The sequence below is a fragment of the Lepisosteus oculatus genome, unplaced genomic scaffold (assembly GCF_040954835.1).
Source record: "Lepisosteus oculatus isolate fLepOcu1 unplaced genomic scaffold, fLepOcu1.hap2 HAP2_SCAFFOLD_48, whole genome shotgun sequence".
Classification (NCBI taxonomy): domain Eukaryota; kingdom Metazoa; phylum Chordata; class Actinopteri; order Semionotiformes; family Lepisosteidae; genus Lepisosteus; species Lepisosteus oculatus.
In genome coordinates, this window is record NW_027168020.1 from 60,591 (window position 1) to 129,591 (window position 69,001).

At 46.8% G+C, this 69,001-nt stretch overlaps 22 non-coding genes and 1 pseudogene across 22 annotated transcripts; 12 read left to right on the top strand and 11 right to left on the bottom strand.

Moving 5' to 3' along the window:
• Window positions 1-621: 621 nt before the first annotated feature.
• Window positions 622-694, top strand: trnar-ccu (transfer RNA arginine (anticodon CCU)). Its single transcript has one exon. It is a non-coding gene; the product is annotated as a tRNA-Arg (tRNA).
• A 10,399-nt stretch (window positions 695-11,093) lies between these two features.
• Window positions 11,094-11,166, top strand: trnar-ucu (transfer RNA arginine (anticodon UCU)). Its single transcript has one exon. It is a non-coding gene; the product is annotated as a tRNA-Arg (tRNA).
• Window positions 11,167-14,616: 3,450 nt separating this feature from the next.
• Window positions 14,617-14,690, bottom strand: trnan-guu (transfer RNA asparagine (anticodon GUU)). The gene has a single exon. It is a non-coding gene; the product is annotated as a tRNA-Asn (tRNA).
• A 2,679-nt stretch (window positions 14,691-17,369) lies between these two features.
• Window positions 17,370-17,442, top strand: trnar-ucg (transfer RNA arginine (anticodon UCG)). The gene has a single exon. It is a non-coding gene; the product is annotated as a tRNA-Arg (tRNA).
• Window positions 17,443-19,000: 1,558 nt separating this feature from the next.
• trnas-uga (transfer RNA serine (anticodon UGA)) lies at window positions 19,001-19,082 on the bottom strand. Its single transcript has one exon. It is a non-coding gene; the product is annotated as a tRNA-Ser (tRNA).
• A 1,532-nt stretch (window positions 19,083-20,614) lies between these two features.
• On the bottom strand, window positions 20,615-20,688 carry trnan-guu (transfer RNA asparagine (anticodon GUU)). The gene has a single exon. It is a non-coding gene; the product is annotated as a tRNA-Asn (tRNA).
• Window positions 20,689-21,871: 1,183 nt separating this feature from the next.
• trnar-ucg (transfer RNA arginine (anticodon UCG)) lies at window positions 21,872-21,944 on the top strand. Its single transcript has one exon. It is a non-coding gene; the product is annotated as a tRNA-Arg (tRNA).
• An 8,123-nt stretch (window positions 21,945-30,067) lies between these two features.
• On the bottom strand, window positions 30,068-30,149 carry trnas-cga (transfer RNA serine (anticodon CGA)). The gene has a single exon. It is a non-coding gene; the product is annotated as a tRNA-Ser (tRNA).
• A 2,434-nt stretch (window positions 30,150-32,583) lies between these two features.
• trnas-gcu (transfer RNA serine (anticodon GCU)) lies at window positions 32,584-32,665 on the bottom strand. The gene has a single exon. It is a non-coding gene; the product is annotated as a tRNA-Ser (tRNA).
• An 8,835-nt stretch (window positions 32,666-41,500) lies between these two features.
• Window positions 41,501-41,617, top strand: LOC138230287 (U5 spliceosomal RNA). Its single transcript, XR_011186317.1, has one exon. It is a non-coding gene; the product is annotated as a U5 spliceosomal RNA (small nuclear RNA).
• A 391-nt stretch (window positions 41,618-42,008) lies between these two features.
• On the top strand, window positions 42,009-42,125 carry LOC138230283 (U5 spliceosomal RNA). Its single transcript, XR_011186313.1, has one exon. It is a non-coding gene; the product is annotated as a U5 spliceosomal RNA (small nuclear RNA).
• Window positions 42,126-42,516: 391 nt separating this feature from the next.
• On the top strand, window positions 42,517-42,631 carry LOC138230301 (U5 spliceosomal RNA). The gene has a single exon (XR_011186331.1). It is a non-coding gene; the product is annotated as a U5 spliceosomal RNA (small nuclear RNA).
• Window positions 42,632-43,024: 393 nt separating this feature from the next.
• Window positions 43,025-43,139, top strand: LOC138230302 (U5 spliceosomal RNA). The gene has a single exon (XR_011186332.1). It is a non-coding gene; the product is annotated as a U5 spliceosomal RNA (small nuclear RNA).
• Window positions 43,140-43,898: 759 nt separating this feature from the next.
• On the bottom strand, window positions 43,899-44,040 carry LOC138230217 (U4 spliceosomal RNA). The gene has a single exon (XR_011186252.1). It is a non-coding gene; the product is annotated as a U4 spliceosomal RNA (small nuclear RNA).
• A 230-nt stretch (window positions 44,041-44,270) lies between these two features.
• Window positions 44,271-44,387, bottom strand: LOC138230262 (U5 spliceosomal RNA). The gene has a single exon (XR_011186292.1). It is a non-coding gene; the product is annotated as a U5 spliceosomal RNA (small nuclear RNA).
• Window positions 44,388-49,651: 5,264 nt separating this feature from the next.
• Window positions 49,652-49,821, top strand: LOC138230148 (U1 spliceosomal RNA). The gene has a single exon (XR_011186189.1). It is a non-coding gene; the product is annotated as a U1 spliceosomal RNA (small nuclear RNA).
• A 637-nt stretch (window positions 49,822-50,458) lies between these two features.
• LOC138230073 (5S ribosomal RNA) lies at window positions 50,459-50,577 on the bottom strand. The gene has a single exon (XR_011186121.1). It is a non-coding gene; the product is annotated as a 5S ribosomal RNA (ribosomal RNA).
• Window positions 50,578-52,384: 1,807 nt separating this feature from the next.
• On the top strand, window positions 52,385-52,548 carry LOC138230126 (U1 spliceosomal RNA). Its single transcript, XR_011186171.1, has one exon. It is a non-coding gene; the product is annotated as a U1 spliceosomal RNA (small nuclear RNA).
• Window positions 52,549-53,184: 636 nt separating this feature from the next.
• Window positions 53,185-53,303, bottom strand: LOC138230082 (5S ribosomal RNA). The gene has a single exon (XR_011186130.1). It is a non-coding gene; the product is annotated as a 5S ribosomal RNA (ribosomal RNA).
• Window positions 53,304-55,110: 1,807 nt separating this feature from the next.
• LOC138230127 (U1 spliceosomal RNA) lies at window positions 55,111-55,274 on the top strand. Its single transcript, XR_011186172.1, has one exon. It is a non-coding gene; the product is annotated as a U1 spliceosomal RNA (small nuclear RNA).
• A 636-nt stretch (window positions 55,275-55,910) lies between these two features.
• On the bottom strand, window positions 55,911-56,029 carry LOC138230083 (5S ribosomal RNA). Its single transcript, XR_011186131.1, has one exon. It is a non-coding gene; the product is annotated as a 5S ribosomal RNA (ribosomal RNA).
• A 6,962-nt stretch (window positions 56,030-62,991) lies between these two features.
• Window positions 62,992-63,127, top strand: LOC138230163 (U1 spliceosomal RNA; annotated as a pseudogene).
• A 636-nt stretch (window positions 63,128-63,763) lies between these two features.
• On the bottom strand, window positions 63,764-63,882 carry LOC138230084 (5S ribosomal RNA). Its single transcript, XR_011186132.1, has one exon. It is a non-coding gene; the product is annotated as a 5S ribosomal RNA (ribosomal RNA).
• Between the last annotated feature and the right edge of the window lie 5,119 nt (window positions 63,883-69,001).

Below are 69,001 nucleotides of genomic sequence, written 5' to 3' on the forward strand. Positions count from 1 at the left end.
AGACAAATGGAGACTAACAGGTGATGTCCTAGGACATGACTACATTGTGACACTCGGTGGGGATGGTGACCATTGCTTGGAAAAGAGTGCGAGGCCCCTTTAGAAAAACATTTTGTTAACAGGCATTCTGCCTCAGCCTAAACACCTATAGCTTGCAAAGCGCATGCTATTAGACAGGCACCTCTGCAAGACCTTAAGAGTCTCTTAAACTAGTGATAGTAAGGTGTTCCCAATGGGCGATGTTTGGCTTTCAAATCATCTCTCTGTGGAAGCGCCGAGATGCAGCTGTTTAAGGCTTAGAAGCAGCTGACTGTTTCACTACCTAGCTGATTACTGTCAGTCAGGGAGCTCAGAGGTGAAAAGCCTGTCTGAGAGACAATTCGCCGTCGATCAGTTCAATATGTTCCGTACCAGCTCGGCGCACCTGAGATCATCTTGGTAGCCGTGTAGCTCAGATGAGTGAGAGCGTGTGTGTGTGTACCACCGTGATTGGATGCCGGTCCTTCTCAGGTCACAGTAAACCTTCTGCTGCCTAACTTTCCTAATTTTGGGGATCCCTTTGAAAAAGCAAAGGAAAAAAAAAACTGGCTCTTCATCAGCATGATCGACCCAACCCAGTGTGCCCCAGTGGCCTAATGGATAAGGCACTGGCCTCCTAAGCCAGGGATTGTGGGTTCGAGTCCCATCTGGGGTGCTACTGTCCCTTTTTGAGCGTACAAATGTCCTTTTGATTTGCAAAGCTGCAACCCCACCTTACTCAGTGAGCGTCTCTGCTTTTCTCTCACATACAGTTGGGAGATGTCTTGCACTGAACGGCCTGCTTCAGATCACGCCACAGCACTTCAATGGGATTGGGGTCAGGACTCTTACTCGGCCATCCCAAAATACGGAATTTCTATTGTTTCAGCCACTCTGTTGTTGATGTACTCCTTTGTTTTTGTCATGCTGCATGACCCAGCGTCTTTCGAGTTTTAGATCACAGGCAGACACCCTGACATTCTGCTGTAGAATTTCCTGATACATCTTGGAATTCATCGGTCCCTCGATGATTGCAAGCCGTACAGCCTCCGCTATGCTTCCCAGGTGGGATGAGGTTTTGGAGTTGGTATGCAGTGTTTTGTTATCTCCAAACATAACGTTGTGCACATTTACCAACATGTTCAACTTTTGTCACTGTCCACAGAACATTGTTCCAGGAGTTGCTGTGGAACATCCATGTGGTCTTTAGCAAACTTGAGAGGGGCAGTGGTGGTTTTTTTGGGGGGGAGAGCAGTGGTTTCCTCCATGGTGACCTCGCATGATCACCACTCCTGTTCAGATTTCTTCTTATGGTGGACTCATAAACACAGACGTAAGACAAAGTCAACCACCTGTTCGCTAGATCCCATCCCCACTCAGCTAGTCAAAGATTCCCTCGAAGGACTGGCAGGACCTATAATTAGTATGATGAATGCATCGCTTGCGTCAGGCGTTGTACCTGATCAATTTAAGGTAGCGGTTGTTAGACCGCTCTTAAGAAGTCAAATTTGGATCAACAAGTTCTTAACAACTACAGGCCTGTCTCAAAGGTCCCATTTCAATCTAAAAGTCTTGGGAGAATAGTTGTTGCCCAACGTCAATCATATCTGGATTCAAATAATATACTTGAGAAATTTTAGTCTGGTTTCTGAAACTGCATTAACAAGAGTCGTAAATGATATTCTCTTAGCTACTGATGCAGGGAATGCAACAGTGCTTGTGCTTTGCTTCTAGATCTTAGAGCTGCCTTTGACACGGTTGACCTCTCTGTTTTGTTACACAGGCTTGAGTTTGAGGTTGGCTTATCTGGAACCGTCCTTCAGTGGTTTACTTCACATTTTACTCATCGTTTTCATTATGTTCAAATATCTAATAATTGTACTGCTTCATCAATGTCACCAGTTCAATTTGGGGTACCAGAAGATCAGTGCTGGGACCAATATTGCTCTCTCTCTCTACATGCTGCTGCTAGGTAGGATAATATGAAAAAATAATATGAACTTTCATTCATATGCTGATGACACTCAAATAAACATTTTGTTTACACCAAACGACAACTCTTCTATTATCAGTTTAGTTAAATGCATTAAGGAAGGAAATACTTGGATGTGTGAAAACTTTTTGTTACTCAACTCTGAGAAAAATGAGGATCTGTTGATCGGAGGCAACAATACTGATAGGACTACTATAACTTCAGCACTTAACTCAGAGGATTTAAACATCTGCCTCAAAGAGACAGCACGTAACCTTGTTGTGAAAGGCGCTATATAGAAATACATTGATTTGAATTGAATTGACAATGTAAAATGTTGTGTGTGTTGTTTGTTAAACAAGACTGTCTTTATTTATCAAAAAATAAAAGGAATTTGCTAGGAATGCAAACGTTAGGTTGCGCTTCTTCATGCTGCATCGTCGGCATGAGTGGAGCTTTTTAAACGTCTGTACTTACTGTGCCCCATGAGAAATCGTTTGTCCCCATTCAAAAGAGATTGTGCGATGTCCTGCAGTGTTCGCAAAGCAAACCTTTGACAGTTTGAAAAGAGGAATTTATTCTGCTTCCTGTGCGTGCAGTAGTTACAAAGTTGAACGTCTTTACACGATCTGCTGCAGTTTTCAGTGGGTGGGCTTTGTCAAATGGCTTGGAAAAACGCACTGTGTTTCGGCTCGGGAAACATCATGAGCAGTGTCCTGCGTGTTTTCTGTGTATAGCTGTCTTTTAACGCATACAGAATTCATTCGAAATCATTGATTTCTCCAATTAACAAGGGTCCCTTTTTGAACCTGCCAGAAGCATTCTTTCAATGTAACAGATTTACTCCGGGGAAGGGCAGCATGACATTGAGAGTAGCTCAAGCTTTCGGCACCTTTATCTGACTGCATGTATGCAGACACTGCTCAGAATCCCCTGTAAGGTTCTCCTTCAATTCCGTTTTGCAGTGCTTTAGCTCTTTCAAAAGGCTTCGCTTTGCTAGTCACAATCCAAGGCTCATGACAGCATTTGAAAACATTCGCAACTGCGTTGGCCGGGAATCGAACCTGGGTTAACTGCTTTGAAGGCAGCTATGCGCAACACTGGCTCGCTCCAGAATAAATCTCACGTCGAGGGCATATTTTTTTCCATTTTACCGTGAGTCGGGCTCAGCTGCACAGAGGAGAGAGCAGAGCAATGAGGTCACGGGGACAGGGGAGTCACACGCTATCGGTTTGAATACGCGGAAGATCACCGAGGGATCCACAGTATATGGACCCTCCGTGCGCCATCAGTCCACACTCCGGACTCTGAATCCTGCCATCCGAGTTAAGATCTCGGCGAAACCTGAGGCGCAGTTCCTTCTTAAAACGTAATCTGGTGAGCATTTCTAGAATCGTACTTGTATAGATGCAGCCTTTAATGTGTTGCTAGGTTAAAATTGATGACTTCTTGTATTTCAGTAGGCAACTGCCCTCTTGATTTCGGATTTAATTTCTTTATTACAGGAGCGCTTTTATGAAGACAGAGTCATGTTCAGGTACTTTGCTTGATGGAGGAAGCTCATTTCAGACTCTGTGATCTGCTCACCTGGAAAGGTCTGCTATACTACTACAAGAGAGAAGTAGAGTCTGGAAGAAGGGACAATTTTATGATGCTTTGGAAGATAATGTTTTTTTTTCTTATACTGAAAATGAAAGGTAGTTGTTTCTATATGGACTCAGTCTTTGGAATTTGTATATATATATTTCAGTGATCCCTCAGCCATTCCTTCTGTATTGTAATTCAATTTCTCTTTTAAAATTCCTTCCCCACTTCTAGGACCTGCAGTTGCTGAACTCCACAATGGCTTCTATTGGAAAGTCTGTGACTGAGACCAAGTAAGTGTTCACTTTTTTATGAAACCATTATTTATTTAGGAGCAATGAGCAATTCTTATATAAATGCAATAAAATCATTATGCTCAAACTATGAGAGAGAAAATTAAGGATAATTTAAGAAATCAGTCTTAGCTTGTTTCTATACACAGATGGTATTATTTATTTTCAAAGGAAACCCGCGAGGATTCCCCTGGTGTGCAAGATGTGCCTGAATACTCTTGATCAGCTTCCTGCTCACTTGAAGAGGGCGTGTATGAAGCACGCCACGGCAGAAAAGATCAGGATGGCCTCTCAACAGGCGAGGGAGGACATGATGAATCACCTGAAGAACGGGGTCATCGTGGATTACCACAGAATAGAGATCATGTCTGGTGAGGCAAACAGGATAGTGGTTGTAAGACTGCTAGAGTCCTTGGGCCTTTTTGTACATGGGAAGCCTGAAGACACATTGGCAAGGTGAGATATTTTTAATCTGTAAGGCTTCTGTAGTTTCTTTTTGAAATCATTGTTACAACATATTATGTAAAAGCATGTTGAAAAGAATCTACCTGCATTCCAGCGGCCCTGAGCAAGAGGCCGCTGTCCAGGAGGAAGAGATGCCAGAGGCTGCTCTAGAAACTGAAACAGAAGCGGATAAGGAAGGGGAAGATGTGAGCTCTGAAGAACTCTATCAGCAGTAAGACTTTTTATTTTTCAGATGTATCAATTTTTTACTAAAATTCTAATTTGTCTTATAGGTATAAAATGTTTAAACCGGTGTTTTATATCCTTACAGGCCCTGAGTAGTTAAAAAGTATCAGCAGGCCGGAAGAGAGTGGCCCAAGCTGGACTCTATAGAAAGCACTCCCTGGATGCTCCTCTCCTGATTGGATTCAAACAGTACCTTACCAAGGATCTGGGAGTGGCAAATTATTCTCAGGAGGTATTTATTTTTTAAAGGCATTTAAAATTAAGCAATGGTATCTTCATTGTAAATGTTTTTATTTCTTAGCTTAAAATTCACCCATGTGAAATGATGTCAGCCATAAACATCATGACTCTATATTTCCTACCTGAATCTATTCTACTTAAATTATTACATTATACACAATTTGAGTTCATTTTAAAAAGTAAAAGGTAATGAAAGGAATGCATTTTCATAAGAAAGATAATACCGATATGCATGTGATAATCTTCCTTATATCATGTAGTGCATCATTTGGACACTTTGTGGGCTTCAAATACAAAGAAAATCATGTTCTATGGTACAAGATAAATACAAAACTTAAGCTTTTATTTTAATTAGATTTCTTTATAAAGCATAAGCAATCATTTATTACATCGCTTCTTGAATTAAATCTTTTGACAAGAGGTAAGACTTCTGTTACATTTAAACCCATGTTTAGCTGTGTTTTTTAGATTTAACTGAACCAATTTCTGTGTGTGATAATGTCCTTGAATTCTGACAACATCACACTAAATTACATGATATAAAACAGCTAATGTTTCTAGAGATAAAGTTTCTGAGATGCTTCTAATTACTTTTTATTACCAGGGACAGTTTAATTCACCTTGTACAGTACTGTAAGACCAAGATGCTTTTTTTAAAAGTTATTTAACATTTTATAGAACTTTGTCTACTATGGCAACATGATGTGCTTGGTGAAACTTGGAAAAATACTGCTTGGCCACTTATCTTAAGATAAAGATAGGATAAAGGTTTATCTTTTGCACCTACCTGACCCCCAGGGAAGGCCAATGCTTTCTAAGTTGATGGTTCCCTACAGTAGACTGTACTTTAATTTCAAAGGTAATGTATATTGACCCAAATCAGTTTTGGAATCCAATCTACTGACGAGATGGAGCACATCCTTTTTTCAGGATTTTAGCATCATACGTTTGGTATATTTAGTCCCTAATGCTGAAAGAAATGATCATAGAACATTTGGACACTTTGTGGGCTTGAAATACAAAGCAAATCATGTTCTATGGTACAAGATAAATACAAAACGTAAGCTTTTATTTTAATTAGATTTGTTTATAAAGCATAAGCAATCATTTATTACATTAATATATGTGAAAATAACATTTTAGCATCATACGTTTAGTATATTTAGTCCCTAATGCTGAAAGAAATGATCATAGAACATGACATCTAACCTTACCTGCGGTGTTTTTAATCCCTATTGCTCAATGCACGGTGAAAGCATTCCATACATGTGTCTGACAATGAGGAATGGGCCCCTGAGACAGTCATTTGCCTGTTTCACAAATGATCGTATTTTACTAGAGATTCTGTTTGGGATTCAGATGTGCATTCGGACAACAATCCCTTTCAAGAAATGATACGTTCTGGATGAGGTCAAAGGTGCTGGAACACTGTATCTAGGATGTGTTTGCAGAGACTGTGTGTCTCCTGCTTCAACGCAGTGATAAACAGATGTGCTCCTTTAATTTATTGGTACATGCCCAGGGCAGTAAGCAGTCTGAGGATTTATTTCCAGATGGCATAGAGCAGTGAAGCAGTGAAGTAGTGCAAAACACTGGATCATTATATTATTAGAATCTATTCTACTTAAATTATTACATTATACTCAATTTGAGTTCATTTTAAAAAGTAAAAGGTAATGAAAGGAATGCATTTTCATAAGAAAGATAATACCGATATGCATGTGATAATCTTCCTTATATCATGTAGTGCGTCATTTGGACACTTTGTGGGCTTGAAATACAAAGAAAATCTTGTTCTATGGTACAAGATAAATACAAAACTTAAGCTTTTATTTTAATTAGATTTGTTTATAAAGCATAAGCAATCATTTATTACATTAATATATGTGAAAATAACATTTTAGCATCATATGTTTAGTATATTTAGTCCCTAATGCCAAAAGAAATGATCATTTGTTTAACATGCACAGGTCTGTCTCAAAGGATGCAGTACTCCTGAAGGGTCTCAAACCCTACATTTTGGATGCCTAGCTGTATCCCTCACATGTGGCACCTCAGAATGACTTCTAACCTTACCTGTGGTGTATTCAGTCCCTATTGCTCAATGCACGGTGTACATACTGCATACATGTGTCTTGAGAATGAGGAATGGGCCCCTGAGACAGTCATTTGCCTGTTTCACAAACAGGGACCTGGACCTAGACCTGGCCCGTACGGGGCTCAAACCCGCGACCTTGGCGTTATTAGCACCATACTCTAACCAACTGAGCTAACCGGCCTCACGACAGTGCTCCTCTCTGTGTTGCAAAAAATCAAACTCAGGGAATTTTGTCCTCCTTTGAATAGAAAGCTGTGTAATTCAGTGTACGGGCTTTCTCGTGCAGTTTCATGGTTCTTGTAACCCAAATCCTACACTGGCCTGAAGTGCCCCCCCATTTCACAGCATTTTTCAGCTGATTTAAAATGTACCCAAAGGAGAAGCATTATTGAAGACGATCAATTACCAAGAGCTTTTGTCAAAGGTTTTGGTGGTCATTTTGAATGACCACAGAGCGCTGTGACCTCGGTTTTACATCTCATCCAAAAGACAGCGCCCTTTTACAACACAGCATCTCCGTCACTATATTGGGGCATTGGGACCCGCACAGACCTCAGGGTGAGCGCCCCCCCGCCGGCACCATTAACACCGCTTCCAGCTGGAAGCTTTGTTTTTCCCTGTAGCTCATCCTCATCCAGGTACTGACCTGGCTCACACCTGCTTAGCTTCAGTGGGTTTTCAGTTGCGAGTTGCAAGGGGATGCAAGTGATGGAGCCGCTCGCTGCAAAAGCCACTGCATTGGCCGGGAATCGAACCCGAGCCTCCCGCGTGGCAGGTGAGAATTCTACCACTGAACCACCAATGCTCAGTGCCTGAGCCTTCAAAAAAGACGCTTTTTTGGTGCTCTGTGCAAAACGCGTCAACATCTGCTTCCAGCTGCAAAATGCCATTTGCGGACGCTGAAGAACTTATTTCCAAGGCAGCGGGTACAAGCGATTGGGCGTTTTAAAACCACCAGGAACAGCAAAGAGGCGCGCTTCTTTGCTTGTGCCGAAACACACCGACTGAAGGCGGACAACGTAGTCGGCAGGATTGGAACCTGTGCGGGGAGACCCCAATGGATTTCTAGTCCATCGCCTTAACCACTCAGCCACGACTACAGCAAGCCCCACTGCCGCTGCTTTCTTGCTACAATCTTACCTGGATCGCGAGGCGCCGGCGGAAGGCAAAATACAAGCCTTGCAGACAGACACGCCTCAGAGGACTTAAGGGTGGCTTCATGTCGGAATGATAAAGTCTCCCCGTCCGGACATGAAAATGCCACTTTGTTACACACAAAAAAAGAATCAACAACAGAGAAATGCCCACAAGCATTTGAAAAGCCGCACCACGTCGCACTTGAAATAGCTCTTACATTAGTGGTAGACACAGGAATCGCCTTTTTATTTACGCTCTTACCAACGCGATGGAAAGCAAAACAAAGCAAAGCAGAGCAAAACAAAACGAACAAACGAAAACCCTCACGTCCTGCACTTGCATATAACCCCGTTACGTGCCCAAGCGGTATTGTACGTCATCCTAGCACTGCACCCCGGGTCGTACGGTATATGGGAACGAGCACACGCCACGAATCGTCTCGAATCACTCCCTACAGCTGTAAGGCGCCTTGAAGCGTGCACCCCCAACATTCTTCTTTGCGCATCTGTGAAAGGTAAACTCTTGAGCAAACTCTGAACCAGCTCTAAGGAAACTAATCCGATTAGACGTTACTTTGACTCATCTTCTTACGCTCAGTGCCGGATTGCTCAAACTCCAGCTAGGGTTAGGGTTAGCATTCCCACGCTACTTAGACACTTTGTTTACGCTCAGTGCTGGATTTTGGGAACTTCAGGACGAGTGGGAATTTTCTCCTATCTGTCCATTCTGTTTTGTTTTGGAGACTCTTGGCTGCCTATGTTGTTCAGTGCACCGTGAAGGAAACATTTTCCAAAACTGTGTCAGCTCAAAAGTTGTAAGAAAACCTCTCCAGGTGCTTTAACTCTCTTCATTTTTGTCATTTAATGTGACACTCGATGTATAACTGGAGCCTCACATATGCAAATGGTGAGGCTCCAGTTCGACACCCAGTTCCACACCACTTTACAGTATATGACAAAAGCATGGCAGACTGTGCCGGACCAGCTGGTAACTTCCGCTTATTTTGACCATATTAAACATTGGAAATCTTCCCACTTGCATTTGTGACACTTGATTTTGGCTCCACCTAAGACACTCTTAAATCTTCAAACACTTTTCTCTTCTCCCGCAACACACTTGTCTGTCGGCACTATGTGGCAGCGTTGCATGACAACCCATCTCACCACGGAAAGGAACCTAACAGCTTTGGTAAGAGAGTAGAATTACCTGAAGAACTGCTTTCCATGGAAGCAGGACCAAGCGATGTAGCATTTTTATAGTACCAGGAAAGGAGAAGCGGCACTTCGCCTTTGCCGCACAGGCACAAGGTGACGTGCGGCAGACGCCGTAGTCGGCAGGATTCGAACCTGAGCGGGGAGTCCCCAATGGATTTCAAATCCATCGCCTTAACTACTCGGCCACAACTACAGCGAGCTCGCCGCCGCCGCATTCCTCCTATAATCTAACACGGAGTGCGAGGTGGCTGCGGAAACCTTTTTAAAGTCGCTCTCTGTTAAAAAAAATACCTTTCACAAGATTTGTGCCGGCAGACAGACACGCCTCAGAGGGTTTAAGGCTGGCTTCACGTTCAAATGATAAAGTCCCCCAGTCCGGATGTCAAAATGCAACTTTGGCAGACAGAAAAAACATCAACAAACCAAAAATGTGGACAAGGATTTTACAAGCTGCACCACACTGCACTTTCAAAAGCATTTACATTCGTGTTAGACGCAGGAATTGCCTTTGATTTGCGCGCTTACGAACGCCATGGAAAACGAAACAAAACTAAAGCCCTCAGCTCCTGCACTTGATTATAATCCCGTTACGTGTCGAAGCAGGAATTTACGTCATCTTACCACTGCAACACGGGGAATAGAGATGTAACGCAACGGGGGCTCAGGTGGGCGCCCTTGCCGCATCTGGTCGGCCCCATCCCGACTGGAGGCTCAAACCCGGGACTTCCGCGTCTCTCTGCAGTGACCTAGCCCCGTGAGCTAAAGAGAGATCTCTCCACAGCCCAGTAGCTGTGGTCCTGCTATCACAGGGAAGGGCGGTGACGTCACCCGCTCTTGTACGCCGGCTCTTACACAGTGCCTGTCGGCCGTAAGCGTTACAGAGGGAAATGAGCACAAGCTACGAATTGTCTCTAATCAGTCCCTACAGTTGTAAGACGCCTGGAAGCGTGCACCCCCATCATTAATCTTTGCGCATCTGTGCAAGGTAAACTCTGGAGCAGTCTCTGAAACGGCTCAAAGGAAACACGTGATTGATTCCATGAGCATCTGGGGTTCATTTCTTATTTACATTTAATTCAAGGGAAAGGCTTGGGTCAGTTTCAGACGGCCTCCAACAGCGAGATTCAAGCGCCCCACCTTCAGCCCAATCTGCGCCGCCAGAACGCCAACGGCTCCTCTGGTCTTTGGGGTGCGGTTGTGACCCCTTAACCTAAAGTGTTGGTGGCAGACAAATGGAGACTAACAGGTGATGTCCTAGGACATGACTACATTGTGACACTCGGTGGGGATGGTGACCATTGCTTGGAAAAGAGTGCGAGGCCCCTTTAGAAAAACATTTTGTTAACAGGCATTCTGCCTCAGCCTAAACACCTATAGCTTGCAAAGCGCATGCTATTAGACAGGCACCTCTGCAAGACCTTAAGAGTCTCTTAAACTAGTGATAGTAAGGTGTTCCCAATGGGCGATGTTTGGCTTTCAAATCATCTCTCTGTGGAAGCGCCGAGATGCAGCTGTTTAAGGCTTAGAAGCAGCTGACTGTTTCACTACCTAGCTGATTACTGTCAGTCAGGGAGCTCAGAGGTGAAAAGCCTGTCTGAGAGACAATTCGCCGTCGATCAGTTCAATATGTTCCGTACCAGCTCGGCGCACCTGAGATCATCTTGGTAGCCGTGTAGCTCAGATGAGTGAGAGCGTGTGTGTGTGTACCACCGTGATTGGATGCCGGTCCTTCTCAGGTCACAGTAAACCTTCTGCTGCCTAACTTTCCTAATTTTGGGGATCCCTTTGAAAAAGCAAAGGAAAAAAAAAACTGGCTCTTCATCAGCGTGATCGACCCAACCCAGTGTGCCCCAGTGGCCTAATGGATAAGGCACTGGCCTTCTAAGCCAGGGATTGTGGGTTCGAGTCCCATCTGGGGTGCTACTGTCCCTTTTTGAGCGTACAAATGTCCTTTTGATTTGCAAAGCTGCAACCCCACCTTACTCAGTGAGCGTCTCTGCTTTTCTCTCACATACAGTTGGGAGATGTCTTGCACTGAACGGCCTGCTTCAGATCACGCCACAGCACTTCAATGGGATTGGGGTCAGGACTCTTACTCGGCCATCCCAAAATACGGAATTTCTATTGTTTCAGCCACTCTGTTGTTGATGTACTCCTTTGTTTTTGTCATGCTGCATGACCCAGCGTCTTTCGAGTTTTAGATCACAGGCAGACACCCTGACATTCTGCTGTAGAATTTCCTGATACATCTTGGAATTCATCGGTCCCTCGATGATTGCAAGCCGTACAGCCTCCGCTATGCTTCCCAGGTGGGATGAGGTTTTGGAGTTGGTATGCAGTGTTTTGTTATCTCCAAACATAACGTTGTGCACATTTACCAACATGTTCAACTTTTGTCACTGTCCACAGAACATTGTTCCAGGAGTTGCTGTGGAACATCCATGTGGTCTTTAGCAAACTTGAGAGGGGCAGTGGTGTTTTTTTTGGGGGGGAGAGCAGTGGTTTCCTCCATGGTGACCTCGCATGATCACCACTCCTGTTCAGATTTCTTCTTATGGTGGACTCATAAACACAGACGTAAGACAAAGTCAACCACCTGTTCGCTAGATCCCATCCCCACTCAGCTAGTCAAAGATTCCCTCGAAGGACTGGCAGGACCTATAATTAGTATGATGAATGCATCGCTTGCGTCAGGCGTTGTACCTGATCAATTTAAGGTAGCGGTTGTTAGACCGCTCTTAAGAAGTCAAATTTGGATCAACACGTTCTTAACAACTACAGGCCTGTCTCAAAGGTCCCATTTCAATCTAAAAGTCTTGGGAGAATAGTTGTTGCCCAACGTCAATCATATCTGGATTCAAATAATATACTTGAGAAATTTTAGTCTGGTTTCTGAAACTGCATTAACAAGAGTCGTAAATGATATTCTCTTAGCTACTGATGCAGGGAATGCAACAGTGCTTGTGCTTTGCTTCTAGATCTTAGAGCTGCCTTTGACACGGTTGACCTCTCTGTTTTGTTACACAGGCTTGAGTTTGAGGTTGGCTTATCTGGAACCGTCCTTCAGTGGTTTACTTCACATTTTACTCATCGTTTTCATTATGTTCAAATATCTAATAATTGTACTGCTTCATCAATGTCACCAGTTCAATTTGGGGTACCAGAAGATCAGTGCTGGGACCAATATTGCTCTCTCTCTCTACATGCTGCTGCTAGGTAGGATAATATGAAAAAATAATATGAACTTTCATTCATATGCTGATGACACTCAAATAAACATTTTGTTTACACCAAACGACAACTCTTCTATTATCAGTTTAGTTAAATGCATTAAGGAAGGAAATACTTGGATGTGTGAAAACTTTTTGTTACTCAACTCTGAGAAAAATGAGGATCTGTTGATCGGAGGCAACAATACTGATAGGACTACTATAACTTCAGCACTTAACTCAGAGGATTTAAACATCTGCCTCAAAGAGACAGCACGTAACCTTGTTGTGAAAGGCGCTATATAGAAATACATTGATTTGAATTGAATTGACAATGTAAAATGTTGTGTGTGTTGTTTGTTAAACAAGACTGTCTTTATTTATCAAAAAATAAAAGGAATTTGCTAGGAATGCAAACGTTAGGTTGCGCTTCTTCATGCTGCATCGTCGGCATGAGTGGAGCTTTTTAAACGTCTGTACTTACTGTGCCCCATAAGAAATCGTTTGTCCCCATTCAAAAGAGATTGTGCGATGTCCTGCAGTGTTCGCAAAGCAAACCTTTGACAGTTTGAAAAGAGGAATTTATTCTGCTTCCTGTGCGTGCAGTAGTTACAAAGTTGAACGTCTTTACACGATCTGCTGCAGTTTTCAGTGGGCGGGCTTTGTCAGAGGGCTTGGAAAAACGCACTGTGTTTCGGCTCGGGAAACATCATGAGAAGTGTCCTGCATGTTTTCTGTGTATAGCTGTCTTTTAACGCATACAGAATTCATTCGAAATCATTGATTTCTCCAATTAACAAGGTTTCCTTAAAGGATGAGTCAAAGTAACGTCTAATCGGATTAGTTTCCTTAGAGCTGGTTCAGAGTTTGCTCAAGAGTTTACCTTTCACAGATGCGCAAAGAAAAATGTTGGGGGTGCACGCTTCAAGGTGCCTTACAGCTGTAGGGAGTGATTCGAGACGATTTGTGGCGTGTGCTCGTTCCCATATACCGTACGCCCCGGGGTGCAGTGCTAAGATGAAGTACAATACCGCTTGGGCACGTAACGGCGTTACACGCAAGTGCGGGACGTGAGGCTTTTCGTTTGTTCATTTTGTTTTGCTCTGCTTTGCTTTGTTTCGTGGTCAAGAGGCGTAAGGTAAGTCGTAATCCAGGGAGAACACTGGTGGCAAACAGTCCGAGGTGAGAGGCGAGGTCCAAAGTCGAAAAGGCAGAAGGGGAGTCCAATATCCAGAATAAACGAGGTAATGGAAAAAACGCCAGGTAGAGCTCTCAAGGAGTAGACTCAATACCAGCGGGAAGCAAGTAAAGATGGTAAAAATAGCACTGCGTACCCCACGGTGGAGTGTGTGCAGGTGGGTTAACTCGTGCGGCGGCGTTTGTTAATAATCACCCTCTGCTGGTGCTGTTTAGATTGCTTAAGAGTTGGTCTTAACTGCCTGGCGGTCATGACAAGCTCCTCTTTAAGCTGTGGTTTAGTTTTGCATTCATGTGTTTCTAGAGCAGTTATTTATGGGGGTGGGTGGGTCCTTCACAGAGGCTCAGGACAAATCCCCTGCATGAAAGTCTAATGTGTGCGTTCAGACAGTCACAGGTCAAGAGCCAGGCAGGAGGACAATGGACAGATGAGCCAACGAACTAAAAATAAAAGAACAGATATGAAAAAGCCACCATTTTATTCTTTTTGACATTTTCCGACTTTCATGCAAGCCAGGACAAAGTTGCTCGTAGCTACTTGTGGATTCAAATACTCTATCGAGTGCTTTGATGAGTTTTTGCAATTTGATTGTCGTCCTGTCAGCCTGTTTCTGTTTTTTTTTTTTCAATCTAGGGATGGAAAGTATGAGGGAAATGATGGAGCAATCAATAACCGCTCCGGAAAAATGGCAGAAAGAAATGGTCCGTCACTAAGGACATTTGTGAAGCAGAGGAGTGACATCACCACAAAGGCGACACATTCTGCTGATGGTTTTGGTGAATAATGATTGAGGCGCGTTAAGAGAAAGGTAGCTGTGTCAGCATGCGTAGGCTGCAAAGGATCAAGCAAAGGTTTACTCCATGCTGAAAAGAGAAGAAAAGAAGCACAACGTTTCGACTGTGGAGCCTTCTGCGCCATCTTCTTTAGCGGTGATGATGTTTACATTGGAAAAACAGAGACATACGTCCCTGGGTGGGCTTGAACCACCAACCTTTCGGTTAACAGCCAAACGCGCTAACCGATTGTGCCACAGAGACTGACGGCCGCTTGTACTCCCTACATTTGCAGGTTTATGGTCAAAGAAAACAATCACTTGCGCTTCTTGCAGCCGGCAATCTTTTTCCACTGACAACCAAGAAATGGATTTCATCTTTCACAAGCTGTATGGATTTCTTCAAAAACAAGTTATTCCAGAAAGGAAATGAATTCTTGCATTAAACTGAACCAAGCTGTACGTTTGTCTGAAATGAGACATTCGGCACAACAAGACACGGAGAGAGGCACCGCTGGTATTCAGACCCAGGATCGCCTGCTTACTAGGCAGGCACTTTAAGCCACTAGGGAACAGCGCCAGCGGAGCACCGCACTTTTACAGACACTTGGACACATCTGCGTTCGGTGTGCACTTAACCTGCTCTCTGAGCCCGTTGCCTCCGTCCCATTTAATAGCAGAACTGACGCCAAGAGAAATGATGAGAAATGGCATTTATCGGGCACTTTTCATGTCCAAGGAGCTCAATGCCCTTGACACCTCCCCAAGGCGACAGAGCTGTGCATTCTTTGGCGACACCATTTTTTCTTTTGTTTAATTTCTATACTTATTGATAGAATAAAAACGATATGTCATGTACTGTAAGGGAAATGTCTCTTTTCATGGGGAAAGCTAGCACCAGCAAATGTTGTGTTTAGAAGAAGTGATTTAACATGACACGTGACCTAATTTACCGGAGCAAAAGCTCACCCAGCAAGCCCTGCTTTACTTCTACAGGAGAGAAGTACTGTAGAGTCTGCAAGATGTTCAGCTGGGTAGCTACGTCAGCATGCCTCGGCTGCAAAGGAACAAGTAATAGGTTTATTGCATGCTGATGTAGCGGCGAGGCTTATTAATAAGGCAGAATTAAGTGTTTCCGAGCTTCCCAAATGAGGCCCCATTTCTCTGTTCATCTCTGTGGTGCAGCCACAGAGAGACTATTCCCAGGGTGATTTAAGGTCCTAGGACAGCTCCCAAAGGGGGATGCACTTAGCTAAGCCTGGCTATCATGATCAATGGTCATCCATTGGCGCCTATCTGTCTAGGGAGTGCCAGTTGGACATCTGGACTGCATTACTAAGTGTCAGGAGTAAGTGACTCATATCTCACCTTGATCAACCAATCAGGGACTGGTAGGGCCGAGTAACCCACGTGGGACTCTGATGCCCATGGAACTTTCAGCCAATCAATGAGCTGAAGTTCCTCCAGGTAAAAACAGGCAACACAGAGAGCCTGAGAGATTCAGTGAGATTCAACAAGATTCAGAAGGGATTCTGGAGAGGATTCTGTGGACTGTTCTAAAGGGAATTCAAAGGAGAATTCCAGGGCAGGACGGCCCAGGAGCAGAAGGCTCCCAAGGGCAGGACATCCTCGCAGCGCGCCTCCTGACCATCCTGAGACTCAGCCCGGACAACCACGGAACGGCCAGTGTGTCTGAGTGCCAGAACTTTCCTTTGTTCTAAGAGTCTAGAGTGGAGGTTGCCAGAGAGTAACCAGCAGCAGGCCTCGTGAACAGGTCGGAACTGTGGACAGCTGAATCACTATTCAGAACTAGCTCTTCATTAGGAACGAACCGGTCCTCTTCCTGACTTGCTGGGACCCACAGTCATCTTTTCTCCTGTGCACAAACTTTGCTAGTTAAAGCCAACACTAACTAGCCGGTCAGTGAGCATCAGCAGCGCACCGTCGCAAGCCGCACAGCACAGCCTGGCACTGAGCCAGAGAGCGCGGATTGGACAGCAACAGCCTGCAACTGTTTCTTTGTGCCCGCAGGAGATCTGAATCCCCAAAGATTGGATGAGTATTTAACTTCAATGCATTACAGCTCGAGAATTCAATTGTTATCCCAACCAGTTGATATCAATTTAATTCCTAAGAGTTATGTACTTGTTTGAGTATCTAATGTAGAAGTTATAACTAAGTTCATTTACGAAACGGTCTTAATGAATGATATACTGAACGTATGTCCTCTTGATATGTGTAACACTTCGTAACTGACTGAATATATACCTTTTGTATTCTGATAACCCTCTCGATAAGATCTGTTAGTTTTATATGCATATTCTATGTATTAATAAATGTATCCTCGTGTATTAGTACCTGTGTGTGTGCGTTGTTTGAGTTATGTCGCATGGTTGGACTCTAAAGCCATCAAAAGAATCAACTTTGTGATTTACTGCTACAATTAATAATTGTCTCAGTAAATGCCCAAACCCTACAGAACTGGTGCCTTCAGAGAGCCACTATGATTACATATTTGGCGTCCCTGAACCGGTTTTCTTACATATTTGGGGTCCCTGAACGGCTATGAATCACTACACTGAAAAGAGAAGAACGGAACCACAGCGTTTCGACTGTGAGGTCTTCTCACACCTGAAGAAGCCTCACACCTGTTAAAGGCTCCATGGTTTTCTTTCTTCTCTTTTCAACATGGAATACACCTATTGTCTGCAAGATGTGACAATTTCATGGTGTTTTGGAAGAAAACCTTTTTTCTTTGAATTCAAAATCAATCGGAATTTCAGCACGACACATCAACACTTTTTCTGTTTTAAGGAGATGATATTTTAAACCTGATAAAAATAGTAGGAAACACAAGTTTCTTGCTGTGAAAATTTAGATGGGGAAGTGTACTACTAGTAGCAGTGTAGAGCTCTCTGTGGTGGAGTGCAAGCGCATGTTCTATGGGCCAGTGGCGTAATGGATAACGCGTCTGACTTCGGATCAGAAGATTGTAGGTTCGAGTCCTGCCTGGCTCATGAGGCTTTTAAACCTCTCAGGTTCCTCGGTAACAGGTTGCCGTCATGTATATGAACTATAGAAAAGCATTTGCCACAACCCGTAAATTAGCACGCAAGTGCGGGCTAGTGAACACAGAACTGTATGGAGATCATCTCCAGCTCCGAGCTCAATTGCAATGAAAAAACATGCAGAACAGAACTGGAGAGCAGCTGAATTTGTGCTCGGTAGGGTGGGGAGGACTCAGCATTGCTATTGTTCTAATTGGCATGAACTGCAGGGGATCTGAATCAGAACATGTCAGTTAGTTCGATCATTGCGTCAATATGTAGGCCACGTTAATACAGAATTATTACTTTGTCTGTCTCGTCTTTGTATATAGCTGAATGTCCCTGACAATTTCATGTTAGTTTTTAAGAACGACATTGGTGCTAATAGATACACGTATAGCATATAAGGAACACGTAAAAGTTTAGTCCATGCTGAAAAGATAAGAAAACCGCCACAACGTTTCATCTTGGAATAAATCTTTACTTGTTGTTTTGCAGCCTACCCATTCTGACCTAACTCCTCCCTTGAAATTCCCTAACAGATAAGGGTACGTAACGGCTCATGCGATGCTCAGTTGCAATTTGTCCCAAAACAAACAAGAACAGCAGCTGAGGGTTTGAGTTTGAACATGCACTGTATTAAAGCAGCTTTTATTTCCATTGATAAATGCTAGATATTCCTACAGAGATTCTCCAGGTGAGTAAGCGATTCCTGTTTCTGTTTCTATTTCTGTTTCATATATATATATACAGTATATATATATGTTACATGTGTCTCTGCAATAGTACAAATGTGTTATACACTATCAGGGGCTGCTTTTTTGTGCACCTCATCTACAACAAGGGTTTTTTTTTCATTTATGTTTGTGGACCTTCACCATTTGAGGAAGTGAGTTAGATAAGAAAGTTACAGGTATGGTGAGCAATGACTGACAAAGGCACGTACTGCGTATTCCTTACAGAAGTGTAAGCAATTTGTTCTAAAAAACACCGGCTAAAGTCCAACATCGTTAGCAATCTTATTACTTAAACAGAATTAACATCAATAAACTGTAAGGTGCTGGTACATGCGAGTAGATTTGATCTTCTATTAAACAAAAATGCAATTACAGCTCTAAAAAGGTCAACCTAGACTTCTGGAACAGATCTGTTCAGGTCATCGCTGTTCCTCTGACCTTGTGAGTCTTTGGAATTTTAAAAGTGTATTTTGCTTGCCTTTCATGTGGTCTGTGTACAAGTCACTGTGGCGTATGCGGTCCTACACAGCCTTGCTATAGACGTGACGAGCCTCCGCTATGTTGCAATGGAGAACAGGTTCAGTACGGAGCTGCCGAGAAAATTCAGCTGGAAAGCTCGTTGCAGAAAAGCATCGGTATCTGTGTCCAGCGGCAAAGCGTCCTTCGTGGGTGCTGAAGAATCGATTTCACAGGCTGCGGGTCCAGGCGATTTAGAGTGTTAAAGGTCCCAGCGAAAACGAAACAGCGCTGGTCCTTTTACACGCACGCACGCAACCAAATGCAAAGGACGCCGTAGTTGGCAGGATTTGAACCTGCGCAGGGAGACCCCAACGGATTTCAAGTCCGTCACCTTAACCACTCGGCCACGACTACAGCGAGCGCCGCGGCCGCTGCCTTCTTGCTACAATCGAACAGGGAGTGCGAGGCGGCGGCGGCAGCGGAGGCAACTTTTTTCAAGTTCGCTCTCCGTTTAAGAAACCTTTTACGCCATACGTGTAAGCAGACACACACCTCAGAGTACTTAAGGGTGGCTTCAAGTTGGAATGATAAAGTCTCCCCGTTCGGACATGAAAACAGAACGTTCTTAGACAGAAAGCAATCAACAACGGAGACATGTGGACGACGATTTTAGTCACTGCACTTTGAATAGCATTTTTGCTCCAGTTACAGGAGATGCACCAATGGCCCTTGACCTACGCTCTTACCAATGCCTTGAACATTCAAACAAAACAGCCCTCAAGTCCTGCGGTTTAATATAACGCTGTTACGTGTCGAGGCAGTATTTGACTCTGTCCTACCGTTGAGACACGGGGCGTATATGGAAACGAACACATGCTACGGATCGTCTCTAATCGGTCCCTACAGTTGGAAGGCTCCTTGAAGAGTGCACCCCCATCATTCATCTTTGCGCATCTGTGAAAGGTAGACTCTTGAGCAATGTTTGAGCCAGCTCTAAGGCAACTAGTGCTATTGGACAGAGACCTCTGGAAGATCCTAAGAGTCTCTTAACACCACTTCCAGCAGTAAGCTTAATTGTTCGCTGGAGGTCTCCCACCCAGGTACTGACCAGGCAAAGAATCACCACTACATTGAATGAGGAAGTTAATCCTGAAATCCAATTACATATCTCAAGGTAAGACAAATCCATAAGAACATGTCTTAGTATTACTTTGTTTACATTAGTATGGCACTGAGTTGGAGCTCCTCTTTAAGCTGTGGTTTAGTTTTGCATTCATGTGTTTCTAGAGCAGTTATTTATGGGGGTGGGTGGGTCTTTCACAGAGGCTCAGGACAAATCCCCCGCCTGAAAGTCTAATGTGTGCGTTCAGACAGTCACAGGTCAAGAGCCAGGCAGGAGGACAATGGACAGAAGAGCCAACGAACTAAAAATGAAAGAACAAATATGAAAAAGCCACCATCTTTTTCTTTTTGACATTTTCCGACTTTCATGCAAGCCAGGACAAAGTTGCTCGTAGCTACTTGTGGATTCAAATACTCTATCGAGTGCTTTGATGAGTTTTTGCAATTTGATTGTTGTCCTGTCAGCCTGTTTCTGTTTTTTTTTTTCAATCTAGGGATGGAAAGTATGAGGGAAATGATGGAGCAATCAATAACCGCTCCGGAAAAATGGCAGAAAAAAATGGTCCGTCACTAAGGACATTTGTGAAGCAGAGGAGTGACATCACCACAAAGGCGACACATTCTGCTGATGGTTTTGGTGAATAATGATTGAGGCGCGTTAAGAGAAAGGTAGCTGTGTCAGCATGCGTAGGCTGCAAAGGATCAAGCAAAGGTTTACTCCATGCTGAAAAGAGAAGAAAAGAAGCACAACGTTTCGACTGTGGAGCCTTCTGCGCCATCATCTTTAGCGGTGATGATGTTTACATTGGAAAAACTGAGACACGCGTCCCTGGGTGGGCTTGAACCACCAACCTTTCGGTTAACAGCCGAATGCGCTAACCAATTGCGCCACAGAGACTGACGGCTGCTTGTGCACCCTACATTTGCAGGTTTATGGTCAAAGAAAACAATCACTTGCGCTTCTTGCAGCCAGCAATCTTTTTCCACTGACAACCAAGAAATGGATTTCATCTTTCACAAGCTGTATGGATTTCTTCAAAAACAAGTTATTCCAGAAAGGAAATGAATTCTTGCATTAAACTGAACCAAGCTGTACATGTTTGTCTGAAATGAGACATTCGGCACAACAAGACACGGAGAGAGGCACCGCTGGTATTCAGACCCAGGATCGCCTGCTTACTAGGCGGGCACTTTAAGCCACTAGGGAACAGCGCCAGCAGAGCACCGCGCTTTTACAGACACTTGGACACATCTGCGTTCGGTGTGCACTTAACCTGCTCTCTGAGCCCGTTGCCTCCGTCCCATTTAATAGCAGAACTGACGCCAAGAGAAATGATGAGAAATGGCATTTATCGGGCACTTTTCATGTCCAAGGAGCTCAATGCCCTTGACACCTCCCCAAGGCGACAGAGCATTCTTTGGCGACAACATTTTTTCTTTTGTTTTATTTCTATACTTATTGATAGAAAAAAAACGATATGTCATGTACTGTAAGGGAAATGTCTCTTTTCATGGGGAAAGCTAGCACCAGCAAATGTTGTGTTTAGAAGAATTGATTTAACATGACACGTGACCTAACATACCGGAGCAAAAGCTCACCCAGCAAGCCCTGCTTTACTTCTACAGGAGAGAAGTAGAGTCTGCAAGATGTTCAGCTGGGTAGCTATGTCAGCATTCCTCAGCTGCAAAGGAACAAGTAATAGGTTTATTGCATGCTGAAAAGAGAAGAAAGGAAACACAACGTTTCGGCCGTGAGGTCTTCTCACACCTGAAGAAGCCTCACACCTGTAAAAGGCTCCATTGTTTTCTTTTTTCTCTTTTCAACATGGAATACACCTATTGTCTGCAAGATGTGACAATTTCACGGTGTTTTGGAAGAAAACGTTTTTTCTTTGAATTCAAAATCAATCGGAATTTCAGCACGACACATCAACACTTTTTCTGTTTTAAGGAGATGATATTTTAAACCTGATAAAAATAGTAGGAAACACAAGTTTCTTGCTGTGAAAATTTAGATGGGGAGGTGTACTACTAGTAGCAGTGTAGAGCTCTCTGTGGTGGAGTGCAAGCGCATGTTCTATGGGCCAGTGGTGTAATGGATAACGCGTCTGACTTCGGATCAGAAGATTGTAGGTTCGAGTCCTGCCTGGCTCGTGAGGCTTTTAAACCTCTCAGGTTCCTCGGTAACAGGTTGCCGTCATGTAAATGAACTATAGAAAAGCATCTGCCACAACCCGTAAATTAGCACGCAAGTGCGGGCTAGTTAACACAGAACTGTATGGAGATCATCTCCAGCTCCGAGCTCAATTGCAATGAAAAAACATGCAGAACAGAACTGGAGAGCAGCTGAATTTGTGCTCAGTAGGGTGGGGAGGACTCAGCATTGCTATTGTTCTAATTGGCATGAACTGCAGGGGATCTGAATCAGAACATGTCAGTTAGTTCGATCATTGCGTCAATATGTAGGCCACGTTAATACAGAATTATTACTTTGTCTGTCTCGTCTTTGTATATAGCTGAATGTCCCTGACAATTTCATGTTAGTTTTTAAGAACGACATTGGTGCTAATATATACATATATAGCATATAAGGAACACGTAAAAGTTTAGTCCATGCTGAAAAGATAAGAAAACCGCCACAACGTTTCATCTTGGAATAAATCTTTACTTGTTGTTTTGCAGCCTACCCATTCTGACCTAACTCCTCCCTTGAAATTGCCAAACAGATAAGGGTACGTAACGGCTCATGCGATGCTCAGTTGCAATTTGTCCCAAAACAAACAAGAACAGCAGCTGAGGGTTTGAGTTTGAACATGCACTGTATTAAAGCAGCTTTTATTTCCATTGATAAATGCTATATATTCCTACAGAGATTCTCCAGGTGAGTAAGCGATTCCTGTTTCTGTTTCTATTTCTGTTTCATATATATATATACAGTATATATACAGTATTGTACTATTATTATATAATTCGTTACACTGTGGCTGTGTTGTGTGTGTTAAGCTGCTGTTGCACTGCAATTTCCCTCACGGGATCAATAAAGTATCTATCTATAAGAAGACATTACCAACAACGACCACAAGATGGAGATATTGTCTAGACATTACCAACAACGACCACAAGATGGAGATATTGTCCAAAGAGGCAAGAAGGGCAAAGCCGCGATAAGGTAAAATCATTTTTTGTAAGAGATTGGTGTCAGAATGCACATCCGTATCCCAAACAGAATCTCTAGTAAAATATGATCATTTGTGAAACAGGCAAATGAGTGTCTGCTACAATATGATTGCTACAGATGCAGCCATTCAAAATGTGCGGGCGATACTGCATTATTTTCCGGTACGCTGTACGCAGTCTACCGCGAGTTACCGGTAAATACCGCGAGTTACCGGTAAATACCGCTAGCAAAATAATAGTATCCGGAATTTCCGCAAGGTGGAGCTAATAAAGCTCAACTTCTCATGTTTGAGCTGTAGCCATCAAAGTCTTTAATGAAGATATTACTAATAGTATTAATAATAAATGACCTTGGACAAGCTGTAAACTCAAAGTATTGCCCTGGTCCACATTATTTTTTTCACTGACCTTCTTTGTAAAAGTAACACCACAGCATTTCGCAATCACGCATTTTTTTCCAATCATGCAAAGTACAGTAATTTTTGAGAATCGATTCACCATTCCTTTCACATGCTCATAAAAGAGATTGATTTAGGAACATAAACATATTACCGTATGCAAACTGTACTGTATACAGTTTGTATATGTATATGTATATGTATATGTATATTTAATGTCTTAACTGTGCCCGTTTAAGTATTGAATATTTATATGGAATTTTACCACTGAAGGGAAATCTTAGTGCCTGAGCATAAAAAGAATAGGAGCGTAATGCAACGCGTGTGAAGGCCATAAACGATATTAATTTTGGAACATAAACATACAGTATATGGCTGGTCTCGGTACTTTAAAGAAAACATACACGAAACATGGTTTCATTATGACCAGAATCGGTCTTGAGATATTTTTAACTTGATTTACAGTATTTGAGAGGTATGTCTTGACACCGATACTACGTAAATACTCCTCACGTATATGTTTCTAGGTTTATATTATGCATTTCATATGGTCAAATTGCTTTTGAGCAACTGATAAGAAGCGCGAAACGGTATGCCCAGGGCGTTTTAGTTTTTGTTTTGTTTTAATGCAGTGCAGTGGATTGATTAGAGATATCAAGTACATACAAGTCATTTTTTAAATGTTGTAGTTCGTCTTGTAAAAATGTTACGAGTACATCATCTGTCAACAATTACACAGGTTCTGTTTCCATATTGCGGTTTTTGGTTACGTAATACTATTTTCTAATTTCACGTTGTGAATATATGATTTGGGCAAACAGAGCCGCAAAGAAGTACATTATGGGTTGTTGTTGTTTTTTTGCAGTTTTATCTAAAATAAGCGATGCTTAAACCTTTGTCTGATTCTTGTGAAACTATCCACACGACAGTTACCTAGGAGTTGACTTCAGTGATGTCACTGATGGGATGTTTCTAAAAATCCATCCTCTGTAAAACATCTTCTCTAGTTGTTCTGCATATGTATTCGCTAATGAAGCTGTGTGTTCTGAGCCTGGTTCTCTACATTTCTGTATGAACCAGCTTAGAGGGCTAAAGACAGCTTGTGTTTAAATTGAGTGTAAGGTAATTTATGCTTCTAAAGTCATGGTCAGCATTTATTATTGTACTGTGCTGTAAACTTCTTCTGTGCCTAATTACATTATTTTATAGTCGATAATGTTTCTGTAGTGCTTTTTCAGCCCTCAGCATGTGACTGCGCTGGTGGTGCTGTGGGTTAGGTTCCTGACTCCTATGTCACATGGTCTGTGGTTGAATCTCATGGAACTATGACTTTAATTTTTAACAAACATTTCTTTGAAAAATTGAAACATTTCCCTTGGTCAGAGATTAAATAAAACCTCACTCGCATCAAAACAAATTTATATTTCTAAATATCACAACATGATCGAATTTACGTCTTTTTAATAACAATGAATAGTCACCTATGCGTTACAAAATAAACATTTATATTGATTTGAATCGAGTTTTGATTTAAATCGTAAACGCGTGTTTAAAGGCGATATACTGTATAAAAGCGCTGATTCTTATGGAATGTGTTTGGCCGGGGATTCAAAAAAATTATTTTTTTTAATCGCGTATCTAAGGAAAATTGCAGTATAACTTTGTTCATGCACAAACAGTGGCATGTTACATTATAATTTGGGTGTCTCCTCTTGCCAGAAAGCTCTAAATTGGATTTTGAGTGCGGTTTTTGACTTTTTCTAAATTGCAACCCATAAATAAAGCTGATACAGTTTAGACTTACTGTATTCTAAACTGTATTACAACATCACATTGGACAATGCAACGTAAATTGCAAAAATGCACTTGGAATCTGTCCAAGCCCTACTACGAAAATTATTAAAACTGCGACACTTATCATTCATCTTTAAATAAACTTTATTTTATATAGCGTTTTAAGCGAATAGGTAATTAGATTGCTCATAAACCTAATCGCTTTTTCTACATAAACACAGCGTGATTGCTCTCTGAAAATGCTTTTTTCTTTATATTTAGGCTCAGATTTCAACTATAGATTGTATTATTATAAACTTTCTTGGAAAAATGTCTTTTATGTAAACCATGTTTGCTATTAATTCATTTAGGGCTAAAATACGTTCATTGTCTTCCAATCGAGTCGAGTTGACATTGGAAGCTTGCCACGCCCGGACTGTTACACCAACGCATTAGCATGTTGAAGCGATTTCATTGAGGAGGCCATCTACTAGTTAACACTGTACTTCCTACTTTGAAAACACCTGTGAAATTGGTTTAATTCGTCACAGCCAGCACTCCGGCAGAGAGGGGGGTTGTACTCGTTAATGTCTGATGACATACAAGTGGAAAGATTACAGATTTTAATCGTTTTGTTTCTGAACCAGGGAAAATCTGATCATGTTTCTCTATAACAATAATAAAAAACTTTATTTTAAATTATTTTACATATCCCGCTTGCACATCGCACGACTTTAATAAATCTATTCTTTATTAATACTAAATAAATAATACTAAAAATACTACAGCAAAGAGGTCACTTGATTTTTGGAATAATTCCAAATAGCACAATGATCCACTGGCATTCCTGAAGTCTGTTTAGTGCATAATCTTCCAAATACAATCACTAAGCAATTATAAGAATTATACCATCCTATTTCTTTGTGATGTCCTGTAAAAACTAAACCTATTTTTATAAGGCTTTTACTCAAAAGGTTTCCAAACACACAAAGCATTTGTGAAGTACTATAGTATTTCTAAAGGTTACTGGTACAACATCAATCATTAAAGCTTAACAATAAAGTTTAGATTGCTGACTATGGACTAACTACATTAACTAACTGCAATGCAACATTATACATTTTACAAGAATATCTGGTTGAATTCTTGCATTTGTAGCCAATTTAATGTGAGAGAAATAAGCCAATTTAATTATTTCACAAAAAATAATGTAATATAAAATGGATGTTTTTAACTTTATTGTAGTGTTTTAGAAACTAATATGTCTTCAAAAATGGTTGTTTTTCACTCCTAGGAATGAAAGCTGTTGTTATATGATGTTTATTTTCAAATTTGGAAAAATCAAAGGATTCTAGCTTTCTCCCCTTGCAGGCATCGGACACAGAGAACCTCATGGTTTTCCTAAAAATCATTTTTTATGTTCCCTGGTGTTCCAAACTTAGTTTTAATTTGTTATTATGTTAAAAACAGGGTAATAAATTTCTAATTGGACTATAAATAATGTCATATTGTCTGCTATAAAACTGATGTTTTCAACTCTATTGTAGAGATTCTAGAATCATCTAATAGAGAATTGAAATAAAAAAAGGGCATAAGAAAACATTACCAACAACGACCACAAGATGGAGATATTGTCTAGACATTACCAACAACGACCACAAGATGGAGATATTGTCCAAAAAGGCAAGAAGGGCAAAGCCGCGATAAGGTAAAATCATTTTTTGAAAGAGATTGCTGTCAGAATGCACAACTGAATCCCAAACAGAATCTCTAGTCAAATATGATCATTTGTGAAACAGGCAAATGAGTCTCTCAGGTGCCCATTGCTCATTTTCAGACACATTTATGCAATACTTTCACCATGCGTTGAGCAATAGGGATTAAAGATACCAGAGGTAAGGTTTAAAAGTGATTCTGAGGTGCAACACATCAGCAATACAGCTAGGCATCTGAAATGCGGGGTTTGAGAGCCCTTCAGGGAACACCGTACCCTAAAGGTACCAGAAGTCCAGTAGTATAAGCATTAAGTCACTGTCACCCCTGTTACAATGTGATTGCTACATATCTTCATTTCTTTGGTTTTTAAGGAGTAAGAGTGCAGGGGGTCTAAATCTGCGATCCAGTGTGTTGAAGTATTTCACAAGATTACCTGTAGCCCGTATGGAAATAAATACTAATTCTGATTATTGCCCTGGGCATGTACCAATAAATCACTGAGCATATATATATATATCACTGTGTTGAAGCTAGAGACCTGTATGTAATATTATGGTGCTAAAATGTCATTTTCACATATATTAATGTAATAAATGATTGCTTATGCTTTATAAACAAATCTAATTAAAATAAATGATTAAGTTTTGTATTTATCTTGTACCATAGAACATGATTTTCTTTGTATTTCAAGCCCACAAAGTGTCCAAATGACGCACTACATGATATAAGGAAGATTATCACATGCATATCGGTATTATCTTTCTTATGAAAATGCATTCCTTTCATTACCTTTTACTTTTTAAAATGAACTCAAATTGTGTATAATGTAATAATTTAAGTAGAAGTGCTTCACTGCTCTATGCCGTCTGGAAATAAATCCTCAGACTACTTACTGCCCTGGGCATGTACCAATAAATTACAGGAGCACATCTATATATCACTGCGTTGAAGCAGGAGACACACAATCACTGCAAACACATCCTAAATACAGTGTTCTAGCACCTTTGACCTCATCCAGAACATATCATTTCTTGAAAGGGATTGCTGTCCGAATGCACATCTGAATCCCAAACAGAATCTCTAGTAAAATACGATCATTTGTGAAACAGGCAAATGACTGTCTCAGGGGCCCATTCCTCATTCTCAAGACACATGTATGCAGTACGTACACCATGCATTGAGCAATAGGGATTAAAGACACCACAGCTAAGGTTAGAAGTCATTCTGACTATATTCTAAAATATTGGACTCATATTCTTATGATGGCAGACATGATGCTGCGTTTAAAACCGGGGTTAATGGACATTATATGACTGTCAATTCTGTTTTGTTTTGGAGACTCTTGGCTGCCTATATGGTACACTGCAGCGTGAAGGAATTATTTTCCAAAACTGTGTCAGCTCAAAAGTTGTAAGAGAACCTCTCCAGCTGCTTTAACTCTCTTCATTTTTGTCATTTAATCGTCTGTCGGCACTATGTGGCAGCGTTGCATGACAACCCCTCTCACCACGGAAAGGAACCTAACAGCTTTGGTAAGAGAGGAGAAAAGGACCTGGCCAGTACGGGGCACGAACCCGTGACTTTGGCGTTATTAGCACCATGCTCTAACCAACTGAGCTAACCGGCCTCACAACAGTGGTTCTCTCTGTGCTGCAAAAAATCGAACTCAGGGAATTTCTTTTGCCCTCCTTTGAATAGAAAGCCGTGTAATTCAGTGTACGGGCTTTCTCATGCAGTTTCATGGTTCTTGTAACCCAAATCCTACACTGGCCTGAAGTGCCCCCCATTTCACAGAATTTTTCAGCTGATTTAAAATGTACCTAAAGGAGAAGCATTATTGAAGACGATCAATTACCAAGAGCTTTTGTCAAAGGTTTTGGTGGTCATTTTTAATGACCACAGAGCGATGTGACCTCGGTTTTACATCTCATCCAAAAGACAGCGCCCTTTTACAACACAGTGTCTCCGTCACTATGCTGGGGCATTGGGACCCGCACAGACCTCAGGGTGAGCGCCCCACCGCCGGCACCATTAACACCGCTTCCAGCTGGAAGCTTTGTTTTTCCCTGTAGCTCACCCTCATCCGGGTACTGACCTGGCTCACACCTGCTTAGCTTCAGTGGGTTTTCAGTTGCGAGTTGCAAGGGGATGCAAGTGATGGAGCAGCTAGCTGCAAAAGCCACTGCATTGGCGGGGAATCAAAGCCGAGCCTCCCGCGTGGCAGGCGAGAATTCTACCACTGAACCACCAATGCTCAGAACCCGGGCCTTCAAAAAAGACGCTTTTTTGGTGCTCTGTGCAAAAAGCGTCGACATCTGCTTCCAGCTGTAAAATGCCATTCGCGGACGCTGAAGAACTTATTTGCAAGGGAGCGGGTACAAGCAATTTGGCATTTTAAAACCACCAGGAACACCGAACAGGGGCGCTTCTTTGCTTGCGCCGAAACACAACGACAGGAGGTGGACAACGTAGTCGGCAGGATTCGAACCTCTTTCTGTCTATTATATACTAAATGTTCTCTTGTCTGTCTCTTGTTTGTATAGAACTGAATGTCCCTGACAATGTACTGTTAGTTTTAATTGAAGAACGGCATTTGTGTTCAAATATATCAGACAAGTTTACGTAACTGCTCATGCGACACTCAGTTGTAATTAGTCAAGAAATAAAGTCGAACAACAGCTGCGGGTTTGATTCTGAACGTATCAGATTGCAGCACCTTTTACTTCCATTGACAAATGATAGAGATTCGAAGAGAGATCCTTCAGACCAGCAAGCAAACCCACGGCTATTTCGGTTTTCTATCTAGGCAACGTTGGTGTCTGCAATAGCATACATGAAAGCGTGATGCAATTTCTGTGGCTAAATTTGTTGCACGTCATGCACAGTAAGAGTGTTTCTAACACCAAATAAAAAGTCAACAATTAGCGATCACGCCTTCTCCTCAGTTAACCCACTGAAACCCTTGCTGTTAACAGTTCTTTAATGCATGCTTTACGAGCACCTACATATTGTGTCGGTTCTTTCAGTTTTATTCATTAGGTTTTCAAAGGCATAAGTAGAACACCAGAGGTGCGAACGCAAGATGTGTGGTTATCTGAAGAACTCATTTCCATGGCAGCGGGGCCAAGCTATTTAGTGTTTTTATAGTACCAGGGAAGGAGAAGCGGCACTTCACCTTTGCCGCGCAGGCACAAGGAGACGTGCGGCAGACGCCGTAGTCGGCAAGATTTGAACCTGCATGGGGAGTCCCCAACGGATTTCGAGTCCATCGCCTTAACCACTCGGCCACAACTACAGCGAGTTCACCATCGCCGCATTCCTCCTTTAATCTAACACGGAGTGCGACGTGGCTGCGGAAACCTTTTCAAAGTCGCTCTCCGTTAAAAAAAAATAATACCTTTGACAAAATACGTGCCGGCAGACAGACACGCCTCAGAGGGTTTAAGGCTGGCTTCATGTCGGAATGATAAAGTCTCCCCGTCCGGACATGAAAATGCCACTTTGTTACACACAAAAAAAGAATCAACAACAGAGAAATGCCCACAAGCATTTGAAAAGCCGCACCACGTCGCACTTGAAATAGCTCTTACATTAGTGGTAGACGCAGGAATCGCATTTTTATTTACGCTCTTACCAACGCGATGGAAAGCAAAACAAAGCAAAGCAGAGCAAAACAAAACGAACAAACGAAAACCCTGCACATAACGCCGTTACGTGCCCAAGTGGTATTGTACGTCATCCTAGCACTGCACCCCGGGGCGTACGGTACATGGGAACGAGCACACGCCACGAATCGTCTCGAATCACTCCCTACAGCTGTAAGGCGCCTTGAAGCGTGCACCCCCAACATTCTTCTTTGCGCATCTGTGAAAGGTAAACTCTTGAGCAAACTCTGAACCAGCTCTAAGGAAACTAATCCGATTAGACGTAACTTTGACTCATCTTTTTACGCTCAGTGCTGGATTGCTCAAACTCCAGCTAGGGTTAGGGTTAGCATTACCACGCTACTTAGACACTTTGTTTACGCTCAGTGCTGGATTTTGGGAACTTCAGGACGAGTGGGAATTTTCTCCTATCTGTCCATTCTGTTTTGTTTTGGAGACTCTTGGCTGCCTATGTTGTACAGTGCAGCGTGAAGGAAACATTTTCCAAAACTGTGTCAGCTCAAGAGTTGTAAGAAAACCTCTCCAGCTGCTACAACTCTCTTCATTTTTGTCATTTAATGTGACACTCGATGTATAACTGGAGCCTCACATATGCAAATGGTGCGGCTCCAGTTCGACACCCAGTTCGACACCACTTTACAGTATATGACAAAAGCATGGCAAACTGTGCCGGACCAGCAGATAACTTCCGCTTATTTTGACCATATTAAACATTGGAAATCTTCCCACTTGCATTTGTGACACTTGATTTTGGCTCCACCTAAGAAACTCTTAAATCTTCTAACACTTTTCTCTTCTCCCGCAACACACTTGTCTGTCGGCACTATGTGGAAGCGTTGCATGACAACCCATCTCACCACGGAAAGGAACCTAACAGCTTTGGTAAGAGAGTAGAATTACCTGAAGAACTGCTTTCCATGGAAGCAGGACCAAGCGATGTAGCATTTTTATAGTACCAGGAAAGGAGAAGCGGCACTTCGCCTTTGCCACACAGGCACAAGGCGACGTGCAGCAGACACCGTAGTCAGCAGGATTCGAACCTGAGCAGGGAGTCCTCAATGGATTTCAAGTCCATCGCCTTAACTACTCGGCCACAACTACAGTGAGCTCGCCGCCGCCGCATTCCTCCTCCGGAGTGCGAGGTGTCTGCGGAAACCTTTTTAAAGTCGCTCTCCGTTAAAAAAAAAATACCTTTCACAAGATACATGCCGGCAGACAGACACGCCTCAGAGGGTTTAAGGCTGGCTTCACGTTCAAATGATAAAGTCTCACCGTCCGGATGTCAAAATGCAACTTTGGCAGACAGAAAAAAAACATCAACAAACCACAAATGTGGACAAGGATTTTACAAGCTGCACCACACTGCACTTTCAAAAGCATTTACATTCGTGTTAGACGCAGGAATTGTCCTTGTTTTGCGCGCTTACGAACGCCATACAAATAAAACAGGTCTACGGGTCTGAAACCTGCTCCACGGAAAACAGTTCTGTTGCGCTTTTGATCAAAGGGAGATTCTCTGTTCTTACTTTTTCATGACATAACACCCAAAGGGGCTTCTTTGGAGCTGGATTCCAACCAGCATCCTAAAGTTTCTTGGTCGTATCCTTTACAGTCCTCTGTTCGGTCGACATGGAACAGAAGGGGGCAGCTTTCCTCACACATACAGTGCAGTTCTGCATCAGACATCTAACTCGTTTCCTTAGCTTGGATTTAAGCCACGAAGCAGGCTTCTACTGTATAAACGTCTAGAGGAATCACAAACTATTTGAGAGGCCATCATCCCAGGGGGAACTGACAAAGTCTATCCCTAAACACCTAGCGCAGTCTCTCGAGAGACTGTCAAAAATCGCTTTCTCCGTTTGTGCTGCAAGTAAGTGAAAATGCGGTCTCAACCCAGAGCCACTTGGCAGCAGCGGCACGTAAATACTGTTACTGCCACTGCTCGATACCGACGTTAGCCTACTATACCATGTTCAGCCACCGCTAGAAAATGTACAGCTCTAGTACTGGAGCAAACAGAAGGAGGGCCAACATCTAACAGGCACACGTGTCAGACATAGAGAGCGCCGAGGATGGGATTCGAACCCATGCGTGCAGAGCACAATGGATTAGCAGTCCATCGCCTTAACCACTCGGCCACCTCGTCAATGAAACTGGGCTGTCCAGACACGGGTTGGCACGCTCCAGATGATCTTTTTCTTTTTTTTCCCTCGTACTCGAGGGTCCTTTTCCTGTTCCACATGCGATTTCAACATTTTCCTTGGGAGATGTCAAGCCAGCAAGCCACTGCTGTGGTTCAGTGGCCAGTGTGGAGTTCAGTGGCCCTGTTGTACACAGAAAGCACATTGAGCTCCTTGGACATGAAAAGTTCCAGATAAAAGCCATTTGTCATCCTTTCTCTTGGTGTTGATGTTGCTATTGTATGTAAAGGTGGCAACTTGCTCAGCGAGCAGGCGGAGCACACACCGAATGCAGATGTGTCTGAAAGGTGTGTCCAAGTGGCTGCAAAAAAACAGTACTCCCGGGGCACCGTGGCTTAGTTGGTTAAAGCGCCTGTCTAGTAAACAAGAAATCCTGGGTCCGAATCCCAGCGGTGCCTTTTTTTGTGCTGTGTTCTCGAACAGAACTGGTCATTATGGACAACCGCATACGCCTAGACTTAATTAAATGCAAGTATTCATTTCCTGTCTTGAACGACTTGTTTTTCTTAAAATGGATGCAACTTGCAAAACATGAAATACAAACCTCGCTAATCAGCGCTCGCGGCTGGCAAAAAAAAAAGAAGTCAGCAATGTTTTTTTTCTTTAACCTTAACCCTGCTAATGGAGAAGAGTTAAACGACCGAGTCTATGCAGCTTAAACGGTGCTCACGTCGGGTTCTTAGCTGAAAGGGTGATAAATCCCGCTCACCCCAGTCCTTAATCTTTTAAAAGGATACAAAATTGAACCTAGTCGCCACATCACATACATCCTGTTCAACGATAAAAAGGTGACATCTATCCTCGATCCAGAGTAAATCCCACGTTGAGGGCATATTTTTTTCCACTTTACCATGAGTCGGGCTCGGCTGCACAGAGGCGAGAGCAGAGCAATGAGGTCACGGGGACAGGAGAGCCACACGCTGGCGGTTTAAACACGCGGAAGAAAACTGAGGGATCCACAGTATGTGGACCCTCCGTGCGCCATCAGTCCGCACTCCGGACTCTGAATCCTGCCATCCGAGTTAAGATCTAGGCGGAACCTGAGGCGCAGTTCTTTCTTAAAACGTAATCTGGTGAGCATTTCTAGAATCGTACTTGTATAGATGCAGCCTTTAATGTGTTGCTAGGTTAAAATTGATGACTTCTTGAACTTCAGTAGGCAACTGCCCTCTTGATTTTGGATTTAATTTCTTTATTACAGGGGCGCTTTTATGAAGACCGAGTCATGTTCAGGTACTTTGCTTGATGGAGGAAGCACATTTGGGACTCTGTGATCTGCTCACCTGGAAAGGTCTGCTGTACTACTACAAGAGAGAAGTAGAGTCTGGAAGAATGGACAATTTTATGATGCTTTGGAAGATAATGTTTTTTTTTTCTTTGAAATTGAAATGAATCAGAATATCAGTGCAAAAGACAAACTCTTGGTTTGGTTTAAAGAGATATGGTTTTAAAACAGACAAAATGTAGAAAACAGGTGTTTCTCACTTTTGGAAGAGAATGGACCGGGGGTAATATTTTACAAGTTATATAATAGTAAAATATTATATAATAGGGGTAATAGTCGCGAGGGGCTTCAGCTTTTTCGTGCTTAATATGGTGCGCTGTGGCCACGGCAGATATGGGATCTATAAAAGCCGAAAATTCTCCGATCATTGCCTGACACAGCTCCTCAAAGCTATTACAGACCTCAGGTCCTTGTCTAGACATCCACTCGTGGACCGCTCGGCTGGTAGTTTTCCTTACTAACATAGCCTTTTCCTGTTCGGACGCTTCGGGCATAAACTGCAAAGTATATCTCAGCTCATCAATGTAGGTCTCCACATTATTCCCTGACACTGTCGGGTCAAACCTTTCTACATCTTTGGCTAACTGCCTCAGGGAGTGGAGGTTAATTTTTACAGTTTCTCCGTGGGCAGGGAGACGGCCGTGATCAGGAGCAGGGGGTCTATGCCTGAATTGAATCGCCCTTGCGTCTCGCGCAGGACTCGGCGATCTCCCCCATGCCGATCCGACCACAGACCCTGGCCGGGAGAAACCTCCTGGGTGAGCGCTCCGGGCTGCTAGGTGGGCTGGCATGTAAGTGGGATCTAGCCTGTTTTGCTTCCAGTACGGCAGCATCTAACTCCTTTTGCCTTTCCTGGCTGAGCTCATTTAAACTCTCAATTTCTTTTTCTTTTTCTTTCAAGCTCGCTTCTAGGTCTCTCCTAGCTACCTCAGCCGCAGTTTCTCTAGCAGACAGGTCATCTAATTTACCTAAAACTTCCCTGAGTCTGTCTTCACTTTCCTCACTTTTCACTCTCTTTTCTCTGATTATATCCAACAACTCAACTCGCTCCGCCTTATATCTTTCTAGCTTTCCCTGAAGCGTTTGAAACTTTGTCAGCTCGGACAAAGACAGTTCCAGCTGTTTAGCTAGATTTAAGGCGAAACTAGATAGGACCTGAACTGCGTTCACAGACCCTCCTGTGTTAAGCTGGTTCGCTACCTTAGCTACTAAATCTACTTGCAGCTTCTCAATATCATCAAAGTTCAACTTTTCGATACCGCTCCAGTAACCAGGATTGTCGTCGCTAGAAATAGTACTTATAAGCGACTCCACTTCAGACATTTTAGCAGCCATTGTCATTACGTCAGAGAAACTTTAAGAGTATTACTTTTTTTCCTTTTACCAAAATACAGTATGGAATCTAAACACCCGAGCAGATGGATTTCCAATCAGCACACGTTACACTAAACGCTAGAAAACAGGGGGATTTCTTTACGCAGTTATCAGCACACCCGGTATTCGCGTATAAAAGCCACGGTGCTGTGCTGAACTTGAACTCACAGCAACATCAGTTATTCTGTGCGATTGAGTCTCATTTCATTCTAAACTCGCCCACCCAGGGACGCCATTAAATGTAGTGGTTTGATGGGTTTACTGAGACACTTATTAATTGTAGCAGTAATCACGAGGTTGTTCGTTGGGGCTTTTAGAAAATCAATCGCCAGAACAACTAACAACGCACACACACGGGTTCAATACACGAGATACATTTATTAATATAAATTGTGCACCAAACATATACTAGTCTGCCTGGATACGAGCGGCAGACCTTACTGTGAGGGTTATCAATATACAAGATATATAGTCTCGAAGAGATGCAAACACAAAGAGATACACAACAGAGAATATATGTCAATATATATCGTTCGGTTACCAAATCGCTAATCAGTGTTATTACCCATTGTTACTCTAAACTCGGAAGTAAATACATTACTCATGAATTAAATTGATAACAACTTGTGTTGAGGTACAATTGAATTCTCGAGACGCAATGTAGAACATGGGGTTAACTTATCCACTGTGTATGGATTTGGAATTTCCCGGCACGAACACCAAACCAGCTGACAAGCTCTGTTGCAGCCTCTGTTCCAGCGGTTGTCCAATGGGCGTTGTGTCGGCGTCCTCTGGCTACCAGCCAACCAGTCAAGGTGCAGCTCGGAGTAGGACGGGCGGAGGAATCTGACTGCGGCGCGCAGGGCAGTCGTTGCTCCGAGGGGATCTACCAGCAGTCCGGCTGGCTAGTAGAAAGTCTCTATGCACAGAGTGTGACCGCGAGTCCTCACAAGTCACTCTTTTGCCTGGGAAGAAACTGGTTCGTTCCCGGTCCAGCGCTGCTTCTGAATAAGCTATTCAGGTTGTCGACGAGGGTCCAACTGTAGGCTGCCGTTGATCAAACGGAGCATTCACGTTAGTAGAATTCTGAGTACGTACGGGATGCTTGGCCTCGCGCTTAGAACAAAGTCCAAGTCCCTATGCAGACAACAGCAGTTGTCACGTGATTGTCTCTGAGGATGCGCGAAAATGGCCAAGGAGAGCCCCGATCTGAGCTTGCGCTCCCTTTTTGACCAAGACACAGATGTGTGCTGATTGGTTGAGAGTTTGGCGGGCATTGGAGACCCACGTGGTATTACCACGCCCTGCCAGTCCCTGATTGGTTGGTCAAGGTGAGATATAAGTCACTTACTCTTGACACTTAAGAATGCAGTCCAGATGTCCATTCAGCACTCCCTAGACAGATAGGCGCCAATGGATGACCATTGATCATGATAGCCAGGCTTAGCTAAGTGCATCCCTGTCTGGGAGCTGTTCCCTATCAAAAGAAAACAACTTAAATCAGTCTGCATGAATACTTTCTCTGTGGCTGCACCACAGAGATGGGGGGTGAGATGGGGCTTCATTTAGGACAGCATACCAACGCTTAATTCTGTCTTATTAACAAGCATTGCCGCTACACTTGTATCCCAACTTTTGCAACTCGCAACTGAAACCCCACTGAAGCTAAGCAGGTGTGAGCCAGGTCAGTACCAGGATGAGGGTGAGCTACAGGGAAAAACAAAGCTTCCAGCTGGAAGTGGTGTTAATGGGCGCTCACTCTGAGGTCTGTACGGGTCCCAATGTCCCAATATAGTGACGGAGAAGCTGTGTTGGAAAAAGGGCGCTGTCTTTTGGATGAGATGTAAAACCGAGGTCATAGTGCTCTGTGGTCATTAAAAATGACCACCAAAACCTTTGACAAAAGCTCTTGGTAATTGATGGTCTTCAATAATGCTTCTCCTTTAGGTACATTTTAAATCAGCTGAAAAATGCTGTGAAATGGGGGGGCACTTCAGGCCAGTGTAGGATTTGGGTTACAAGAACTATGAAACTGCACGAGAAAGCCCGTACACTGAATTACACGGCTTTCTATTCAAAGGACAAAAGAAATTCCCTGAGCTTGATTTTTTGCAGCACAGAGAGGACCACTGTTGTGAGGTCGGTTAGCTCAGTTGGTTAGATGGTGGTGCTAGTAACGCCAAGGTTGCGGGTTTGAGCCGCGTACGGGCCAGGTCCTTTTCTCCTCTCTTACCAAAGCTGTTAGGTTCCTTTCCGTGGTGAGATGGGTTGTCATGCAACGCTGCCACATAGCGCCGACAGACAAGAGTGTTGCGGGAGAAGAGAAATGTGTTTGAAGATTTAAGAGTGTCTTAGGTGCAGCCAAAATCAAGTGTCACAAATGCAAGTGGTTGGATTTCCATTGTTTAATATGGTAAAAATAAGCGGAAGTAATCTGCCGGTCCGGCACAGTCTGCCATGCTTTTGTCATTTACTGTAAAGTGGTATTGAACTGGGTGTCGAACTGGAGCCTCACCATTTGCATATGTGAGGCTCCAGTTATACATCGAGTGTCACATTAAATGACAAAAATGAAGAGAGTTAAAGCAGCTGGAGAGGTTTTCTTACAACTTTTGAGCTGACACAGTTTTGGAAAATGTTTCCTTCACGCTGCACTGTACAACATAGGCAGCCAAGAGTCTCCAAAACAAAACAGAATTGACAGATAGGAGAAAATTCCCACTCGTCCTGAAGTTCCCAAAATCAAGCACTGAGCGTAAACAAAGTGTCTAAGTAGCGTGGGAATGCTAACCCTAACCCTAGCGTAAAAAGATGAGTCAAAGTAACGTCTAATCGGATTAGTTTCCTTAGAGCTGGTTCAGAGTTTGCTGAAGAGTTTACCCAGTGGGCACTGATTCGTCGAATATACGTATATTCACGGCGAAAATACGGCTATACGTATATATACGTCGCCTCGACGTATAATCAAAGTCGAATTGCAACCGTAAAATCGACGACATTAATAAACGCATATATAACGTCGAAAACACATCTAACACAGTGCCTGAGGCTTTTTACTGTATGTATCGTGTGTGCCGCAACTAGGAGTATACGGCACTCTGCACAGTGTACGAAGTAAATTATTTTCGCAGTAATTAATTTACACGTGTATAATAAATATAGTAAATATAATAAATTAATTACTGCGAAAATTACTTCGTACACTGTGCAGAGTGCCGTATACTCCTAGGTAAGTTAGGTACATCTTTTTGCCCAAAACTGAAGGGGCGACATTCCTCCCTCCCCCCGTGATGCCAGGCCTGTCCCCATCCTATTCCATAATGTCATTATACTGTATATAATACCATACAACAGTGACCGATCCTTACTAACTGCATGCGTTAAAATTGCACATCAGCTCATAGCAGGGGGCACATAGCCGCGATGTATTATCAATGTTAAATTTCAACCATAATATCGACAACATTAATAAACGCATACGTTGAGAAAATATCGAACCCAGCATATTTTCCGGTTATATACCACAATGCATTGCTAGTATTCGTTGGTCACCATTTTGGACACGTTTTTCAAACGTAGAAGTATATCCGCAAATATCTCAGCAATCCTCTTTTGACGAGTAAGTATGAACAATAATAATACTATCTGAATACATACAGATCTTTCTTAATATTATTTTGATTAAAATAGTAAGTGAATAAGCAAAAAATGGCACATAAAAATAGTGGAGCTTTTTAAACGTCTGTACTTACTGCGCCCCATAAGAAATCGTTTGTCCCCGTTCAAAAGAGGTTGTGCGATGTCCTGCAGCGTTCGCAAAGCAAACCTTTGACAGTTTGAAAAGAGGAATTTATTCTGCTTCCTGTGCGTGCAGTAGTTACAAAGTTGAACGTCTTTACACGATCTGCTGCAGTTTTCAGTGGGCGGGCGTTGTCAAATGGCTTGGAAAAACGCACTGTGTTTCGGCTCGGCAAACATCGTGAGCAGTGTCCTGCATGTTTTCTGTGTATAGCTGTCTTTTAACGCATACAGAATTCATTCGAAATGGGGAATGGTGTGAATGGGGAAGATGACACTAAATCGTTTTGCCGTTTCTCTATTCTTATTCTATGTTGTACTTTCAAACTTTGGGTACTCTTTAATTAGGACAGACTTTATTGCTCAACTTCTATGATGCAAGCCAAATTTTATACATTTATTTCAGCTTTGAGCTTAGTAAACCGTTCATTTTTTAGATTATACTAAAGAAGATATTAATCATCATTAATTTGGGAAGTAATATTATATAATTTTCTCCTAGCTGCGGTGCTGAAGTCCCGCCCTAAATCAGCAGAAAAAGAAATAAAGGAGCACGCAATGTGTTACTTGAATGCATATGCAAGGCAGGGGGCCAGGAGATCTGGACACTGAAAATACTAGGTTTTTGGTTCTAACTGTTAGGACAATTACACAGGGTTTGCAAATAGTGGACAAAAATCGTCTTAACTTCCATTGTAATATTTTTTTTCTTGGAAATATAGAAGTTGTACATTTTAAAATGTATATTTGAATCAAAATGTGGTTTTGAGTTAGTGTGTTAATGTAATTAGTTTGTGTTTGCCGTTACTATACTGTATATTGCCATATTACCAGAATTTGTAGCTGAAGTTTAAGACTAGTTGTGTTTTTTATGATTATTGCCCATATGTTGATTGTTGATTGATTGTATACAATGTATAATTTGAAATACATATTTTTCAGGTGTGAATGTGTATTTTCAGAATAAATTTCTAAACCAAATCATTGGGTTGATTTACTAGTTTCTACACCTGTAAAACCTAACTTTGATGTATAATAGACCTCTACCCATATACGTATAATAGACCTCTAAAGTTATCCGTATAATAGACCTCTAACCATATACATATAATAGACCTCTAAAGTTATCCGTATAATAGACCTCTACCCATATACGTATAATAGACCTCTAAAGTTATCCGTATAATAGACCTCCAACCATATACGTAGAATAGTCCTCTAAAGTTATCCGGAACTCCTACCATATATGTATAATAGTCCTCTAAATTTATCCGTATAATAGAACTCCAACCATTTACGTATAATGAACATCTAATCATAGACGTATAATTGACGTATAACAATAGACGTATATTAGAATTTCATTCTAGACGAATTGCAGACCACATTTAGACGTCTAAGGTATGCGTTTAATAGACGTATATTATACGTCTTTTGCCCACTGGGTTACGTCTCAACAGAAACGCTCTTTAGCTCTTTCAGTGTTATGCAGAGAACAGCGTCTGTCGAGATCACTTTTGAGTCAGCGCGAAACGCCGTGTGCTGTCAGTTTGATTTCATATTGCTCGTAGCGGCGCCCGGCTTTTGTCTGTCAAACGTTAGGTTGCGCTTCTTCATGCTGCATCGTCGGCATGAGTGGAGCTTTTTAAACGTCTGTACTTACTGCGCCCCATAAGAAATCGTTTGTCCCCGTTCAAAAGAGATTTTGCGATGTCCTGCAGCGTTCGCAAAGCAAACCTTTGACAGTTTGAAAAGAGGAATTTATTCTGCTTCCTGTGCGTGCAGTAGTTACAAAGTTGAACGTCTTTACACGATCTGCTGCAGTTTTCAGTGGGCGGGCTTTGTCAGATGGCTTGGAAAAACGCACTGTGTTTCGGCTCGGGAAACATCATGAGCAGTGTCCTGCATGTTTTCTGTGTATAGCTGTCTTTTGACGCATACAGAATTCATTCGAAATCATTGATTTCTCCAATTATCAAGGGTCCCTTAAAGGATGAGTCAAAGTAACGTCTAATCGGATTAGTTTCCTTAGAGCTGGTTCAGAGTTTGCTCAAGAGTTTACCTTTCACAGATGTGCAAAGAAGAATGTTGGGGGTGCACGCTTCAAGGTGCCTTACAGTGTGTTGTTTGCGACACAGTGTGGCCGGGTGTTTTCCGAGTTATCGCACGGATTGGGCACGCCCACAAGCCGAGAGCCGCAGGCGATGAGCCCGGGGCTGAACAGGCCCCACTGGCTAGTTTGTAAGGCCAGGTGCATTGCCAACCACGACCGGCAGCGCAGAGGCTTTGAAGGCGGTCTGGGCTCCTGCAGCTGTGCAGCCACGCACTCTGGTTTCTCTTCATCTCGTACAAATCTTTCGCCTTTTATTAAAGATTTCCGTGGAGAGGAGCATGAATAAGTTCCATGCAATTTTTGTGCTTCCCTGCCTTCGGGTGGGGCGCAGCCTGGCTGGTCAAAGAGAGAAAACAAAAACGTTCGCAATCACTCTTGTTATGGCAATTGTGGCCGTCTGCTCCGCGAGTACTCGGTCTCCGGCTGTCTGATTGGCGCTCTTTTCTTTGGGGGGCGGGAATTGTCCGGCCGCAGGGGATCTTGGGACCTCGCTTTGCATAGCGGCTTCCCAGAGTGCGTCGTTTCCGGCACAGTGTGGCTGGGTGTTTTCCGACTTATCGCACGGATTGGGCACGGCCGCAAGCTGAGAGCCGCAGGCGATGAGCCCGGAGCTGAACGGGCCCCACTGGCTCGTTTGTAAGGCCAGGTGTATTGCCAACCATGACCGGCAGCGCAGAGGCTTTGAAGGCGGCCTGGGCTCCTGCAGCTATGCAGCCACGCACTCTGGTTTCTCTTCATCTCGTACAAATCTTTTGTCTTTTATTAAAGATTTCCGTGGAGAGGAGCATGAATGAGTTCCATGCAATTTTTGTGCTTCCCTGCCTTCGGGTGGGGCGCAGCCTGGCTGGTCAAAGAGAGAAAACAAAAACGCTCGCAATCGGTCTTGTTATGGCGATTGTGGCAGTCTGCTCCGCGAGTCCTCGGTCTCCGGCCGTCTGATTGGCGCTCTTTTCTTTGGGGGGAGGGAAGTGTCCGGCCGCAGGGGATCTTGGGACCTCGCTTTGCATAGCGGCTTCCCAGAGTGCGTCGTTTCCGACACAGTGTGGCCGGGTGTTTTCCGAGTTATCGCACGGATTGGGCACGCTCGCAAGCCGTGAGCCGCAGGCGATGAGCCCGGAGCTGAACGGGCCCCACTGGCTCGTTTGTAAGGCCAGGTGCATTGCAAACCACGACCGGCAGCGCAGAGGCTTTGAAGGCGGACTGGGCTCCTGCAGCTGTGCAGCCACGCACTCTGGTTTCTCTTCATTTCGTACAAATCTTTCGCCTTTTACTAAAGATTCCCGCGGAGAGAAGCATGAATGAGTTCCATGCAATATTTGTGCTTCCCTGCTTTCGGGTGGCGGGCAGCTGGGCTGGTCAAAGAGAGAAAACAAGCACGTTCGCAATCGCTCTTGTAATGGTGATTGTGGCCGTCTGCTCCGCGAGTCCTCGGTCTCCGGCCGTCTGATTGGCGCTCTTTTCTTTGGGGGGCGGGAAGTGTCCGGCCGCAGGGGATCTTGGGACTTCGCTTTTCATAGCGGCTTCCCAGAGTGCGTCGTTTCCGGCACAGTGTGGCTGGGTGTTTTCCGACTTATCGCACGGATTGGGCACGGCCGCAAGCTGAGAGCCGCAGGCGATGAGCCCGGAGCTGAACGGGCCCCACTGGCTAGTTTGTAAGGCCAGGTGCATTGCCAACCATGACCGGCAGCACAGAGGCTTTGAAGGCGGCCTGGGCTCCTGGAGCTGTGCAGCCACGCACTCTGGTTTCTCTTCATCTCGTACAACTCTTTCGCCTTTTATTAAAGATTTCCGTGGAGAGGAGCACGAATGAGTTCCCTGCAATTTTTGTGATTTCCTGCTTTCGGGTGGCGGGCAGCTGGGCTGGTCAAAGAGAGAAAACAAGCACGTTCGCAATCGCTCTTGTAATGGTGATTGTGGCCGTCTGCTCCGCGAGTCCTCGGTCTCCGGCCGTCTGATTGGCGCTCTTTTCTTTGGGGGGCGGGAAGTGTCCGGCCGCAGGGGATCTTGGGACCTCGCTTTGCATAGCGGCTTCCCAGAGTGCGTCGTTTCCGGCACAGTGTGGCCGGGTGTTTTCCGAGTTATCGCACGGATTGGGCACGCTCGCAAGCCGTGAGCCGCAGGCGATGAGCCCCGAGCTGAACGGGCCCCACTGGCTCGTTTGTAAGATCTGCGGCAGATCGTGTAAAGACGTTCAACTTTGTAACTACTGCACGCACAGGAAGCAGAATAAATTCCTCTTTCAAACTGTCAAAGGTTTGCTTTGCGAACGCTGCAGGACATCGCACAATCTGTTTTGAACGGGGACAAACGATTTCTTATGAGGCGCAGTAAGTACAGACGTTTAAAAAGCTCCACTCATGCCGACGATGCAGCATGAAGAAGGGCAACCTAACGTTTGACAGACAAAAGCCGGGCGCCGCTACGAGCAATATGAAATCAAACTGACAGCACACGGCGTTTCGCGCTGACTCAAAAGTGATCTCGACAGACGCTGTTCTCTGCATAACGCTGAAAGAGCTAAAGAGTGTTTCTGTTGAGACGTAACAAGCTTGTTTCTTTCTACCATGATGTTACCATGACAAAATCTGTCTTTAAACACCTTGCTCAGTCTCTGACGAGACTGTCAAGAATTGCTTTCGCCGATTGTATTGCAAACCGGCGGAAGCGGGGTATTGGGAAAAGTTTTCAACTAGCAATAATCGCGCATCGGCTAAACCTCACAGGCTACGATACTGCCACTGCGCAAAGCTGACGGTTGCCAGGCAACCGCGTGGATCCTATGGAAATCGTTATCAATCATCTCATGGCATGTCGTTGCTGTAACGCTTCATATTTGCGGCCGGACACTTCCCGCCCCCCAAAGAAAAGAGCACCAATCAGACAGGCGGAGACCGAGGACTCGCAGAGCAGACGGCCACAGTCGCAGTAATAAGAGTGATTGTGAGCGGTTTTGTTTTCTCTCTTTGACCAGCCCAGCTGCGCCCCACCCGAAGGCAGGAAAGCACAAAAATTGTATGGAACTCATTCATGCTCCTCTTCATGGAAATCTTTAGTAAAAGGCAAAAGATTTGTACGAGATGAAGAGAAACCAGAGTGCGTGGCTGGACAGCTGCAGGAGCCCAGGCTGCCTTCAAGGCCTCTGCCCTGCCGGTCGTGGTTGGCAATGCACCTGGCCTTACAAACGAGCCAGTGGGGCCCGTTCAGCTCCGGGCTCATCGCCTGCGGCTCTCGGCTTACCTGGCAGGGGAGATACCTTGATCAGCCTGTAGTTGGAGTAGTTGGATTGTTTTCTTGTTTTGTGGAAGCAGTGTTTGTTTTGCAGTTTGAGATGGCAACCTTTGGATCCCGCAAGAATGCTGTACGTTTTGAGCTTTTGGATGACCTGTTCATGGATCGTATGCAGTTCAGCAGAAAAGTGTTACAGAAGGAACTTGGCTTTGAACCTCGGCACTTGGATTTCATCTTTGCTCTCCCAGGTCAGAAAGCATTTGAGGTTGTATTTGGTACCTATCCTCTGTTTGAACAATGCGTGGATGTGTTTGAGGCAAAAAGAGGGAAAGTTCCTGCACTTGAGAAGATCAACTTGCAGCCTCTGACACAGAGAGAGAGGAAAACGGTGCATGTTGTTATGTTCTCGGAACTGGCAAAGACGGAGGACATTCACACCTGGCTTAACCAGTACTGCACCGTCCACCATGGAACTGAGGTTAGAGATGTTGACGGTATAAAAACAGGAGCAAGGAAATTCGAGGTTCGCTTACTACCGGACAATGTAAATGGAGGCTTAAGGCACCTGCCCTCTACAATCCGGCTGGGCGCCTGCAATGGCTATGTTTTTTATGTGGGACAACCAAAGGTGTGTCGGCGCTGTGGTGCTGTGGGACACCTGGCATCTTCCTGCACTGTGAAATGCTGCAAGACCTGTGGCAAACAGGGACATTTAGCCTCTGACTGTTCAATGCTGCCAAAGTGCAATTTATGTGGCTCGGAAGGACACGTTTTTAAGAACTGCCCTCACGCCTACGCCAATAAACTCAAAATGAGAAAGGATGAGGCAGTGCTTGTTTCAGCCAAACCGGCCCGAAAAGCCAAAGCAAACAACAAGTCAAACAAAGAACCCTTGTTGGACAAAGAGTCTCAGCCTCCAGCCAGGATCAGTCCTGCTGTGGCTCCGGGGCCGGTGGAAGAGAAATCCACTACGCTCCCACAACCGCAGACTGCACCAGACAAGCACGAGGGTTTGAAAACCCCCGAGAACAGCGAGGACCCCTCCCCCACTCCTGCTCCTCAGAACGAGGGCCAGTGTGGGGCCCCCCGGTGGAGCGGGTCCAGCGACGATACCCAGGATTCAGCGGAGCTGCTTTTCTCAGACTCTGCAAGTGCTACAGATGCCCTCCTCTCCTCCATCCAGTCCATCACGGAGGATCTGCAACAGCTGGTGGGTGAGGGGGAAGAGGAGACTGGTGCATCGGCTGCACCCCTTTCCCCTCAGTGCTCCCAGGAGCTGGACTTGAGGAAAAGGAAAAATGACTCTGTTTTCTCCCCGAGCGAGGAGGAAGGAGAGAATGGCGATGGGGACAGCTGGAACCCCTCCACCCCTCCCTCTACCCCCTTCCTTGAAATGGACTCCGTGAATGCTTTTACTGCTGCCACCCTGATGAAGGCTCATTCAGAGGATGGCTGGCAGGAAATTGGTAAGAAGAAAAAGAAAAAGAAGAAGGTAACAGGTGAGACCGAAGAGAAATGTGTTTTGTAAAGACTGGTTCCACTTTCTTATGTAATATGGCTCTAAACATAATTTCTCTTAACACCAGAGGTATCAATGACGGAGTTAAATGTCAGTGTGTCTTTGATTACCTCCAGCAGAGAGAGGGAGATGTGTTGATGTTGCAGGAGTGTGCTTTAGCCTATCAAGAGAGGTATAAAAGCTTTGAAGATAGGTGGGATAAAGGGCCTTCTGTTTGGTCAGGGGACAATAACAACAGAGCCTCTGGCGTGGCCATTCTTTTCAAAGGATGGGCTTTCAAATTGAAAAGTATTCAGAGGGTCATAGATGGCAGGTTGCTGTGTGTGGATGTGGAATGGGGGACCGTTAACCTGCGGCTAATCAATGTGTATTGTCCTACTGACGTGGGAGGAAGGGTGGAGCTACTCAAGGCACTCTCTCCCCTATTGTTAAGTAGCACAGACGTGATAGTGGGAGGGGATTTTAATTGTATCTTAGAGCACACAGACAGGCAGTCTAGCTCTCCGATAAAATTGGATTCCAGCTCACTGGCCCTGCAAAACTTAGTTCAAGACTTTAAACTCTCAGACACATATAGATGTATATATCCCACAACAGCAGGATATACATGGTCAGGGAGGAATAGCAGCTCCAGAATTGACTATTGCTTTGTCTCAGAGAGAGTGAAAGTTGTTGGGGTCACTCTTCAGCCTGTCTTCTTCTCAGATCATCAGGCTTTAGGGTGTAGAGTGGAACTCCAGGGCGGGACTGTCTTTGGCCCAGGCCTCTGGAAACTCAACACAAAGCTGCTAGAGAACGAGGGGGTAGTATCCCGCTACAAGGAGAAACTATCACAGTGGCTGTCCTTGCAGTGTCTGTACGGGTCAGTAGGAGAGTGGTGGGAGGAGGTGAAGATGAGGACAAAGACCTTTTTCATGGCTGAGGGAAGGAAGGCTGCTGCCAGACGGAGAGGAGTGCTAGCCAGGAAACAGAGGCAGCTGCAGCGTCTCTACACGATGCTGCACAGTGGCTTCGATGTGCTCGAGGATATCACCCTTTTAAAAAAGGACATCCGGAGCATAGCCGAAGAAAGTAGTCGAGGAGTGCTGTTAAGAGGCAGAGTGCAGTTCTTGGAAGAAAATGAGAAGTGTACTCGCTTCTTTTTCAGGAAAGTGGTAGGCTCCAAGTCTGTCATGGAAAGTGTAGTTGATGAGGAGGGACGAGAGAGAACAGAGCCGAGTGCTATCCTCTCCTGCACCAAGGCCTTCTACTCAAGACTGTACAGCTCTACAGAGGTAAAGGATGAAGAAATTCATTTTTTTACCTCAAAGCTAGAAAACGTTTTGAGTGAAGAAGATAGGGAAGTACTTGAGAGGGATTTGACAGTAGAAGAGCTGAGACAGGCTATGGAGAGCTTACAGAAGGGGAAAACTCCAGGTGCTGACGGGCTCCCTAAAGAATTTTATTGCACCTTTTGGGATCTGCTTCAGGATCCGCTACTGGTCCTATTCGAGGAAAGATATAAGACAGAATTGCTGCCTGACTCCTTAAGAGAAGGCACTATCTCTCTCTTGTTTAAGAAAGGAGCAAAAAATGACATAAAGAACTGGAGACCCCTCAGCCTGTTAGGCGTGGACACTAAGATCCTGTCCAAAGCCCTTTTCCTGCACCTACAAAATGTAGTGGCCTCACTGGTAGGGAAAGAACAGACTTGTGGGATAGCAGGACGCCTGATGAGCGACAACCTGGCCTTGTTGAGGGATGTCTGTCTGTACTCTGAGGATCGCTCCCTCCCTCTTTGCATTTTAGGTGTAGACCTAGAAAAGGCCTTTGACCGCCTAAACCGGCAGTACTTAACATCGGGACTTGAGCACATGAAGTTTGGCCCCATCATGAGAAAGTGGATTAACCTGCTGTACACAGGTAGCAACAGCAGAGTCATGGTTAATGGCAATAGATCACGCCCCTTTGAAGTCTGTTCAGGGGTGAGGCAGGTCTGCCCATTATCCCCCTTGTTATGCGTTTTGGCTATGGAGCCCTTAGCCTGTGCCTTGCGCCAGGATCAGGCCATTAATGGGATACCAGTGCCTGGAAGTGGGGGAGGAGAGGTAAAGACATCTCTATACATGGATGACGTCACCCTGCTCCTCTCTGACAATGCCTCAATTAGCAGAGCTCTGCAGTGCTGTGATCGTTTCTCTTTGGCTTCCTCCGCAAAAATTAACAAATCTAAGAGTGAGATTTTTTATCAGAACTGGAGGGAGCCAAAAGAAGGACATGATCTCAGGCTGCAAGAGAAGAGAATTAAGGTCCTGGGGGTGTATTTTGGAGAAGAGATGGGAACAGTAAATTGGCAGAACAAATTGCCAATCTTAAACAAAAAACTGATGCAATGGAAGGACCGAGACCTCACCATGACAGGGAAGGTGCTGGTCATCAAAGCCGAGCTCTTGCCTGTCTTGAATTTTCTGGCTTCTACCTTCCCAATCCCACACCGTGTTGCGGCGGTGATGAGGAGATTGATGTTTCAATTTCTATGGGGTGGGAAGCAGGAAAGACTCAGAAGGGAAATAATGTACAGGCCGCCACCCTCAGGGGGGAAGTCTGTCCCAGATATTGCTACGAAGCTGCTGTGCATTTTCCTGGCCTCTGTGCTGAGAGGCTTTGCAACAGCACCTGCAGCGCGTACCTGGACTTATTTTTCCAGGCTCTGGGTAGGTAGGGAGGTGTTCAGAGTGTGGGGTGTCAGACCCAAGCTGGACGTCCCACTCTCTGACACATGCCCTGCAATTTATGGGACAGTTAAAAGTTTTCTAAGATCTCACCCAATTGGCCATATTCCCCTCCGAGATGTCAGCGTCCAAAAACTGGAAGATTTCGTTGCACCCCAGAACAATAGGCAGACCCATGTGGGCATTTTAACATCAGCCCACACAAGGAAGGTGTGGAAACACACATCCTCTAAGTTTCTGTGCAACATTCACAGAGATTTAGCCTGGAGTGTCGTCCACCAGTGCTTACCGGTACGAACTTTCTTGTACCGTAGGGGCCTCACCCCCAGCCCTCGCTGCGTTAGGGTGGGCTGCGGCGAGGAGGAGACTGTATCCCATCTCCTGTGGTCCTGCTTTTTTGCTAAGGCCTTCTGGGCACTGTTTGAAGATTGGTTGCTGGCTCTCTCGCCCCAATTTACCCTGACCGCTGCTTTCGTCATATACGGCATCTCTCCTGTCAAACTTCCTCCTGACGTGTTTGACAGGATCTGGGCCGTGGTGAACAGTGGGAAAGTTGCCCTGTGGAGAGTGAGGAACATGGGGCTGTTCAAAGGCATCGAGATCCCAGTCAAGGCAGCAGGTAGCCTGGCCCTGTTCATCACCCGAGAGAACTATTACCTCAGAGATCTGTGGAGAGAAGGGAGGGAGGAAGCAGAAAATCTGTGGGAAATAGAGAGCATAGGTCAATATCTCAAGAAACTGTGAAAAACATTATCAAGTTTAAGTAAAGAATGTGATTTGCACCAGAAAAAAAGAAAATTGTTGCTATGTAACTGTTACCATGTCAAAATGTAATGAGATGTGATCATATATACTGTTTTAAGTATGTATATGAATGTAAAGCTTTCTGATTTGTGATGTCCTGTATTTTTTTGTGAAAAGAAAATAAAGTTCTTAAAAATCGAAATCGGTTCACCCAGGGCGAGGCTCGGCCATTGCACTCCGGCTGTGCTGACCCCTGCGAATTCCCCAAATGTGGGAATCTCGACTGCATAATTTCTGGTAGTGGGGGACTGCGTTCGCGCTCTCCCCTGATGTGCTTGGTCCAAAATCAGATACAGGAAGGTTAGGACACCACGAGCTGCGTGGCTGCGGAAGGATCCCGGTTCGACAGGAGTGGACGCCGCTGCTGGTTCTCGCTGGCTTTTAGTTAGGGGTCCGGAGAAGCATCTCAAGCTAGTTCCACTACTCCTTCCGGACGTTCATTCCCTTTTCAAAGTCAGTCGTTTTGCTGTAGTCTGCGTTCTTTAGGCTGATTATCGAGGTTAGCCTTTATTTGGTCATGGGGGGCCTCGGTACTGTATGCTGAGTCTAAAGACAGTTTCACCCGTTTTCTGATTGCTCGGTTCTGTACCAGTGCAGACATGTCAAACAGTGAATGGCTGTACCTCTATTGTATCCGTGCTCAATGAATGAAATCGGTAACAAATGAATATATGTCTAGTTATACGAAAAACGAGTGGTTTATCGACTCATCTTCATTTGCAGATTTAGAGGCAGCTTCGATATTCGTTTTACAGACGGGTTTTTTTTTTTTGAATATGGGTCACACACATGCCACAGCAACAAAACATCTCTAGAGATGAGGCTATAGATCACCTTTCCATCCTGCAGGTTTTCCTCCCAAAGCCTACGGCACCAACGGCGACCCCTGCTGGCCGGGAGAGCAAAAGCTTACAGCACCTGGTATTCCCAGGCAGTCTCCCATCCAAGTACTAACCAGGCCCGATGCTGCTTAGCTTCCGAGATCAGACGAGATCGGGCGTGTTCAGGGTGGTGTGGCCGTAAGCGAAAGCTCCGGCGCCTGACTCGCTACTTGAAGCTGTGTGTGGCGGGGGTTCCGTGCTCCCCGAGCGGGACTGAAGGATCGTTCGTGTGCCACTCTTTGGAAAGGAGCTGCTTTCCAAATCGCATTGCGTGCCTGGATGTTGGCGAATGCGCTCCCTTGTGTTGGCTCGTCCCGCACTGGAGGAGGACAAACAATCTGCACGGAGGAGCACCAGGCAAGTCTTCACCAGACAAAAACCTCCAGTGCACAGCACTCTGGAAACATTTCGGGGCTTTCGCGTGTTTATTTCAGCACGTAAAGCGCACCGGTCCAACACGTCGGCCGGGCGCGCGGCGCCTCCGCCCTCTTGTGGCCTTGCGGCGTCAGAGCAAGAGGCTCCTTCTCGCTGCCCTTCCGCTGTGTTGCAGGGCCCCAAGAGGGAACCCGGAGCGCGCACTTTGTGGGGGGCGGGGGACCGCGTTCGCGCTCTGCCCCCGGTCTCTTGCGCGAGTACTAAATCTCACGGACAGGGGGGCCTCGTCATTGATTGTTACAGGTGAGACGGGGATTAGGAGGAGACCCCGACTGATGGGTAAAGGGGAGCACTAACACCAGAGGGACACCCACGGCGTCTCTTTTTGAGAGACGCCCTGGGGTTTCCTAATGGCCAAGGAGGGTCGGGACCTCGGTTTGACGCCTCCCCCGAAGGACGGCGCCTGTTTGTGCAGCAGAGTGTCGCCATCAGGAGGCTGGGGCGTAAGAGAGCCACACAGCCCGCAGGGTGAGCGCTCCCTACTGGTCCCAGTCACACCTCTTGCAGGAGCAGCAGCAACCGGAGCTTTTCCGGGGTGGAATCTCCCATCCGGGTGCCGGCCAGGCTCACACCTGCTGGGCTGCCCCGGGGGTGAGCCCAGTCGAGAGTCGCAGGGCCAGATCTAGTCACCGGGGAGAAACGATACAAGTGAAGGATTGCTCGGCTCTCGGCACTTGAAAAGACCGACAAATGTCTCGTTCCCGCCGGAGCTGAATGTACCCGCATGTGTGGTGTCGTCTTCTTCCCCCGCCCCGCTGTGTTTGCTGTATTGTCTCTGAAGCCGGCCCCCCCGAGACGAGACGGGCTGTTCCTGTGCCCCAATTAACACTTTACAGGTGCCATTCCCCGGCATTGTGGCCATTGTCGGTGCTCACACGCGATAAGATAAGGCGGAGGAGAGCGGGGCATGCCCAGCGGCAGACATTCAAGGAGGGGGCAGTGCGAGGTGAGGTGAGGTGCGACACGCCGGAGCCCCGACGCAGCTAATGCGGAGCACTTGTTGGACTGGCATCGAAAGGACATGTGCGCACGGAGCGAGCCTTCCCTGCGGCGGAGCGCGGGAACTTTCTCCCCCCCTTCCGCTGCAGGAGTTGTGTGCACTGCAGCGGTGCCGAGAGAAAAGCACAGAAGGCAGCAGGCTCTGGAGAGCAGGTAAAAGACGGAGCCTTGTGGGCAGGCGAGCAGGCCCGTTTTTTGGAAATTGCTGAAAAGGTTTGTTCGGTGTGTGGCAGGCGCACGTCGCGAGCTTGCGTGGCGATCTGCCGGTCTGGAGTTATGCAAATGAGGCCGAATTGCATCCCGGGACATGCTGCGAATGCGCAACGGCGACTGCAGATGTGTAGGAAACGGCGCGCTCGTTTTCTCGTTTTGCCCACACTTTTGAGTGTTAGTGTGGCGTGTGAGTGTGTGAAAGAGTGGGCCCAGCAGGAGGCGGTGGCGTGCGGGGCGAGGAGGTGGCCTAGGCTGCGCGATTTGTGCTGTGGGTGCGGGCCGCTTGCAGGGGCCTGTTTAACTCATACTTACCTGGCAGGGGAGATACCTTGATCAAGAAGGAGGTTCACCCAGGGCGAGACTCGGCCATTGCACTCCGGCTGTGTTGACCCCTGCGAATTCCCCAAATGTGGGAATCTCGACTGCATAATTTCTAGAAGTGGGGGACTGCGTTCGCGCTCTCCCCTGATGTGCTTGGTCCAAAATCAGATACGGGAGGGTTAGGACACCACGAGCTGCGTGGCTGCGGAAGGATCCCGGTTCGACAGGAGTGGACGCCGCTGCTGGTTCTCGCTGGCTTTTAGTTAGGGGTCCGGAGAAGCATCTCAAGCTAGTTCCACTACTCCTTCCGGACGTTCATTCCCTTTTCAAAGTCAGTCGTTTTGCTGTAGTCTGCGTTCTTTAGGCTGATTATCGAGGTTAGCCTTTATTTGGTCATGGGGGGCCTCGGTACTGTATGCTGAGTCCAAAGACAGTTTCACCCGTTTTCTGATTGCTCGGTTCTGTACCAGTGCAGACATGTCAAACAGTGAATGGCTGTACCTCTATTGTATCCGTGCTCAATGAATGAAATCGGTAACAAATGAATATATGTCTAGTTATACGAAAAACGAGTGGTTTATCGACTCATCTTCATTTGCAGATTTAGAGGCAGCTTCGATATTCGTTTTACAGACGGGTTTTTTTTTTTGAATATGGGTCACACACATGCCACAGCAACAAAACATCTCTAGAGATGAGGCTATAGATCACCTTTCCATCCTGCAGGTTTTCCTCCCAAAGCCTACGGCACCAACGGCGACCCCTGCTGGCCGGGAGAGCAAAAGCTTACAGCACCTGGTATTCCCAGGCAGTCTCCCATCCAAGTACTAACCAGGCCTGACGCTGCTTAGCTTCCGAGATCAGACGAGATCGGGCGTGTTCAGGGTGGTGTGGCCGTAAACGAAAACCCTGGCGCCTGACTCGCTACTTGAAGCTGTGTGTGGCGGGGGTTCCGTGCTCCCCGAGCGGGACTGAAGGATCGTTCGTGTGCCACTCTTTGGAAAGGAGCTGCTTTCCAAATCGCATTTCGTGCCTGGATGTTGGCGAATGCGCTCCCTTGTGTTGGCTCGTCCCGCACTGGAGGAGGACAAACAATCTGCACGGAGGAGCACCAGGCAAGTCTTCACCAGACAAAAACCTCCAGTGCACAGCACTCTGGAAACATTTCGGGGCTTTCGCGTGTTTATTTCAGCACGTAAAGCGCACCGGTCCAACACGTCGGCCGGGCGCGCGGCGCCTCCGCCCTCTTGTGGCCTTGCGGCGTCAGAGCAAGAGGCTCCTTCTCGCTGCCCTTCCGCTGTGTTGCAGGGCCCCGAGAGGGAACCCGGAGCGCGCACTTTGTGGGGGGCGGGGGACCGCGTTCGCGCTCTGCCCCCGGTCTCTTGCGCGAGTACTAAATCTCACGGACAGGGGGGCCTCGTCATTGATTGTTACAGGTGAGACGGGGATTAGGAGGAGACCCCGACTGATGGGTAAAGGGGAGCACTAACACCAGAGGGACACCCCCGGCGTCTCTTTTTGAGAGACGCCCTGGGGTTTCCTAATGGCCAAGGAGGGTCGGGACCTCGGTTTGACGCCTCCCCCGAAGGACGGCGCCTGTTTGTGCAGCAGAGTGTCGCCATCAGGAGGCTGGGGCGTAAGAGAGCCACACAGCCCGCAGGGTGAGCGCTCCCTACTGGTCCCAGTCACACCTCTTGCAGGAGCAGCAGCAACCGGAGCTTTTCCGGGGTGGAATCTCCCATCCGGGTGCCGGCCAGGCTCACACCTGCTGGGCTGCCCCGGGGGTGAGCCCAGTCGAGAGTCGCAGGGCCAGATCTAGTCACCGGGGAGAAACGATACAAGTGAAGGATTGCTCGGCTCTCGGCACTTGAAAAGACCGACAAATGTCTCGTTCCCGCCGGAGCTGAATGTACCCGCATGTGTGGTGTCGTCTTCTTCCCCCGCCCCGCTGTGTTTGCTGTATTGTCTCTGAAGCCTGCCCCCCCGAGACGAGACGGGCTGTTCCTGTGCCCCAATTAACACTTTACAGGTGCCATTCCCCGGCATTGTGGCCATTGTCGGTGCTCACACGCGATAAGATAAGGCGGAGGAGAGCGGGGCATGCCCAGCGGCAGACATTCAAGGAGGGGGCAGTGCGAGGTGAGGTGAGGTGCGACACGCCGGAGCCCCGACGCAGCTAATGCGGAGCACTTGTTGGACTGGCATCGAAAGGACATGTGCGCACGGAGCGAGCCTTCCCTGCGGCGGAGCGCGGGAACTTTCTCCCCCCCTTCCGCTGCAGGAGTTGTGTGCACTGCAGCGGTGCCGAGAGAAAAGCACAGAAGGCAGCAGGCTCTGGAGAGCAGGTAAAAGACGGAGCCTTGTGGGCAGGCGAGCAGGCCCGTTTTTTGGAAATTGCTGAAAAGGTTTGTTCGGTGTGTGGCAGGCGCACGTCGCGAGCTTGCGTGGCGATCTGCCGGTCTGGAGTTATGCAAATGAGGCCGAATTGCATCCCGGGACATGCTGCGAATGCGCAACGGCGACTGCAGATGTGTAGGAAACGGCGCGCTCGTTTTCTCGTTTTGCCCACACTTTTGAGTGTTAGTGTGGCGTGTGAGTGTGTGAAAGAGTGGGCCCAGCAGGAGGCGGTGGCGTGCGGGGCGAGGAGGTGGCCTAGACTGCGCGATTTGTGCTGTGGGTGCGGGCCGCTTGCAGGGGCCTGTTTAACTCATACTTACCTGGCAGGGGAGATACCTTGATCAAGAAGGAGGTTCACCCAGGGCGAGACTCGGCCATTGCACTCCGGCTGTGTTGACCCCTGCGAATTCCCCAAATGTGGGAATCTCGACTGCATAATTTCTAGAAGTGGGGGACTGCGTTCGCGCTCTCCCCTGATGTGCTTGGTCCAAAATCAGATACGGGAGGGTTAGGACACCACGAGCTGCGTGGCTGCGGAAGGATCCCGGTTCGACAGGAGTGGACGCCGCTGCTGGTTCTCGCTGGCTTTTAGTTAGGGGTCCGGAGAAGCATCTCAAGCTAGTTCCACTACTCCTTCCGGACGTTCATTCCCTTTTCAAAGTCAGTCGTTTTGCTGTAGTCTGCGTTCTTTAGGCTGATTATCGAGGTTAGCCTTTATTTGGTCATGGGGGGCCTCGGTACTGTATGCTGAGTCCAAAGACAGTTTCACCCGTTTTCTGATTGCTCGGTTCTGTACCAGTGCAGACATGTCAAACAGTGAATGGCTGTACCTCTATTGTATCCGTGCTCAATGAATGAAATCGGTAACAAATGAATATATGTCTAGTTATACGAAAAACGAGTGGTTTATCGACTCATCTTCATTTGCAGATTTAGAGGCAGCTTCGATATTCGTTTTACAGACGGGTTTTTTTTTTTGAATATGGGTCACACACATGCCACAGCAACAAAACATCTCTAGAGATGAGGCTATAGATCACCTTTCCATCCTGCAGGTTTTCCTCCCAAAGCCTACGGCACCAACGGCGACCCCTGCTGGCCGGGAGAGCAAAAGCTTACAGCACCTGGTATTCCCAGGCAGTCTCCCATCCAAGTACTAACCAGGCCTGACGCTGCTTAGCTTCCGAGATCAGACGAGATCGGGCGTGTTCAGGGTGGTGTGGCCGTAAACGAAAACCCTGGCGCCTGACTCGCTACTTGAAGCTGTGTGTGGCGGGGGTTCCGTGCTCCCCGAGCGGGACTGAAGGATCGTTCGTGTGCCACTCTTTGGAAAGGAGCTGCTTTCCAAATCGCATTTCGTGCCTGGATGTTGGCGAATGCGCTCCCTTGTGTTGGCTCGTCCCGCACTGGAGGAGGACAAACAATCTGCACGGAGGAGCACCAGGCAAGTCTTCACCAGACAAAAACCTCCAGTGCACAGCACTCTGGAAACATTTCGGGGCTTTCGCGTGTTTATTTCAGCACGTAAAGCGCACCGGTCCAACACGTCGGCCGGGCGCGCGGCGCCTCCGCCCTCTTGTGGCCTTGCGGCGTCAGAGCAAGAGGCTCCTTCTCGCTGCCCTTCCGCTGTGTTGCAGGACCCGGAGCGCGCACTTTGTGGGGGGCGGGGGACCGCGTTCGCGCTCTGCCCCCGGTCTCTTGCGCGAGTACTAAATCTCACGGACAGGGGGGCCTCGTCATTGATTGTTACAGGTGAGACGGGGATTAGGAGGAGACCCCGACTGATGGGTAAAGGGGAGCACTAACACCAGAGGGACACCCCCGGCGTCTCTTTTTGAGAGACGCCCTGGGGTTTCCTAATGGCCAAGGAGGGTCGGGACCTCGGTTTGACGCCTCCCCCGAAGGACGGCGCCTGTTTGTGCAGCAGAGTGTCGCCATCAGGAGGCTGGGGCGTAAGAGAGCCACACAGCCCGCAGGGTGAGCGCTCCCTACTGGTCCCAGTCACACCTCTTGCAGGAGCAGCAGCAACCGGAGCTTTTCCGGGGTGGAATCTCCCATCCGGGTGCCGGCCAGGCTCACACCTGCTGGGCTGCCCCGGGGGTGAGCCCAGTCGAGAGTCGCAGGGCCAGATCTAGTCACCGGGGAGAAACGATACAAGTGAAGGATTGCTCGGCTCTCGGCACTTGAAAAGACCGACAAATGTCTCGTTCCCGCCGGAGCTGAATGTACCCGCATGTGTGGTGTCGTCTTCTTCCCCCGCCCCGCTGTGTTTGCTGTATTGTCTCTGAAGCCTGCCCCCCCGAGACGAGACGGGCTGTTCCTGTGCCCCAATTAACACTTTACAGGTGCCATTCCTCGGCATTGTGGCCATTGTCGGTGCTCACACGCGATAAGATAAGGCGGAGGAGAGCGGGGCATGCCCAGCGGCAGACATTCAAGGAGGGGGCAGTGCGAGGTGAGGTGAGGTGCGACACGCCGGAGCCCCGACGCAGCTAATGCGGAGCACTTGTTGGACTGGCATCGAAAGGACATGTGCGCACGGAGCGAGCCTTCCCTGCGGCGGAGCGCGGGAACTTTCTCCCCCCCTTCCGCTGCAGGAGTTGTGTGCACTGCAGCGGTGCCGAGAGAAAAGCACAGAAGGCAGCAGGCTCTGGAGAGCAGGTAAAAGACGGAGCCTTGTGGGCAGGCGAGCAGGCCCGTTTTTTGGAAATTGCTGAAAAGGTTTGTTCGGTGTGTGGCAGGCGCACGTCGCGAGCTTGCGTGGCGATCTGCCGGTCTGGAGTTATGCAAATGAGGCCGAATTGCATCCCGGGACATGCTGCGAATGCGCAACGGCGACTGCAGATGTGTAGGAAATGGCGCGCTCGTTTTCTCGTTTTGCCCACACTTTTGAGTGTTAGTGTGGCGTGTGAGTGTGTGAAAGAGTGGGCCCAGCAGGAGGCGGTGGCGTGCGGGGCGAGGAGGTGGCCTAGGCTGCGCGATTTGTGCTGTGGGTGCGGGCCGCTTGCAGGGGCCTGTTTAACTCATACTTACCTGGCAGGGGAGATACCTTGATCAGCCTGTAGGTGGAGTAGTTGGATTGTTTTTCTTTTGTTGGAAGCAGTGTTCGATTTGCGGTTTTTGAAATGGCAACCTTTGGATCCCGTAAGAATGCTGTACGTTTTGAGCTCTTGGATGACCTCTTCATGGATCGTATGCAGTTCAGCAGAAAAGTGTTACAGAAGGAACTTGGCTTTGAACCTCGGCACTTGGATTTCATCTTCGCTCTCCCAGGTCAGAAAGCATTTGAGGTTGTATTTGCTACCTATCCTCTGTTTGAACAATGCGTGGATGTGTTTGAGGCAAAAAGAGGCAAAGTTCCTGCACTTGAGAAGATCAACTTGCAGCCTCTGACACAGAGAGAGAGGAAAACGGTGCATGTTGTTATGTTCTCGGAACTGGCAAAGACGGAGGACATTCACACCTGGCTTAACCAGTACTGCACCGTCCACCATGGAACTGAGGTTAGAGATGTTGATGGTATAAAAACAGGAGCAAGGAAATTCGAGGTTCGCTTGCTACCGGACAGCGTAAATGGAGGCTTAAGGCACCTGCCCTCTACAATCCGGCTGGGCGCCTGCAATGGCTATGTGTTTTATGTGGGACAACCAAAGGTGTGTCGGCGCTGTGGTGCTGTGGGACACCTGGCATCGTCCTGCACTGTGAAATGCTGCAAGACCTGTGGCAAACAGGGACATTTAGCCTCTGACTGTTCAATGCTGCCAAAGTGCAATTTATGTGGCTCGGAAGGACACGTTTTTAAGAACTGCCCTCACGCCTATGCCAATAAACTCAAAATGAGAAAGGATGAGGCAGTGCTTGTTTCAGCCAAACCGGCCCGAAAATCCAAAGCAAACAACAAGTCAAACAAAGAACCCTTGTTGGACAAAGACTCTCAGCCTCCAGCCAGGATCAGTCCTGCTGTGGCTCCGGGGCTGGTGGAAGAGAAATCCACTACGCCCCCACAACCGCAGACTGCACCAGACATGCACGAGGGTTTGAAAACCCCCGAGAACAGCGAGGACCCCTCCCCCACTCCTGCTCCTCAGAACGAGGGCCAGTGTGGGGCCCCCCGGTGGAGCGGGTCCAGCGAGGATACCCAGGATTCAGCAGAGCTGCTTTTCTCAGACTCTGCAAGTGCTACAGATGCCCTCCTCTCCTCCATCCAGTCCATCACGGAGGATCTGCAGCAGCTGGTGGGTGAGGGGGAAGAGGAGACTGGTGCATCGGCTGCACCCCTTTCCCCTCAGTGCTCCCAGGAGCTGGACTTGAGGAAAAGAAAAAATGACTCTGTTTTCTCCCCGAGCGAGGAGGAAGGAGAGCATGGCGATGGGGACAGCTGGAACCTCTCCACCCCTCCCTCTACCCCCTTCCTTGAAATGGACTCTGTGAACGCTTTTACTGCTGCCACCCTGATGAAGGCTCATTCAGAGGATGGCTGGCAGGAAATTGGTAAGAAGAAAAAGAAAAAGAAAAAGGTAACAGGTGAGACCGAAGAGAAATGTGTTTTGTAAAGACTGGTTCCACTTTCTTATGTAATATGGCTCTTAACATAATTTCTCTTAACACAAGAGGTATCAATGACAGAGTTAAATGCCAGTCTGTCTTTGATTACCTCCAGCAGAGAGAGGGAGATGTGTTGATGTTGCAGGAGTGTGCTTTAGCCTATCAAGAGAGGTATAAAAGTTTTGAAGATAGGTGGGATAAAGGGCCTTCTGTTTGGTCAGGGGACAATAACAACAGAGCCTCTGGCGTGGCCATTCTTTTCAAAGGATGGGCATTCAAATTGAAAAGTATTCAGAGGGTCATAGATGGCAGGTTGCTGTGTGTGGATGTGGAATGGGGGACCGTTAACCTGCGGCTAATCAATGTGTATTGCCCTACTGACGTAGGAGGAAGGGTGGAGCTACTCAAGGCACTCTCCCCCCTATTGTTATGCAGCACAGACGTGATAGTGGGAGGGGATTTTAATTGTATCTTAGAGCACACAGACAGGCAGTCTAGCTCGCCGATAAAATTGGATTCCAGCTCACTGGCCCTGCAAAACTTAGTTCAAGACTTTAAACTCTCAGACACATATAGATGTATATATCCCACAACAGCAGGATATACATGGTCAGGGAGGAATAGCAGCTCCAGAATTGACTATTGCTTTGTCTCAGAGAGAGTGAAAGTTGTTGGGGTCACTCTTCAGCCTGTCTTCTTCTCAGATCATCAGGCTTTAGGGTGTAGAGTGGAACTCCAGGGCGGGACTGTCTTTGGCCCAGGCCTCTGGAAACTCAACACAAAGCTGCTAGAGAACGAGGGGGTAGTATCCCGCTACAAGGAGAAACTATCACAGTGGCTGTCCTTGCAGTGTCTGTACGGGTCAGTAGGAGAGTGGTGGGAGGAGGTGAAGGTGAGGACAAAGGCCTTTTTCATGGCTGAGGGAAGGAAGGCTGCTGCCAGACGGAGAGGAGTGCTAGCCAGGAAACAGAGGCAGCTGCAGCGTCTCTACACGATGCTGCACAGTGGCTTCGATGTGCTCGAGGATATCGCCCTTTTAAAAAAGGACATCCGGAGCATAGCCGAAGAAAGTAGTCGAGGAGTGCTGTTAAGAAGCAGAGTGCAGTTCTTGGAAGAAAATGAGAAGTGTACTCGCTTCTTTTTCAGGAAAGTGGTAGGCTCCAAGACTGTCATGGAAAGTGTAGTTGATGAGGAGGGACGAGAGAGAACAGAGCCGAGTGCTATCCTCTCCTGCACCGAGGCCTTCTACTCAAGACTGTACAGCTCTACAGAGGTAAAGGATGAAGATATTCATTTTTTTACCTCAAAGCTAGAAAACATTTTGAGTGAAGAAGATAGGGAAGTACTTGAGAGGGATTTGACAGTAGAAGAGCTGAGACAGGCTATGGAGAGCTTACAGAAGGGGAAAACTCCGGGTGCTGACGGGCTCCCTAAAGAATTTTATTGCACCTTTTGGGATCTGCTTCAGGATCCGCTACTGCTCCTATTCGAGGAAAGCTACAAGACAGAATTGCTGCCTGACTCCTTAAGAGAAGGCACTATCTCTCTCTTGTTTAAGAAAGGAGCAAAAAATGACATAAAGAACTGGAGACCCCTCAGCCTGTTAGGCGTGGACACTAAGATCCTGTCCAAAGCCCTTTTCCTGCGCCTACAAAATGTAGTGGCCTCACTGGTAGGGAAAGAACAGACTTGTGGGATAGCAGGACGCCTGATGAGCGACAACCTGGCCTTGTTGAGGGATGTCTGTCTGTACTCTGAGGATCGCTCCCTCCCTCTGTGCATTTTAGGTGTAGACCTAGAAAAGGCCTTTGACCGCCTAAACCGGCAGTACTTAACATCGGTACTTGAGCACATGAAGTTTGGCCCCATCATGAGAAAGTGGATTAACCTGCTGTACACAGGTAGCAACAGCAGAGCCATGGTTAATGGCAATAGATCACGCACCTTTGAAGTCTGTTCAGGGGTGAGGCAGGGCTGCCCATTATCCCCCTTGTTATTCGTTTTGGCTATGGAGCCCTTAGCCTGTGCCTTGCGCCAGGATCAGGCCATTAATGGGATACCAGTGCCTGGAAGTGGGGGAGGAGAGGTAAAGACATCTCTATACATGGATGATGTCACCCTGCTCCTCTCTGACAATGCCTCAATTAGCAGAGCTCTGCAGTGCTGTGATCGGTTCTCTTTGGCTTCCTCCGCAAAAATTAACACATCTAAGAGTGAGATTTTTTATCAGAACTGGAGGGAGCCAAAAGAAGGACATGATCTCAGGCTGCAAGAGAAGAGAATTAAGGTCCTGGGGGTGTATTTTGGAGAAGAGATGGGAACAGTAAATTGGCAGAACAAATTGCCAATCTTAAACAAAAAACTGATGCAATGGAAGGACCGAGACCTCACCATGACAGGGAAGGTGCTGGTCATCAAAGCCGAGCTCTTGCCTGTCTTGAATTTTCTGGCTTCTACCTTCCCAATCCCACACCGTGTTGCGGCGGTGCTGAGGAGATTGATGTTTCAATTTCTATGGGGTGGGAAGCAGGAAAGACTCAGAAGGGAAATAATGTACAGGCCGCTACCCTCAGGGGGGAAGTCTGTCCCAGATATTGCTACGAAGCTGCTTTGCATTTTCCTGGCCTCTGTGCTGAGAGGCTTTGCAACAGCACCTGCAGCGCGTACCTGGACTTATTTTTCCAGGCTCTGGGTAGGTAGGGAGGTGTTCAGAGTGTGGGGTGTCAGACCCAAGCTGGACGTCCCACTCTCTGACACATGCCCTGCAATTTATGGGACAGTTAAAAGTTTTCTAAGATCTCACCCAATTGGCCATATTCCCCTCCGAGATGTCAGCGTCCAAAAACTGGAAGATTTCGTAGCACCCCAGAACAATAGGCAGACCCCTGTGGGCATTTTAACATCAGCCCAAACAAGGAAGGTGTGGAAACACACATCCTCTAAATTTCTGTGCAACATTCACAGAGATTTAGCCTGGAGTGTCGTCCACCAGTGCTTACCGGTACGAACTTTCTTGTACCGTAGGGGCCTCACCCCCAGCCCTCGCTGCGTTAGGGTGGGCTGCGGCGAGGAGGAGACTGTGACCCATCTCCTGTGGTCCTGCTTTTTTGCTAAGGCCTTCTGGGCACAGTTTGAAGATTGGTTGCAGGCTCTCTCGCCCCAATTTACCCTGACCGCTGCTTTCATCATATACGGCATCTCTCCTGTCAAACTTCCCCCTGACGTGTTTGACAGGATCTGGGCCGTGGTGAACAGTGGGAAAGACGCCCTGTGGAGAGTGAGGAACATGGGGCTGTTCAAAGGCATCGAGGTCCCAGTCAAGGCAGCAGGTAGCCTGGCCCTGTTCATCACCCGAGAGAACTATTACCTCAGAGATCTGTGGAGAGAAGGGAGGGAGGAAGCAGAAAATCTGTGGGAAATAGAGAGCATTGGACAGTATCTCAAGAAACTGTGAAAAACATTATCATGTTTAAATAAAGAATGTGATTTGCACCAGAAAAAAAGAAAATTGTTGCTATGTAACTGTTACCGTGTCAAAATGTAATGAGATGTGATCATATATACTGTTTTAAGTATGTATATTAATGTAAAGCTTTCTGATTTGTGATTTCCTGTATTTTTTTGTGAAAAGAAAATAAAGTTCTTAAAAATCTTAAATCGGTTCACCCAGGGCGAGACTCGGCCATTGCACTCCGGCTGTGTTGACCCCTGCGAATTCCCCAAATGTGGGAATCTCGACTGCATAATTTCTAGAAGTGGGGGACTGCGTTCGCGCTCTCCCCTGATGTGCTTGGTCCAAAATCAGATACGGGAGGGTTAGGACACCACGAGCTGCGTGGCTGCGGAAGGATCCCGGTTCGACAGGAGTGGACGCCGCTGCTGGTTCTCGCTGGCTTTTAGTTAGGGGTCCGGAGAAGCATCTCAAGCTAGTTCCACTACTCCTTCCGGACGTTCATTCCCTTTTCAAAGTCAGTCGTTTTGCTGTAGTCTGCGTTCTTTAGGCTGATTATCGAGGTTAGCCTTTATTTGGTCATGGGGGGCCTCGGTACTGTATGCTGAGTCCAAAGACAGTTTCACCCGTTTTCTGATTGCTCGGTTCTGTACCAGTGCAGACATGTCAAACAGTGAATGGCTGTACCTCTATTGTATCCGTGCTCAATGAATGAAATCGGTAACAAATGAATATATGTCTAGTTATACGAAAAACGAGTGGTTTATCGACTCATCTTCATTTGCAGATTTAGAGGCAGCTTCGATATTCGTTTTACAGACGGGTTTTTTTTTTTGAATATGGGTCACACACATGCCACAGCAACAAAACATCTCTAGAGATGAGGCTATAGATCACCTTTCCATCCTGCAGGTTTTCCTCCCAAAGCCTACGGCACCAACGGCGACCCCTGCTGGCCGGGAGAGCAAAAGCTTACAGCACCTGGTATTCCCAGGCAGTCTCCCATCCAAGTACTAACCAGGCCTGACGCTGCTTAGCTTCCGAGATCAGACGAGATCGGGCGTGTTCAGGGTGGTGTGGCCGTAAACGAAAACCCTGGCGCCTGACTCGCTACTTGAAGCTGTGTGTGGCGGGGGTTCCGTGCTCCCCGAGCGGGACTGAAGGATCGTTCGTGTGCCACTCTTTGGAAAGGAGCTGCTTTCCAAATCGCATTTCGTGCCTGGATGTTGGCGAATGCGCTCCCTTGTGTTGGCTCGTCCCGCACTGGAGGAGGACAAACAATCTGCACGGAGGAGCACCAGGCAAGTCTTCACCAGACAAAAACCTCCAGTGCACAGCACTCTGGAAACATTTCGGGGCTTTCGCGTGTTTATTTCAGCACGTAAAGCGCACCGGTCCAACACGTCGGCCGGGCGCGCGGCGCCTCCGCCCTCTTGTGGCCTTGCGGCGTCAGAGCAAGAGGCTCCTTCTCGCTGCCCTTCCGCTGTGTTGCAGGACCCGGAGCGCGCACTTTGTGGGGGGCGGGGGACCGCGTTCGCGCTCTGCCCCCGGTCTCTTGCGCGAGTACTAAATCTCACGGACAGGGGGGCCTCGTCATTGATTGTTACAGGTGAGACGGGGATTAGGAGGAGACCCCGACTGATGGGTAAAGGGGAGCACTAACACCAGAGGGACACCCCCGGCGTCTCTTTTTGAGAGACGCCCTGGGGTTTCCTAATGGCCAAGGAGGGTCGGGACCTCGGTTTGACCTCTGTTTGTGCAGCAGAGTGTCGCCATCATGAGGCTGGGGCGTAAGAGAGCCACACAGCCCGCAGGGTGAGCGCTCCCTACTGGTCCCAGTCACACCTCTTGCAGGAGCAGCAGCAACCGGAGCTTTTCCGGGGTGGAATCTCCTATCCGGGTGCCGGCCAGGCTCACACCTGCTGGGCTGCCCCGGGGGTGAGCCCAGTCGAGAGTCGCAGGGCCAGATCTAGTCACCGGGGAGAAACGATACAAGTGAAGGATTGCTCGGCTCTCGGCACTTGAAAAGACCGACAAATGTCTCGTTCCCGCCGGAGCTGAATGTACCCGCATGTGTGGTGTCGTCTTCTTCCCCCGCCCCGCTGTGTTTGCTGTATTGTCTCTGAAGCCGGCCCCCCCGAGACGAGACGGGCTGTTCCTGTGCCCCAATTAACACTTTACAGGTGCCATTCCCCGGCATTGTGGCCATTGTCGGTGCTCACACGCGATAAGATAAGGCGGAGGAGAGCGGGGCATGCCCAGCGGCAGACATTCAAGGAGGGGGTAGGGCGAGGTGAGGTGAGGTGCGACACGCCGGAGCCCCGACGCAGCTAATGCGGAGCACTTGTTGGACTGGCATCGAAAGGACGTGTGCGCACGGAGCGAGCCTTCCCTGCGGCGGAGCGTGGGAACTTTCTCCCCCCCTCCCGCTGCAGGAGTTGTGTGCACTGCAGCGGTGCCGAGAGAAAAGCACAGAAGGCAGCAGGCTCTGGAGAGCAGGTAAGAGACGGAGCCTTGTGGGCAGGCGAGCAGGCCCGTTTTTTGGAAATTGCTGAAAAGGTTTGTTCGGTGTGTGGCAGGCGCACGTCGCGAACTTGCGTGGCGATCTGCCGGTCTGGAGTTATGCAAATGAGGCCGAATTGCATCCCGGGACATGCTGCGAATGCGCAACGGCGACTGCAGATGTGTAGGAAACGGCGCGCTCGTTTTCTCGTTTTGCCCACACTTTTGAGTGTTAGTGTGGCGTGTGAGTGTGTGAAAGAGTGGGCCCAGCAGGAGGCGGTGGCGTGCGGGGCGAGGAGGTGGCCTAGGCTGCGCGATTTGTGCTGTGGGTGCGGGCCGCTTGCAGGGGCCTGTTTAACTCATACTTACCTGGCAGGGGAGATACCTTGATCAGCCTGTAGGTGGAGTGGTTGGATTGTTTTTCTTTTGTTGGAAGCAGTGTTCGATTTGCGGTTTTTGAAATGGCAACCTTTGGATCCCGTAAGAATGCTGTACGTTTTGAGCTCTTGGATGACCTCTTCATGGATCGTATGCAGTTCAGCAGAAAAGTGTTACAGAAGGAACTTGGCTTTGAACCTCGGCACTTGGATTTCATCTTCGCTCTCCCAGGTCAGAAAGCATTTGAGGTTGTATTTGCTACCTATCCTCTGTTTGAACAATGCGTGGATGTGTTTGAGGCAAAAAGAGGCAAAGTTCCTGCACTTGAGAAGATCAACTTGCAGCCTCTGACACAGAGAGAGAGGAAAACGGTGCATGTTGTTATGTTCTCGGAACTAGCAAAGACGGAGGACATTCACACCTGGCTTAACCAGTACTGCACCGTCCACCATGGAACTGAGGTTAGAGATGTTGATGGTATAAAAACAGGAGCAAGGAAATTCGAGGTTCGCTTGCTACCGGACAGCGTAAATGGAGGCTTAAGGCACCTGCCCTCTACAATCCGGCTGGGCGCCTGCAATGGCTATGTGTTTTATGTGGGACAACCAAAGGTGTGTCGGCGCTGTGGTGCTGTGGGACATCTGGCATCGTCCTGCACTGTGAAATGCTGCAAGACCTGTGGCAAACAGGGACATTTAGCCTCTGACTGTTCAATGCTGCCAAAGTGCAATTTATGTGGCTCGGAAGGACACGTTTTTAAGAACTGCCCTCACGCCTACGCCAATAAACTCAAAATGAGAAAGGATGAGGCAGTGCTTGTTTCAGCCAAACCGGCCCGAAAATCCAAAGCAAACAACAAGTCAAACAAAGAACCCTTGTTGGACAAAGACTCTCAGCCTCCAGCCAGGATCAGTCCTGCTGTGGCTCCGGGGCTGGTGGAAGAGAAATCCACTACGCCCCCACAACCGCAGACTGCACCAGACAAGCACGAGGGTTTGAAAACCCCCGAGAACAGCGAGGACCCCTCCCCCACTCCTGCTCCTCAGAACGAGGGCCAGTGTGGGGCCCCCCGGTGGAGCGGGTCCAGCGAGGATACCCAGGATTCAGCGGAGCTGCTTTTCTCAGACTCTGCAAGTGCTACAGATGCCCTCCTCTCCTCCATCCAGTCCATCACGGAGGATCTGCAGCAGCTGGTGGGTGAGGGGGAAGAGGAGACTGGTGCATCGGCTGCACCCCTTTCCCCTCAGTGCTCCCAGGAGCTGGACTTGAGGAAAAGAAAAAATGACTCTGTTTTCTCCCCGAGCGAGGAGGAAGGAGAGCATGGCGATGGGGACAGCTGGAACCTCTCCACCCCTCCCTCTACCCCCTTCCTTGAAATGGACTCTGTGAACGCTTTTACTGCTGCCACCCTGATGAAGGCTCATTCAGAGGATGGCTGGCAGGAAATTGGTAAGAAGAAAAAGAAAAAGAAAAAGGTAACAGGTGAGACCGAAGAGAAATGTGTTTTGTAAAGACTGGTTCCGCTTTCTTGTGTAATATGGCTCTTAACATAATTTCTCTTAACACAAGAGGTATCAATGACAGAGTTAAATGCCAGTCTGTCTTTGATTACCTCCAGCAGAGAGAGGGAGATGTGTTGATGTTGCAGGAGTGTGCTTTAGCCTATCGAGAGAGGTATAAAAATTTTGAAGATAGGTGGGATAAAGGGCCTTCTGTTTGGTCAGGGGACAATAACAACAGAGCCTCTGGCGTGGCCATTCTTTTCAAAGGATGGGCATTCAAATTGAAAAGTATTCAGAGGGTCATAGATGGCAGGTTGCTGTGTGTGGATGTGGAATGGGGGACCGTTAACCTGCGGCTAATCAATGTGTATTGCCCTACTGACGTAGGAGGAAGGGTGGAGCTACTCAAGGCACTCTCCCCCCTATTGTTATGCAGCACAGACGTGATAGTGGGAGGGGATTTTAATTGTATCTTAGAGCACACAGACAGGCAGTCTAGCTCGCCGATAAAATTGGATTCCAGCTCACTGGCCCTGCAAAACTTAGTTCAAGACTTTAAACTCTCAGACACATATAGATGTATATATCCCACAACAGCAGGATATACATGGTCAGGGAGGAATAGCAGCTCCAGAATTGACTATTGCTTTGTCTCAGAGAGAGTGAAAGTTGTTGGGGTCACTCTTCAGCCTGTCTTCTTCTCAGATCATCAGGCTTTAGGGTGTAGAGTGGAACTCCAGGGCGGGACTGTCTTTGGCCCAGGCCTCTGGAAACTCAACACAAAGCTGCTAGAGAACGAGGGGGTAGTATCCCGCTACAAGGAGAAACTATCACAGTGGCTGTCCTTGCAGTGTCTGTACGGGTCAGTAGGAGAGTGGTGGGAGGAGGTGAAGGTGAGGACAAGGGCCTTTTTCATGGCTGAGGGAAGGAAGGCTGCTGCCAGACGGAGAGGAGTGCTAGCCAGGAAACAGAGGCAGCTGCAGCGTCTCCACACGATGCTGCACAGTGGCTTCGATGTGCTCGAGGATATCGCCCTTTTAAAAAAGGACATCCGGAGCATAGCCGAAGAAAGTAGTCGAGGAGTGCTGTTAAGAAGCAGAGTGCAGTTCTTGGAAGAAAATGAGAAGTGTACTCGCTTCTTTTTCAGGAAAGTGGTAGGCTCCAAGACTGTCATGGAAAGTGTAGTTGATGAGGAGGGACGAGAGAGAACAGAGCCGAGTGCTATCCTCTCCTGCACCGAGGCCTTCTACTCAAGACTGTACAGCTCTACAGAGGTAAAGGATGAAGATATTCATTTTTTTACCTCAAAGCTAGAAAACATTTTGAGTGAAGAAGATAGGGAAGTACTTGAGAGGGATTTGACAGTAGAAGAGCTGAGACAGGCTATGGAGAGCTTACAGAAGGGGAAAACTCCGGGTGCTGACGGGCTCCCTAAAGAATTTTATTGCACCTTTTGGGATCTGCTTCAGGATCCGCTACTGCTCCTATTAGAGGAAAGCTACAAGACAGAATTGCTGCCTGACTCCTTAAGAGAAGGCACTATCTCTCTCTTGTTTAAGAAAGGAGCAAAAAATGACATAAAGAACTGGAGACCCCTCAGCCTGTTAGGCGTGGACACTAAGATCCTGTCCAAAGCCCTTTTCCTGCGCCTACAAAATGTAGTGGCCTCACTGGTAGGGAAAGAACAGACTTGTGGGATAGCAGGACGCCTGATGAGCGACAACCTGGCCTTGTTGAGGGATGTCTGTCTGTACTCTGAGGATCGCTCCCTCCCTCTGTGCATTTTAGGTGTAGACCTAGAAAAGGCCTTTGACCGCCTAAACCG